General features: G+C 37.5%; 3 protein-coding genes and 1 non-coding gene across 21 annotated transcripts in view; 2 read left to right on the top strand and 2 right to left on the bottom strand.

Annotated features, from left to right (window-relative positions):
- The window catches only part of FAM13B (family with sequence similarity 13 member B), a 67,881-nt gene extending 57,956 nt beyond the window's left edge, over positions 1–9,925 (top strand). For 9 of the 13 annotated variants that reach the window (XM_059698475.1, XM_059698474.1, XM_059698472.1 and 6 more), the window contains 6 exons: positions 655–738; positions 970–1,065; positions 3,486–3,569; positions 3,661–3,824; positions 5,629–5,730; positions 7,597–9,925. In XM_059698475.1, coding sequence (XP_059554458.1) covers positions 655–738; positions 970–1,065; positions 3,486–3,569; positions 3,661–3,824; positions 5,629–5,730; positions 7,597–7,720 — 654 coding nt within the window. In that variant the 3' untranslated portion in view covers positions 7,721–9,925. The remainder of the gene's footprint in view (positions 1–654; positions 739–969; positions 1,066–3,485; positions 3,570–3,660; positions 3,825–5,628; positions 5,731–7,596) is intronic. The other 4 variants (XM_059698473.1, XM_059698471.1, XM_059698468.1 and 1 more) reach the window with 1 other exon arrangement.
- A 2,384-nt stretch (positions 9,926–12,309) lies between these two features.
- PKD2L2 (polycystin 2 like 2, transient receptor potential cation channel) lies at positions 12,310–45,600 on the bottom strand. Of its 3 annotated transcripts, none has more exons than XM_059698476.1 (14): positions 45,570–45,600; positions 44,843–44,944; positions 42,188–42,321; positions 40,356–40,612; positions 38,276–38,497; positions 33,887–34,115; positions 32,475–32,645; positions 32,001–32,182; positions 25,843–25,963; positions 25,372–25,473; positions 23,009–23,073; positions 22,365–22,419; positions 12,923–13,035; positions 12,310–12,478 (listed from the first exon to the last, which is right to left on the bottom strand). In XM_059698476.1, exons 1-14 carry the CDS (start codon positions 45,598–45,600, stop codon positions 12,382–12,384), a joined length of 1,881 nt encoding a protein of 626 aa, XP_059554459.1. In that variant the 3' UTR covers positions 12,310–12,381. The 3 variants fall into 3 exon arrangements, with proteins under 3 accessions (XP_059554459.1, XP_059554460.1, XP_059554461.1); XM_059698477.1 differs by having other exon boundaries at positions 32,475–32,579; XM_059698478.1 differs by lacking the exons at positions 25,843–25,963; positions 32,001–32,182.
- Positions 45,601–47,380: 1,780 nt separating this feature from the next.
- Positions 47,381–65,790, bottom strand: MYOT (myotilin). 4 transcript variants are annotated; one of them, XM_059698459.1, is made up of 11 exons: positions 65,677–65,755; positions 65,082–65,132; positions 62,594–63,157; positions 57,459–57,633; positions 55,246–55,350; positions 52,843–52,892; positions 52,169–52,301; positions 50,959–51,166; positions 48,788–48,953; positions 48,224–48,357; positions 47,381–48,015 (listed from the first exon to the last, which is right to left on the bottom strand). In XM_059698459.1, exons 3-11 carry the CDS (start codon positions 62,944–62,946, stop codon positions 47,843–47,845), a joined length of 1,497 nt encoding a protein of 498 aa, XP_059554442.1. In that variant the 5' UTR covers positions 62,947–63,157; positions 65,082–65,132; positions 65,677–65,755; the 3' UTR covers positions 47,381–47,842. The 4 variants fall into 4 exon arrangements, with proteins under 4 accessions (XP_059554442.1, XP_059554445.1, XP_059554444.1 ...); XM_059698462.1 differs by having other exon boundaries at positions 52,843–52,889; XM_059698461.1 differs by having other exon boundaries at positions 65,082–65,196; positions 65,677–65,702.
- A 5,019-nt stretch (positions 65,791–70,809) lies between these two features.
- Positions 70,810–70,940, top strand: LOC132236287 (small nucleolar RNA SNORA66). Its single transcript, XR_009453236.1, has one exon. It is a non-coding gene; the product is annotated as a small nucleolar RNA SNORA66 (small nucleolar RNA).
- The last annotated feature ends 512 nt before the right edge of the window (positions 70,941–71,452 follow it).

The following is a 71,452-nucleotide window of genomic DNA, read 5'->3' as shown; positions in this document are numbered from 1 at the left end:
TTCTATAGGCAAATAAATTTGGGGTGTCTCCCCTACTCTAGTATAATTTAGAGTACTAAAAGTTATGACAAGAGGATTATAGTGAAAAGAAAGTTCCAGATGAAGAGATACTGAGGTTATAAGGTCTAAGGTCACAAATTGACATTGTTTTTATTCACATTCTTTCCACTATACTGCTTCCAGATTTTGTTTTTCAGAGAAATAATAGATTATAAGACCTGTATATAGTTAAATATCAATAAAACTGTGTAAATACAAATAAATTAATAGGCATTTATGTGTGCTTATTGTATGCCTTTACAACATATACTAACTCATTAGAGCCTTATGAGACAGGTGAAGTTTCCCCTTTTCTAGATTAAGATATTGAACAAAAAGAGGTTAAATAATTTACGTAAAGCCACTAAGCTGGTATTCATAACTTATTCAGATAAAATATAAATTAAACCACCAAAGAAGACTGGTACCTAAATATCAGAAGACCAGATTTTGCAGGTGACTGAGAAATGTTGCCTGTAAATTCATGAGCAAAGATGTATTCTTATTAGCCTCGGTTAGAGTGGTGATGGGCTGCCTTTTCACCCTAATTATTTACATTGGGAGTGAGGACAGTAATGATGGTGCCAATGGGAGTGTTTTGTTTTTTTCCCCTAGAAAATGACAAAAGATCATTTGGTAGAAGAGAAAACTTCTCTCCAGAAAAGTCTTCTTTACTATGAAAGTCAACATGGAAAGCCGGTAATGTCTCTCTTGCTTAAAAAAATAAAGTTGATGTCTATCTTAAAAAAGAGGATCACATTTGTGGCCCACATCTTCAGAGCTATATTATAGAGCATTGTTTCTTTCATTTGGGAAATTGACTACTTATTTTAAATAACTTCTAAAAATTGAGGGGAAAGTCAGATTGCTCAATATTTTGGACATTTTAGATTTCTTATGACCAGATAATTTCCATTGTTTTTGCTTCAGGTGACCAGAGAAGAAAGGCACATTGTTAAACCTCTCTATGATAGATACAGACTTGTAAAACAGATGTTGACAAGAGCTAGCATCACTCCTATCCTTGTAAGTAAAACATGCAAAAATTTATCTAGTTAATTTTGCCAAGACCTACTCTTAAAAAAATTATGGTAGTATGTGGGAGAAAGAGAGACTTGGTAGCATGAATTGTATATTGTAAGGTGGTTACTGCTTTAAAAAAGAATAGGAAATTAATAAGAAGTACCTGCTATTATCTCTACTAGTAGTCATTTTTGTAAAGCATTTTTCTGTATGATTTTGTCATTACATCCTGATAAGTTTCAACAGGTAACAGAAGATAGCCTCATAGCCTCATTTCACAGATGATGAAACTGAGGCTCAGGAACAATATGCCAGGGTCACCTACTTTGTGGAATTAAAATAACCTATATTTCAAACTCTTACGTAGCTTTTTTCCATTTAAATTCATGTCTTTGAAATTACATTAGTTTTATGATGTCCATCATGATTATGTTTTTTTATTTGCACAATATCAACTGATTTTTTTCAAGTTTATCTTTTTAAACGAAAAAGTTTGTTAAAATAATGCTTATTCATATTCGTGTACAATTTTAGAGAATTGTAACTCTAATACTAATGTATAAATTAAGTGCTATCCCCAAATTAACCATTAAATTGTATGGCTTTAGATTTCTCTCAGGCTCAAGTAGAAAACAGCATATAGCCCATTTTGCATCCTCTCATAGGAATTAATTTACTAGAGCTTATGGTTTGCTTAGGCTTGCAGGCCATTTTTATGGTGGTAGCCACTTTCATGGGGGGTTTTCTTCAGGCTCTCACCACCTGACTACTCATTAGAAAGTTCACATTGGCCTTCTGAGCACTTTTTACTTAGCCTTCATAGAAACTGATTCTTTTTTAATTTAAAAATTTTTTTATACTTAGAGGGAAGGGGAAGAGAGACATTAATTTGTTGTTCCATTTATTTATACATTCATTGATTACTTCTTGTATGTGCCCTGACCAGAGATTGAACCCTTAACTTTGGCATATTGGGATGACTAACCACTGAGCACACTGGCCAGGTGGCCCTGATTCTATTCTGAATTGACTGGTTTTTTTTTTCAAGTTGGTCATCTCAGCACTTTTATTTAGATATAGTCGGCTTTCTTTGAACAAGGGGAAAAAAAGCCTGTACAGTTTATATTCTTTGTATATAAAAGTTAATTTAATCATTACTGATTTTTTTTTTCATATTGTATGATTCCATTTATATGAAATATCTAGAATAGGCCAGCCCATAGGTACAAAAGATTAGTCTTTGCCAAGGGCTGGGGGTAGAGGGCACCTGAATAACAGCTGATGAGTATACGATTTTGGGGGGTGAGGGTTGTGATGAAATGTTCTAGTGGTGATGGTTGTATAAGTTGTGAATTCAGTATATTAAAACTCACTAAAAAAAGTGAATTTTATGGTATGTGACATATCTCAATGAAGCTGTTACTTTTTTACAAAAAAATATTGATTTGAGAGAAAAAGGAAGAGGGAGAGATTGAAACATCAATGATGAGAGAGAATCATTGATTGGTTGTCCCCTGCACACACCCCACTGGAGATTAAGCCTGAAACCTGGAACCATGACCTCCTGGTTTACGCTGGCTCTGCTGAAGCTGTTACTTTTTAATGTTTGTTGTTGTTGTTAATCCTCACCCGAAGATAATATTTTTTTCCATTGATTTAGAGAGAGTCTAAGTGGGGGGGAAGGGGAGAGAGAAACATTGATAAAAGACACACACCCATTGGTTGCCTTCTGCATGCTCTGGGGATCGAGCCTGCGACCGAGGTACATGCCCTTGACTGGAATCAAACCTGAGCCCCTTCAATCCGCAGGCCAGTGCTCTAGGCACTGAGACATACGGGCTAGGACTAAAGCTGTTACTTTTTAAAAGAGGTATGAAGTCTTCCTCAGACCAGAATGGTTGACAACTATTCTTAAAAAGAAAATTCTTTTCCAATTAAATTGTCATTCTTTTATTTAGAATTTTTAAAATATTTACTGAATGAGCCCTTTTAGAATTATTTATTTATTTGTTTGTTTTAATCTTCACCTGAGAATATTTTTCCATTGATTTTTAGAGAGAGTGGAAGAGAGAGGGAAAGACAGAGAGAAATATCGATGAGAAAGAAATACATAGATTGGTTGCCTCCCACAGGCGCCCTGACCAGGGCGCTGACTGGGGAAGAGACTGCAACCAAGGTATGTGCCCTTGACTGGAGCCAACTGGCTAAGGCTAGAATTATTTGCACATAAAATATAATTTATCGCTTTTATGTACACACAACTAGAAAATACATATAAGCAAGAACGTTTTTTTTTTTACTAAGGAATTCCTAAATAATAGCATAAATGATTAGGATTTTGAAAATAAAGTTTAATATTATTGAAGTGAGGCCTCATTGAATTAATAATTAAAATTTAATCATTTGTATGTTAATTATTGCAGGGATCTCCATCCACCAAGCGAAGGGGTCAGATGTTACAGCCAATCATAGAAGGAGAAACTGCACATTTTTTTGAAGAAATCAAGGTAATCAAAAGAATTAATCTCTGATCTCTTTTCTAGAAGAAAAGTTGAAAGTTATGCCTGTTTGATTCTTTATTTTTGAATATCTTTTTAGGAAGAAGAAGAAGAAGGTGTTGGTCTGTCCTCTGAGTTAACTGATACATTGCAAACTGCTGTACAGGCACAGTCTTCATTAGAAAACTCAGAATCTGATGTGGAGGAAAATCAAGAAAAACTGGCTCTGGATCTCCGATTGTCAAGTACTCGAGCAGCATCTATGTATGTTGGCTAGTTTGTGATTTTAGCCTATTTGTATAATAAAACTTAATATGACAAGAAATGTAATGTTAAATAATTGAGCACTTGGCAGGAATTAATACAGTACTTAAGAGATACATCCTTTTTAAAAAAATGTGATTTACAAATACATGTCCAGTTCACATTTTTTTTTAAAAAATTTTATTTTATTGCTTACAGTCTTACAAAGGGTATTACATATGTGTCCCTTTTTTCCCCCCGCCCTTGACAATCCCCTGGCCTCCCCTACCCCCCAGTGTCTTATGTCCATTGGTTATGCTTATATGCATGCATACAAGTCCTTTGGTTGATCTCTTACACCCCTCCATCCTGCCCCCCACCCCTCCCCGGCCTTCCCGCTACAGTTTGACAATCTGTTTGAGGCTGCTCTGCCTCTGTATCTATTATTGTTCAAAAGTTTATAATGGTCTCTATTATCCATGAATGAGTGAGATCATATGGTATTTTTCCTTCATTGACTCAGTTCACAATTTTTAAATTAAATATTAGTGTGTGGAAAAATTTAAAAACTAAAATTCTATATTTGCTTTCTAACAAAGTGCCAGAAACAGCTGAGAGTTATTTGTTAAGTTCTCTGTCAGCTTCTTACCTGATATGGTGTCTGACTTTGGTTCTTAGCCCTGGCTTCACTTTAGGATCACCTGGGATGATTTTTTTAAAAAAAATCTTTCAAGTTTTTATTTAAAGGGCACTGATTCAGGATGGATTTTAGATCTTGTTGAAAGCAGCCATGTTCATGGACTGTACATAGTCCTCAAAAGCAGTGATCTTTATTAAATGGTATTTAAATATATAAAATATCAAAAATATAAGTCTTTGTTTTACTATGGTTGCAAATATCAAAAAAATTTCTATATGTGACACGACACCAGAGTTAAGTTAGGGTTTTTCAAAATGCTGACACGCCGACCTCAAAAGGTTCGCCATTACTACACTACACACTGTATTTGAAGTTTTTAAATTCCATACCCCACTGGAACCAGTTTAGAAGAGCCCCAGATCAAGCCGTCTGCGTGGATGCTCCTGACACACTCCTCTAATTTTGCCATATCTGCCTCATCATCCCAAGGTTTCACATCTAATAAGATGGAAGACTTGGCAACAAGTGCAGGTTTTTTGGCTTTCTTTTACTCATACTGTGCAAGGTGTTCTTCTCTTAGCCTCTTTGCTTCTTTGCTTTCCTCCTCCTCATCAAGTCCAAAGAGATCAATGTCACTGTCATTGTCTTTACTATCAGTAGCCCCACTTCCTGTGGTGTCTTCCACATTAGCAGGGCCATCCTTGTCCAAAGCTTTCTTCACTCCAGGCAGACTGGCCTTCTCCTTTTCGTAAGACTTGATGTGATTGTACCAATGAGGGGCATGGTACAGGTTGGCAGGTGGTGGCCCGGAGACTGCTTCAGATACTGCCACGCCTGCTTGTGATGGTACACACCCCTTGATTTAGCTCTTGTCCTCCTGGTAGTTGTTGAGGACCTGGAGGCCGGAGGGCTTTTCAGGTCTCCAAAGCCCATGGTGTTGGCTGACCCGGGAGCTGGGCGGCAGCAGGGGAAAGTGGAGCGCGGGTTATTGCTAGCGAGTGCTAAAAGGGAAGACAGGGCAGGATTTTTTTTTTTTTTTTTTTTTTTAAGTATTGCTGCAGAGCCCTACTGGCAACTATTCTGATTTAGTTGGTCTGGGGTGGAGCAAGGGTTCAAACCACTGTTGAGAACATAATGAATCAACAGTGCCCTTTCAGTAATGTTTTCTTCCTATTTCAATTTTAGGCCTGAATTACTGGAACAACTTTGGAAAGCCAGAGCTGAAAAAAAGAAACTACGTAAAACATTACGGGAATTTGAAGAAGCATTTTATCAACAAAATGGAAGGTTTGTTGAGCATCACAAAATTGAGCCTTTTTAAACTCACAAGTGCTCACATGTTAAATAAAGAGGATCAGAAATAAATTGTGCATATAAGGGTATTAGCATTGACAATAAAAGAAACATTTTTTTATACATTGAAGCCCTGAAAACATTTTTTATACATTAATGGCAAGAAAATGTCAGAGGTGCCCTAGCTGGTTTGGCTCAGAGGATAGAGCGTCAGCCTGTGGCAAGTCCTGGGTTCGATTGCAGTCAAGGGCACAGTCCTGGGTTGTGGGCTTGATTCCCAGTGGGGGTCATGCAGGAGGCAGCTGATCAATGATTCTCCCTCTCCCTTACTCTCTGAAATCAATAACAATATATTAAAGTCAGAGCTGAAGTAAACAACATCTGATAAAATATTCTAATGTTGTCCTAGATAGGCTTGGTTGAGAGTCAATTTTTTGTTCTTTTATACCACACCCTCACCCTTTTGGAAGTGTTTGTGAAACAAGATGTTTTAGCAAGGGTCTCATAACATGAGTGGCATCGTCAATTGGTTTGGATTCTTATACTGAGACCATTGTTGCTTAGGTTTCATTGTTCATTCCAGGCTGCCCATTTCCAAGGTTGTCACAGGGTGGCAATCATGTGGCTCCTATAATACAATATGACAGTTGGCTTTATCTAACTGCATAATGTGCAGTTGACTCAGTGAGACTCTTTTTTGAGTAAGAAAAATACATTCTAATTCAAATGGTAGCCAGAAATGCGGGCTATCTCAGGTCTCAGAAAAGTCTTACCATGTAATGGTGATCTTACCAGCCAATGGGTATATTACAAATTCTAAAATGTGTTTACTTTAAATAAATTGAGAGTTATCTATATAGGTTAGCAAAAATAGTTTTAAAAAATCTCAAGTACAAGAATGAATTTTTCAAGTACCTTTTCATTCTTTGTCTTATTGGAAGAAACTTTGCTTATAATTATTATACCTAGTGCTTTACCTAGTGATTTAAGTGGATTGTATTGGGTCATTAATAACTAGAGGCCAGACACACAAATTCATGCACCAGTGGTGTCCCTCAGCCTGGCCTGTGAGATTGGGCCGAAACCGCTCTCTAACATCCCCCAAGAGGTCCAGGAATGCGAGAGGGCGCAGGCCAGGCCAAGTGACCCCACTGGTGCACAATTAGAGCCAGGGAGGGACGCAGGAGGTTGGCCAGCCAGGGAGGGGTCATGGGAGGACTCCAGGGTGTGTCCGGCCCATCTTACTCAACAAGCTAACCTACTGTCACAGCATCTGCTCCCTGGTGGTCAGTGCACGTCATAGCAGGTGGTTGAGTGGCCTTAGCATATCATTAGCATATTACGCTTTGATTGGTTGAACAGATGACCAGACACTTAGAATATTAGGCTTTTATTATATAGGATATAAAGTTAGGAGACTACTTATTTGCTACTATAAGTAAGATGTTTTGCTTTTACATTTCAATTCACTGAAGCCAGAGTTAATGTCTGAAATGACTCATTATAGCCCTCTGGCTCTTAATATGTACACTCACAGACCTGACAGAGTCTAGCAGTGTATGTCTTATTAAAATTTTACCTATAAAAAATAAAAGATTACCTCTAGTTATTTACAATTATCATTGCTAAGTATAGTATTATTTAATGTATCAATATAAAAAAATCCATCAGAAATAGAAGTATTTCAGGAATGTTCTTTGGGGACGGGGGGGGGGGGGATTAATCCAATAATATTTTTCCTTACAGAGCAATTTTTTATTTAAATTTATATTTTGTAACATTGTCTCACATTAGGATAACTCTGGGACTTTATTTTCCAGATGATCTCTAGAATATTACACGTTTTATTTTCTCCCCTAGGAATGCCCAGAAAGAGGATCGTGTTCCAGTACTTGAGGAGTACAGGGAGTACAAGAAAATTAAAGCCAAGCTTAGGCTTCTTGAAGTTCTTATCAGCAAGCAAGATTCTTCAAAATCCATATAAAAATGCTTGAAACATCATAAAATCAGTTGTATTCCCTAAAACTATCATCGTGTGTACTTGGCTGGTACTTTTTGTCAGGCACTCAGAATCTCATTTTGTAATTTGGTTGTGGTGCCACTAGAGAAATGATGGGGGGAGGGTAAGTAGACCCTCTCTAGGGAGCACAATGTTCCATATTAACCACAGACTGTTCTCTCCACCTTTAACAAACATCCCGTTTTCTTCATTGTTTTGTACTACAGATACATCCTATTAGAAAAGACTAGTATTTTATCCTTTCAACCTCAAGGACTTTGGAAGTACAAGCTTTTTGTTACTACCAACTTCATTGTTTTTTTCATTACGGAAGAAAATTAAGAGGAAAATCTTCACATTGAATTCTTTGGTTGCCTTTTTCTTACACAATGACTGAAAATTTGAAAGAAAAGCATATAAATGTGCACATATGCTCCATGTTCTATGTTTTCTTGGAAACTACAATCAACTGAAATTTCAAGTCTTACTGTGGAACACATTTCTGTTTAATTCCCAAAGTAACACTTTTTCACAGGTAGTATGTTAACAAAATTTTGCAGTTCAGTGGTCACACAGCTCCTGGATCAAGATAAGAGAGGTTAGACCAAAAAGTGACCTTGCTTATTCGTATAGTGAAAACACAGAACTGAATCATACCACATGCTGCCTATGGGACTTAAATTACTATTTGTTTTCTCAGCTACTGTTCATCAACTGGTGATGATGTGATTTGTCTGGATCAGATCCTCCATATTTTCTCCCCACTGACCTCCAGATAATATGAGTAAAGAGCCATGTCAGTATGTAGGAACTCGGATGGTACTCAGATTTGTGATTTCAATTAAATGGGCCGAAATTGGCAAAAGAATCATTATGCCTGAAGTAAATCTGTTCTTAACAAGGGCTATACCACTGCATTTTTACACGTACCTTTAGGAGGTTGCATCCTTTTTTCCTCTTAATCAGCAAAATCCATAAAGAAAACATCTTTTAAAGGGACCACTTTTTGCTCAGTCACATGGTGTTTAAAGCGCTGGTCACAAGATATGTAGTGGTGTGCCCCTTGTTATATACTCTAAGTATATCTTGTTTTCTTTGGCTTTGCATGGTTTTTTCTTTGAGTACTCACGAGGTATGATTCTGCTAATCATTTTCACAGAACAGTGACTTTATTTGTGTTAACAATGTAACTGTCATTAATAGCATATTCTGGTCAGGCTCAATCCAAGTGTTCATTTTTTTCCGGTGCTTTTTTGGAATGATGAGTGTCTTACTTTGATTGTGCCCATGTTTTGCATGTAATGACTCGTGCTTGGTTTTCTTAACTAGTTAATATTAACAATTTGTTCCATACAAAAATGGACTTTTGCAACATCCTTTAATAAGATGAGGAAGCATGAACCTCAGTCTTCTGGCACTATTGCATAGTAAGCCCATGAAGTAGCTTGATAATAAGTAGTATTTCTAGTGCTTCATATTTCACCTGTGTGTGCAATGTCTTTTTTGCAGGGAGGGAATATTCATTGGTAGTGAACATGTAGTTAAGGAGTACAGCACTAAATCCTGCCCTTTGCATGTCCTTTCTTTTGATGCAGCTAGGTCATTCATAATGTATACCTAGAAAAATGAAATTGAGAATGCCAAAAGATCACTTTGATTTGACTCCATCATGCAGTGTGCATTTAGTTAATTTCTATCACTCTCCAGGCAGGAGTATATACGAACATTTAATGTGCACTGTATATTGTTTTATATGAATGTTTTATTTTATATACCACATGCAAAAATGTCCATATGCACTATTTAAATGTTTTAAATAATATATTCCTTCTTTGTAATGCTAAATCTATATGAGTACCATATTTTTATAAGTCAGTGGCCTGACTGGTTTCATTTTAAAATTAACAGCTGCTTCATGATATTGGTTATTCACTGTTATTGTTTGGCTGTGAATAGAATAGATAAAAGTGGCATGGCAGCACTTATGCTGTGTGACAATATTGTGTGTCATAGTTGAGCTGTAGGTGGTAGAATAAGGCAGTTTGTGATAGTTTTACTTTGGTATAAGTTAAAACTGAGTATCTATATATAAACAATATATAGATATATACATGACTACCCGTATAATTGCATTGATGTCTGGCACTTCATTGTATAGACTTTTGTAATAAAAGAACTTTGATGTTCTAAGTCATTGCAAATGTTGTTTGCTTCCCCCCACCTCCACCCCCACTAGATGTTGAAAAGTGAAAAAGAGAGACCTCAAGTGTTCCCTTGTCTTAATGTTCTGAGGCTTTGAATTACCCTAACCCGGTATCATATGGGGGGACAATAGGGTTAGTAAACTATCTGGCTGGCTACAGCTCTGGGAAGTGGTAAAACAGGGAAAGGCCATGTTGTTGATTCCCTTGTGGGAATGTAGGGAGAAGATGCAGAGAGAATAGTAAGCATTTCTTGTTGCAGTGAATTATCTATTAAGAAAATGTGGTGAGCTTGGCCCTAGGAATGTGGGTAGATTTAAAATGTCCTTTATTCAGATTTAAAATCCAGGGACTATTGAGCAGCAATGTGGAAGTTGAATACTATGGTCAAATGCTGTTGCTTGGGCTAAGAGAACAAAAGGTTTTTCTAGGAGGGTTTATGTAACTTAAAAAAAAAATTAGAAGAGTTTCCTAAATGCCAGCCACACATAACTTTCCAACCATCCAAACAGGGCTTTGGGGGTACCTTCATTTACACTTTTCAAACATGACTTTTTATAACCCTGATACTCCTACTTTGCTCTTTATTTTTTAAAGTGTATTTTGCTTTCTAAAGTAGTTGAGGAAGCACTTTTGGGAAACTTTAGATGTCGCTATAGAAACCGTTTAAATGAGTTTCTAGTTTGAAGGTATTAGTGAAATTTCTGTAAGTGGTTAGAAAGTTTATTCTTTAACACTAGCTTTTTATAGGAGACTTCAAATTGGAAGAATGGAGATGAGAGATTATTTTACTTGAGCCATTGTGTGATGGTTTTGCAGAGTCCTATGCGTTTATTATCTGGTTCATGGTACATGATGAGAGCACCAGTGGTTTTTACAGTTTGTGGAACATTGAAAAATCATCATAAAAAAAAAAAAAAGAAAAATCATCTTTACCTACTTACTGAGCTATTAAGTAGAGACCTCCACCATGAACTGTAAGCAGCATTATTTTGTACTTTTCCCTTCACATTCATAGAATCCTATCTAATAAAAGACAAACAGGGTAATTAACCGTACCTCCGCTACGCTTCCCATGGGCTAATCAGGGCGATATGCAAATTAACTGCCAACAAAGATGGCGGCCGGCAGCTACGCAGCTGAAGCGAGCGGGAGGCTTGCTTGCTCCAGTGATGGAGGAAGCCAAGGTTCCCGGCCTGCCACGGCCTGGCTCTGAGCCCGAAAGCAACAATGTTTCAATTATAGAAGCTAAACAAACCCCAGATACCTGCTTTCAGCCGGCAGCGGCCTCAGAGCTGGGAGCACCAGTGACGGCAACAATGTTTCAATTATAGAGGGTAAATAAATCCCAGAATATTAAAAAAAGAAAAAAGAAAAAAAGGAGAGGCTGGGAGCTTCAGTCGCTGGCCAGCCTGAAAACGTCCCTCAGCCCCTCACCCAGACTGGCCAGGCACCCCAGTGGGGACCCCCACCCTAAAGGGGGTGTGGCCAGCCTGAAAACAGCCATCAGCCCCTCATCCAGGCTGGCCAGGCACCCCAGTGGGGACCCCCACCCTGAAGGGGGTGCAACCAGCTGCAAACAGTCATCAGCCCCTCACCCAGGCTGCCCAGGCACCCCAGTGGGACCCCCACCCTGATCTGAGACACCCTTCAGGGCAAACCAGCTGGCCCCCACCCATGCACCAGCCCTCTATCCTATATAGTAAAAGGGTAATATGCAAACTGACCCTAACAGCAGAAAGACTGGGAATGACTGGTCACTGTGACACACACTGACCACCAGGGGGCAGACTCTCAATGCAGGAGCTGCCCTCTGGTGGTCAGTGTGCTCCCATATGGGGGAGCTCTGCTCAGCCACAAGCCAGGCTGATGGCTGCCAGTACAGCGGTGGTGGTGGGAGCCTCTCCTGCCTCCTCAGCAGCACTAAGGATGTCCAACTGCACCTTAGGTCTGCTTCCCACTGGCAAGTGGACATCCACCGAGGGCTGCCGGGCTGCCAGAGGGATGTCTGATTGCCATCTTAGGGGAGCAGGCCTAAGGCAGCAGGTGGTCATCCCCCGAGGGGTCCCAGACTGCAAGAGGGCACAGGCTGGGCTGAGGGACCCCCCCCCCCCCTACCGCCCCCCTGAGTGCACAAATTTTTGTGCACCGGGCCTGTAGTTTAATAATAACATTATAAAGTCCTCTGTGTGAACCAGTGTATATATACTTTGGAGGCATGTTGTAATATACATGATTGTACAGTGGGTCCCATCCAGGGGCACTTAAGTCCCAGAAATCATTTGATGATTATCATTGACTCTGGCAATAGTTTGATGATAGGTGGTTTAGTGCTTTTAAAGTATATCGGAAATGGGGACAAGTTTAAGAAATAATTCAATACAGAAATGAATCTTTGTTAGAAATGCACAATGATTGCATCACAGATTCTCACCTCCACTTGTCTCAGTAGGATAGAGCTGAAACCTTTCTCATCACTCGGTTTAGTTTTAAATTGATGTAGTGTAATTCTTTCTCCAGCTCCACAGCATATAAAAAGAGGCTACGAGATAATTTAGAAGAAAGTAGAGAATGAATCAGTAACACACTTTTGTGCATAAAAGAGATAGCAGAATATTAGTGCCTATTGTAAAGTGCTTTGAGTGGTAAGGGATTATTTGAACTAAAATATGCCTGGTATGGTCAGTTATGCATCTAATCTAAAGCTGTGTGGAGAATGAACAGTATCTGCTACCCATATCAAGTATAAATGGCAGTTCCTTTTTAGAGAAGCAAGGATAAAAAGCAGTTGGTCTCACTCCTACATTTAAACAAGAGAAGGCTTGCGCTTTCTGTTTAACTTTAAAATTGGATAAAAGCAATTGGAAAAATAAGTGACATCTTAGCAGAAGAGGTTTTGGGTTCGGGAAAATAAAGTGTGTAACTCATGTCCCCAACCCCCATATCATGATAATCCCATCGTACCCTGGTGAGAACAAATACTTACTCTCTAAATTCTTGTTGAGTGACAGGTTGGTAGTCATCTTGAATTTCTGTAGAATAATACTTTTTCTCAAGCCTCTCTTTCCATTTTTTCATCTGCTCTGCACTTTGAATCTCCTGTCAAGTTAGAGGAAAAGCCTAGTCTGCAATCTTTTAAGTTTTTATTTCAAGTCTGTCTTACGAGGATCACAGGGTTGAGGTTTGAGCCCCACTGCCTTTTTGCCTTGGCAGTTTTTAGTACTATGCATTAGCAGTCACTTCAGAGGACCTGGTGTTAGAACTGTTGGTAGAGTTGGGGAATTTTAAAATTAAAATTATTAGCTTATTTTTATTTCATTGCCTCCTCCTCACTGCATCTCCAGCTCACTTTTTTCATCATTTTCTTCATTCTTCACTTGGCCAAACCTGAGATATTTTTGTACCTCTATTCTTGCAACTATACTTCAAAGTATATCTGTGTGTATTCTTTGCCTGCACAGCTGCTTCTCAGCCACACTCCTGCAGTTTTACCTAACCATCCCAATCCCCTCTTCATAATTACTGCATCAATTTGTACACTCCAATCTGTCTACATACCCCCAAATTAGTTCCTCGTACCAGCAAATTCTTTGCTACATCCTTCTCTGATCCTAAGGAGTCCTTCTTGTGCTTTGTCCTCACTACCGCCCACTTTCCTTTAGTGTGCAAATACCTTTTCCCAAACTTTGGAAGAATTGCCTTGTACATTGTGGAAAATAAGGACAACTCTAGAAAAAGAGGGAAAGAGGAAAATGCATTTAGATGTGACTCAAATACTTGTCAGTAAATGAGTGTGATATTGCCCTGCTCCAGCAATACCACTAAGTAGCAAAGTGGATCCGTGTTACAAGGGTTCTTTTTTTTTTTTTTTTTTTTTAATATATTTGATTGATTTTTTACAGAGAGGAAGGAGAGGGATAGAGAGCTAGAAACATCGATCAGCTGCCTCCTGCACACCTCCCACTGGGATGTGCCCGCAACCAAGATACATGCCCTTGACCAGAATGGAACCTGGGACCCTTCAGTCCGCAGGCCGACGCTCTATCCACTGAGCCAAACCGGTCAGGGCGCAAGGGTTCTTGATTACCTTCCTCAGGATGATGACACTTGTGTTTATGTGCTGTTCACCTGATAAATGTTTGCTGTTCTGGTTAGAGAAACTTATCAGATAGTATTTGAAGTAGGAAAGGATTGCTTTTAATCTTTCTAGTTTTATTTTTTATTTTTTTTTATTATTTTTTTAAAATATATTTTATTGATTTTTCACAGAGAGCAAGGGAGAGGGATAGAGAGTTAGAAACATCGATGAGAGAGAAACATGGATCAGCTGCCTCCTGCACACCCCCCACCGGGGATGTGCCCACAACCAAGGTACATGCCCTTGACCGGAATCGAACCCGGGACCTTTCAGTCCGCAGGCCGATGCTCTATCCACTGAGCCAAACCAGTTAGGGCATCTTTCTAGTTTTATTTTGGCCACATTACAGCACCCACATTTTGACATATTTACTAAATGCTTTTGAAGTGTTGTTTAAAAAGTGGTAGGCCCCATAACTATCTCTAAATGACCAGGCCTATAATAATGTGGAAACATTAGTAATAGGGGTTGAATAGATTATGCCTGCTAAACTTGACTCATCTTTCAAAACACCCATCTCAACCATCACTTTTTTCCATGAAGCCTTCCTGGGCAGTCATAGGAAAATCAAAGGCAGAGCAGCAACCCACTGGGGACATTTCCTCCAAGTTTCTAGGCTTTGGTCATCCCGCCTCTTCCCTGTAAGTGGTAGCTGCCTTTTATAGTTGTTTCTGGATTAATTTGGTGTTCCACATTAGTTCTTATGGTCATCCTAAAAGCTCAGAAATGAATTCTCTAGTAAACCTCCTTTTGAACTACCTAGTGTGTTTCTGTTTTTCTGATTGGATCCTAACTGTTGAGTACTCGGTGGCAGGAGAGGTGCAAAGGAACAAACTCAGAACAGCATGCTTCCATCAAGGGACAATTGACTTAAGAATTTGAACCTTCCACCTGTCCATTTGGGATCCTTTACCAGTGGTTCTCAACCTTCCTAATGCCGCGACCCTTTAATACAGTTCCTCGTGTTGTGGAGACCCCCCCAACCATAAAATTATTTTCGTTGCTACTTCATAACTGTAATTTTGCTACTGTTATGAATCATAATGTAAATATCTGATATGCAGGATGTATTTTCATTGTTACAAATTGAACATAATTAAAGCGTAGTGATTAATCACAAAACAATATGTAATTATATATGTGTTTTCCTATGGTCTTAGGCAACCCCTGTGAAAGGGTCGTTCGACCCCCAAAGGGTCGCGACCCACAGGTTGAAAACCGCTGCTTTAGGCAAAGATTCAACTGGCTTTGGTGATTGATCCTAATTATCAAGAGGAAATTGGTTGCAACTACAAAATGAGTGCAGAGAGGGCTATATTTGGAGCCTAGGAATTCTTGAGTGGACAGGTGCTTCCAATACTTACATGTCCCAAAATAAGCTTTTAGTTTAAACATATTTTTAAGGAATTTTGATTTGAATTAAAAAAAGCCTTAAAGTCACTCAGAGGATGGATATAATTACTATTGGGACTTTGCTTCTCCCTTTTTGGGGAGAGGCTAAGAGTACCTTTATTTGTATAAAGGATAGTTTCATCTTACTAGATGGAAGCTTGAAGTAGTTACTGTTGTTTTATGGAAATTCAAATGTGTGTACTAAACAGTCAATAGGATAAACTGGGCCAACTACTCAGCTAATGTCTCCCAACTAAAAATTTAATCCTCATGCTATTCTCTGTGATGCTGTGTCTCAGGCTTTGAAACTCATCCCAGACTTGCTACTAGCATTTCTTGGCGTACCCAGAACAAGACTTATCACACTCTCTCAGTGTGGGCTGGGGGTGTCCTTAGAGGTCTGAGCACCTATTCAGGGCCCTTCTCTATGATAGTAGGTTCTGATAACCCCGCCTTTGTACCTTCACCCTGGAGTGATAGCATCATCCTACAGTGATTATTTATGTTTTGCCTCAGTGTTTTTACTTTTTCTGTCTTCCAGTACTTCATTAACCAAATTCCCTGTGGTAAATTTTCTCTATTTGAAACATATAATGTGATTTCCATCTTCCTGACTAGGTCCTGACTGATACATTAGTAAGTATATATTTTCATTTTGTCGAGTGTATTTTTGTGTCTTTAAGGAATGTTTAAAATTTTTCCTTATTTTGTTTTTAAATACTTTTTAGTAATTCCTTGGCATTTTCTACATTATTGCTTTTATAGAGTCTGCTATTAAATTTTTTTTTAACAAACTAGTTGATATTTATATATATAACATGGTTGCATGTATTTAATCATTTTTCCTACTACTTTATGGAATTTGTTATAAATTTTCAGTTCATTTGTATACCTAGAAAACTTAAAGGAATCACAGAGGTACTTTTTATACTTCTAATTTATTTCTCTTAATTGTTTTGGCTGATCCCTCCAATACCTCTTTGTCTTGTTTCTGATGTGTCCAGTGTTTCTCCCAATTAAGCAGGTGATAGATTAGGGGTGAATAAATATGTTCTTATTATATCAAGGAAGTATCCATCGCTTCCTATATTGCTTTATTTCCCCCTCAAGATTGAATGTTGAATCTTATCAAATATCCAACATCTATGGAAAATGATCATGTAATTTTCCTTTTAGACTCTATTAATAGAATGAATTATTACCCAATTTTGAACCATCTTTCCATCTTAGAATAAATTCTATTAAACTCATCTGTATATATAAAAGCCTAAGCGACCTTTCGACCGTTGGACCGGGAGCTATGACATGCACTGACCACCAGGGGGCAGATGCTCAATGCACAGGCATGGAAACATGGAACAGACTGATGAATCTCAGAGGGAATTGGGGAGGGGAAGGGTGGGAAGAGATTAACCAAAGATCTTATATGCATACTAGAGGCCTGGTGCACGGATTCTGACATCCCCTGAGGGGTCCTGGATTGCAAGAGGGTGCAGGCCAGGCCAAGGGACCCCACTGGTGCACGAATGTGTGCACCAGGCCTCTAGTGATATATAATTTTGTTCTGTTAGATTGTTTGCTAATATGTTATTTAGGACTTTTGCTTCTGGATTTATGTGATACTTTCTTATTTATTTATTTTTGGTATGATCTTTGCCAGATTTTAGAATCACTATATAATCACTTTGTAAAAATAATTTGGAAGTTTTCCATTTGCTGTGGAACAACTTAAATAGCTTGAAATTACTTGTTCTGTATAAAATCTGGTAAAATACACCCTGGTTGGTTCAGTGTTGTCCCATGCACCAAAAATTTGCCAGTTCAATTCCTGGTCAGGGTACATACCCAGGTTTCAGGCTTGATTCCCAGTGAGGGTCGGGGGGAGGCAGCCAATTGATGTTCTGCTCTTTTTAAAAATATACATTTTTATTGATTTCAGAGAGGAAAGCAGAGGGAGAGAGAGATAGAGCCATCAATGTTGAGAGAGAATCATCGATTAGTTGCCTAATGCACGACTTCTACTGGGGATTGAGCCTGCAACCCAGGCATGTACCCTGAACGAGAATCTACCTATGACCTGGCTCATGGGTCGATGCTCAACTACTGAGCCTCATCGGCTGGGCAATGATATTCCGTTCTTACATCGATGTTTCTCTCTCTCCCTTTGCTCTCTAAAACTCCATTTTAAAAAATCTGGTAAAATTCCCTTGTGAAACCAACTGGGCCTGATTTCTTTTGAAGGTAGCTCTTTGATGACTTGATTTCTTCTACAGTACAGATTTGTTTAGGCTTTAAAAAATCTCTTCTGTGCTCAGTTTTGATCAATTTGATATTTATAGAAAAATCCATTGCATTCAGTTTTTCAAATGTTATTTGCATAAAATTATACCAAAAGTCTCTTAGTGACTTCAGGTGTACAACATAATGATTTGCTATATCAGGGTGGGGCAAAAATAGGTTTACAGTTGTTTGTATGAAAAAAAAATAAGACAAGAGTAAACTCTGTAGCCCTGGCCAGTGTGGGGTCGATTACTGGTCAGGGCACATACCTAAGTTTCAGGTTCCATCCCCGGGCAGGGCATATATGGGAGGCAACCGATCAATCTTTCACTCTCACATCAATGTTTCTCTTTCCCTCTCCTCTCTCTCTAAAATCAATAAAAGCATGTCCTTTGGTGAGGATTAAAAAAAGAAAAGAAAAAAGAATAAGCTGTTTTGTGTACTCACAATGGTAAACCTATTTTGCTTCACCCTGTACATATTGTGAAATGATCACAGTAAGTTTAGTTAACATCCCTCAACATACGGTTACAGATTTTTTATTGTGATAAGGACTTTTAAGATCTCTTAGCAGCTTTCAAATATACAACACAGTATTATTAACTATAGTCACCCTGCTGAACATTATATCCCCATGTCTTATTTTAAAACTAGAAGTTTGTACCTTTTGACTACCATCACCCATTTAGCTGATCCCCCACACCCACCTCTGGCAAACACCAATCTGTTCTCTGTATCTGTGAATTTTTTTTTTAAAGGGGAGAATGATGATTTTTATTTTTATTTATTTTAATTTTAATATATTTTATTGATTTTTTTATAGTGAGGAAGGGAGAGAGATAGAGAGTTAGAAACATCGATGAGAGAGAAACATTGATCAGCTGCCTCCTGCACACCTTCTACTGGGGATGTGCCCACAACCAAGGTACATGCCCTTGACCGGAATCGAACCTGGGACCCTTGAGTCCGCATGCTGATGCTCTATCCACTGAGCCAAGCTGGTTAGGGCTGTATCTGTGAATTTTTAAAAAATTATTCCACATGTAAGTGAAACAATGCACTACTTCTCTTTATCTGACTTATTTCACTTAACATAATGCTATCCTTGTTGTCACAATGGCAGGATTTTTTTTTATGGCTGAATAATATTCCATTGTGTATATAGACCACATTTTTTACCCATTTTTCCATTGATGTACACTTCAATGTATTGGCTACTGTAAATAATACTGCAATGGATTCATGGGTGCAGATATCTTTTTGAGTTAGTGCTTCTATTTCCTTTAGATAAATTCCCAGAAGTAGAATTGCTGAATCATATGGTAGTTCTATTTTTAATTTTTTGAGGAAGCTCCATATTGTTTTCCATAGTGACTGCAGCAGTTTACATTGCCCCCCTGGGGTGCACAAGGGTTCCCTTTTCTCAAAATCTTTGCCAACACTTGTTATTTCTTGTCTTTTTGATGATAGCCATTCTCACAGGTGTGAGGTGCTATCTCACTGTGGTTTTGATTTGCAATCTTCTGATGATTATGTGAGCATCTTTATTATTACCTGTTGATGACTCTCTGTATATCTTATATGGAAAAATGTTTATGCAGGTCTTCTGCCTACTTTGTTGTTGCTGTTGTTGTTATTGAGTTATATGAGTTCTGTATATATTTTGGAGATTAACCCCTTACCAGATATATGATTTGCAAATATTTTCTGTTTTGAAAACTATAGCTTTGTAATACATTTTGAAATCAGGGAGCATGAGTCCTCCAGCTTTGTTCTTCCTCAAGATTGTTTTGGCTATTCAGTCTTTTATCCTTTCATAGAAATTTAAGAATTTGTTCTATTTTTATGATAAGTGCCATTGGAATTTTGATAGGGATTGCATTGAATCTGTATATGGGTTCATGTGGTATGGACATTTTAACAATATTAATTTTTCCAATCCATGAGCACAGAATGTCTTTCCATTTGTTTATGTTGTCTTTAATTTATTTTGGTGATATTTAAAATTTTCTTTTGTTTCTTGATTATTTCCCCCATTGTAGTTTTTTACTTTGCATGTTTATGCTTTCTCCCTCTTATTCTGTTTGTTGTCTAGTGATTTTTCACTGATCTTTTCAAAGAACCAGCCTTTTAATTTATTTATTAGTATACTAATTGTTGTTTGTAACTCAGTTCTGCTTTTATCTTTATTTCTTATTTGTTGTCTATTTTCTAACTTTTTGAGTCACATGCTAAAATTAATGTGTTTTCTCTCTGATTTTTATTGATAAATTTAAGGCTACTAATTTTCCCTCTGGGTAGGGTATTTGACTTTATCTTATAGATTCTGTTAAATAGTGTTATCATTTTGTTTTCTGCAATTTCATTTTGTATTTTCTCTTTGATTAAAAATTGTTTAATAATTAAAATTTTTCTTGGTTAAATAATTTTTTATTTTATAATTTTATTAATATATTTTTATGTCATTTTCAGATATTTTTTCTTTTTAAAATACGTTTTTATTGATTTTAGAGAGAGAGAGAGAGAGAAACATCTATGTGAAAGTGAAACATCGATTGGTTGATTTCTGGGCTCTCAATTCTGATCATTAGTCTATTTGTCCTTATGCCAATACATACTATTTTGAAAACTATAGCTTTCAACAAACTGAGCCACATAGGCAAGGGCAAGAATCTTTTTCTGTATTAACTACTTTTTGGAATTTATTGAGCTTTTCTTTGTGGCCCAATATATGATCAGTTTTAATGAATGGGTTTTCGAAAGTATGTATCTTCTGAGAGTACAGAATTTAACACATAACTGTAAGATTGCCTGTTTATTATGTTGTCTTTTTTAATCCTTTTATTTTTCTTGACCTGTTGTCTATTTTTTGTGTGTTCCTATTACTCCTTTTGTAAGTCCAGTAGTTTTTATGGAAGTTGATGACATGTTATTTGGTGCATTGATAATCATAACTGTTAGAGTTGATCTTAGCCTTATAAAGTGCCCTTCATCTCATTCAGAGCTTTTTGTCTTGAATTCTATCTTTAGTTAGATTGTGTCCCCTGATATCTTTTCCTTGCCTATTATACCTTAGCTCATGCTTTTATGTTTAACTTTTCTGAATTTATTTTAGGTGTATATTTTAGGATATAGTGTAGAATTGGGTATTGCTTTGTGATTCAGTCTGAAAATATTTTTCTTTTTAAATAGATTATACTTTTTGCCATTACTGATATGTCTGCTATATTTGGTCACAATTATATCATATTGTCTTACGGTTATATTTTAAGTCTTTTACCATGTGTTATATTTTCTGTTCTCTTTTTTGGTTTTGTACTTTTGCCCTTTTGTTCCAGTGCATGTTTTTAAAATATTTTTGTTGATTTCAGAGAGGAAGGGAGAGAGGGAGAGAGATCATTGATCAGCTGCCTCCTGCATGCCCCATACTGGGGACCCCACACAGGGGAAAGAGCCCACAACCTGGGCATGTGCCCTGACCAGGAATCAAACCATAACCTCCTGGTTCAAAGATTGACATTCGACCACTGAGCCACGGTGGCCAGGCTCAGTGGTTTGTTTTTAGTCATGTAACTTTTTATACATCCTGAGACCTCCCTTTCTTGCTTTGGTTCCCTCCACAAGGAATCAAACAAGTTTAACAAGAAAATTAGCTTATAATTTCTTCCTCCTCATCTCCTTCCTCTCTACTACCCAGTTACATTTTAAATTATGTTTCTATATTTCCTTGTATATGAGAAGTGGAGTCTACTGTAAGACACACTTTTTTTTATGTACCACTTATGAAAAATGCTGCCAATTAACGTATGACACACTATCAACCATAGGCACATCTTGATTTCAGAGATGTTAAAATGTGATAAAGGAGTTTTAAAGTAATTAAAACAATCTTATTTACTATTGTACTCTTAAATATGCTAATGTTTTTTCTTCTTGGTTAACTCTAAAAGATAATTTCAACTATTATACTAGTATATGAACCAATCAGTCAGCTTTTTCTGCTTATTCCTTCTCTGTCCCTTCTTTTTTCCAAAATTTCTCCAATCATCTCTTGGTTGGCAGAAGCTGATCCCTGTAGAATCCTCAGGAATACAACAGTATTACCTGAGTTCCTCCATGTTCAAAACTCTTTGAGCCTTGAAGTATAGTTTTGCTAGATATAAAAATCCTTGGCTTACATTTTCTTTCCTTGCATATATTGTGTGCTTTATAATTATTTCTTAAACATACATGTATATATACTGAGTCATTTATTGAATATGTTATAGTTCTGAAATATAAAAAATCATTAAAGTGATTTATCATATATTAATGATTACTAGAGAAAATTTATATAATCATCTCAATTGAGTATACTCACTAACCCCTGTGTGATTATCCCACAGTGAGAGTACAGCTGTAGGACCAGGGTATCTGGCTGAGGGCACCAGTAAGAAAGAGGGAGCATCTGGAATCCAAATGATTTGTCCTAAACAAGGGTATAGATTCTGGGAGAAATATTTGGAGGTGGCAACTAATGCTCTGAAAAAAGAAATCATTTCAGTCCTAACTTGGAACATTTTTGTAAGCATATTTCTAATAAAGCTATAACTTCATTATGAGAAAATTAACATCTTACATTTTCGTCAAAGCCTTTTCTTCTGGCTTGTTCAGCCAAATCTTTGTTTTTCCTACTGAAAATATGAATGAAAAATTAGAGGCACATGTCAGTAAATAGGGAAATGCCAGCATAAAATACAAGCAGATTTATATAAAGGTTCTGAGTTGCATTTCTGTTCTTTCTGATATCTGACTTTTTGGAAAATGGCCATTAAGAAGTTACTCAGAGAATTACATTTCTAACTATAAAAAAGTATTTATGTCCCATTGTCAGAGGTGTGGGTTTGGAAAGCATTTTAATGACAAAGTGACTCAATAAATGTAAGTGTATTCTTAATGTTTTGTGTAAATGTTTTTATTTCAATAGCTAAATAAATGCATTAAATGTAGACTAAAATTGTCTCCTACCTTTAGAGAAGGAATTTCACCCTCTTGTCCAGCTTCTGTTAAGTTTTATTAATGGTATGGCATAGCTTATATTTCTTTTAAATTAGCTTAGAGTTTCAAGACACTCTCAGAAGTTAAGCACTACCGGATTTATTAACATATTTAGAGCCAGCACTTTGGATGGTGGTGGTTTTGCTATCAAAATCTTACTCTCATAAGTTTCTCATACAATATAGAGATTTAAAATGGTAAATTAAAATTTTAAAGTCATCTTACCTTTTATTGTCTTCATCCTCTTGAGGTTTCTTTAGTTTGAGTTTTTTGAGCACATTGTTGTAACTCTGGACATAATAAAAAATAAAAAAATATATCCTGTATTGTTAATTTTTGGTCCAGGTAAAGGAAATATGGAATGCTTGTCTCTAGGGATTGCTACACTAAAGAAAAGTAGAGGCAAATGCTATGATTAGCCTTCTTTTCAGTTTGTCAGCACTATGGTTTCTGCCTGCTGGTGCAAAGGAAACAGTTCTGTGGGCATCAGACCTGCACTTGAAAAAAAAAAAAAAACCCTTTAAAAAGTACTTTAACAAACAACATATATGCATAGCCCATGGTCACAGACAACAGTGGGGCTGGGAGATAGGTGGGCAAAGAGGGGAGGAAGGGAGAACATTTGTAATAGTGTCAACAATAAAAATAAAGTACTGTTAACAGTTTTTGCATTAAAGATGTTAACACACTGTGGCCCGTATGGCTCAGTTAGTTGGGCATCGTCCTGTGCACAGAAAGATTGCCTGTTTGGTTCCCAGTTAGGGCACTTGCCTGGGTTTCAGGCTTGATCCCCAGTAGGAGGCAGCTGGTCAATATTTCTCTTCCTCAAATCAATAAAATAAAAAAATTAAAATAAAAAAGTTAACACTTTAATGCATAGCACCAACATAATCAAGATAAATGCTGAAACCACAAGGAAGTTCATTGGTGGACATATTAATAGTTTTCTTTTACACATAAGTTCTTGGACACAGTTCTGAAATCCCACTAACCCTACACCTATTAGGACCTTTTTCATGTTAAGTGTTTTAGTTAAAGCTGTGGCTATGCAGAGGTAGGCAAGATGGTTTGTACACACATGCCGTTGCTACCATCCAAAGTGAGGTAGTGTCAAAAGGACAGAGAAGGCCTGGCCTGTGTGGCTTAGTGGTTGAGCATTGACCCAGGAACCAAGAGGTCATGGTTCATTTCCCGGTCAGAGTACATGTCCGTGTTGCGGGCTTGGTCCCCATTGGGGGGCATGCAGGAGGCAGCCAATCAATGATGCTTCTCATTGATGTCTCTCTCCCTCTCCCTCTCTAAAAATCAATAAAAACATATTTTAAAAAGAAATAGAGGCCAGAGAAGATTCCTTTGTTGGAGGAAATAGAATGTCAGTGAGAGAATATACTTGGGGTAAGAGAATGACATGAGCAGAGGAGAGAGAGAGAGAGGAAGCATAGTAAATAGCACTGTGCTTACAACATTGGCGGGGACCTACCATACTGGAAATGGAGGCATAGGAGGTAGAAATTCTATAGTTAGATGACTGTAAAGAAAGATAGTTTGGGGCTGTGAGACTTTAGAAGGGCCCTGAATGTTTGGGTAAAGAATTTGAAATAATTTATTTGAATATTTAATATTCAAATAAATATTTGAATATTACTTTCTTAGCCCTGGCCCATTTGGTTCAGTGGCTAGAGCATCGGCCTGCGGACTGAAGCGTCACACATTTGATCCTGGTCAGGAGCAGATACCTGGGTTGCAGGCTCGATCCCTGCCAGGTCAGGGCGCATGTGGGAGGCAACCAGTTGATGTCTCTCTCACACCGATGTTTCTCGGTGTCTCCATTCCTTTCACTCTTTCTAAAAATCAATGGGAAAATATTCTTGGGTGAGAGTTAACAATAAGAATAATAAGAATTTGAACTTTTTTTGATAGGCCTGGGGAAACTGAAGAATTTTGAGCAGAAAAATGATATGCTCAGAGCTGGCCTGGCACCAGAAAGAGGCTAGAACAGGTAAGATGTTACTATACAAAAGCCTGGGTGAAAAGTACTGAGGGCCCTGATACAGTGGTGACAGAATTAAGAGTGTCCTTGAGTTCCACATGCATGAGCAAAAACTAGACAAGCCTTGGCAGCAGATTGTATAAGCGACAAGGAAATAAGTCCAAGGTATTAGAGCCTAGGGTACCTGAGAAGAGTGTTGTCATTAATGGAAATAGGAAAGTGAGGAAGGTAAGGCACATGGAGTTCTGAGTTTAGATTGTTTATAGAAATTAGCCAGCATCTAAATGGAAAACTTTTGGATGTTTATTCAGTGCTTTGCATTTAGTAAATAGCCCAATTACTATTTGATACATTAAACTCTGAAATAATTTTGGTCACGCTTTTTTAAAAAGCCAGAGAGTTTATTTCACTGCCCTGGTAGTGAAATAATACAAAAATGATTATCACTGGGCCAAACCAAAAACACACACACTCTCCTCAAAAACACACACACCAGAACCAGAACCCACTTTTGGGTTTAAGTGCTATTCAAACTGCAAGCGTATAAACTGAACAAGATTTGTCTTAGAATTCTAATTAGGAAAAGAATTTGACATACCTTCTTAATCATTTCACCAAGTTTAAAAGATGGTCTTCTGCCTAATGAATAATCATCTTGCACTTCCGAATAGGTATAATTAATTATTGCCAAGAACATGTTCTGGAGAGAAATATTCAAATAAGAAATTATTTCAATAAACATTTAGTTTAAATGTTAGTGATTTTGGCAAGTGCTGGGATTTGTAAAATTAGATTTAAATTTTAAAAGGAACTCATATGGTCAGGTGGTCAGTAATTGCTCTGAAGACTAAAATATAGTAGACTGGGTAATGTGTAGTTTGTGGACCTGGGCAGACATGTTTATGGAAAATAAACAGAATTTAAAATAGTGCATATGAGGGTTACTTATATATGCATTAGTCAATGTGAAGTGTTCTGACAGCTAACTAGTGATACTATAATTTCTTCTAAGTTGTTCATTTTTCACTAAAATATGTACGCAAAAAAGGAAACATATGGTCATTCTTACCAATAGGACAAAGACTATGAAAAAGATGAAGGTGATGAAGTAAATGGGTCCCAAGATACGATTTTCTTGCTGAATAGCAGCAAAATTAAAATCCCCAAGAATAATTCGAAACTGTGCAAATCTTTGATGAGAAGAAAGAAAAAGATTAGAAAATACTATATCCCTTTATACATGCATGACAACTGATGGGGGTTACCAATGTGTTTAGGAAAGTATTTAGCTGTGTATGGCATATGCTGTATGGCTTTAGTTATGTTACAGCACAGAGTCCTATAAAACTGGATGTAGAAAATTCCCCTGAAGGCAAGACTTGAGGTACCTCAATAGATGAACAGGTAGTCTAGGAAATGTTGGGCTTCAATTTATTTAACTAATGTCAACCCAATGTTTACCTGCAAGATTTGAACCTTGAGCTACTTTTTTACCAACTGATCTTCACAGTGGCCTCCTTAGCTATTCTTGTGCCTTTCTAAAGCTTAGAATACTTTCACTTTGTTCAAGTGATTTTCAATTTGTACCTAGAACCAAGAGTCCTAAAATGTCTTCTGATATCAAAGATATGTTTAATTTTTGCTCTTCTTTGAAAATAAAGAGCCAATAATTAGTCACTTGCTGAGTCTCAAACATGATCCTGAGGTTTATTTTATTCTCTTTAATAACAATAAAAACTTGGTTTTGAAGTGAAATAGCATTTAAAATATTTTTTTAATTCTTTTAAAGATGGAAAATTAAGAAATTAAGGCTTGGAATGAGCATAGCTGTAGAGGTAGAATTAGAATCTCTTAATCTGAGGTCTTACATTCTCATTAATTTGCAGTGGCATTGCCAGACACATCAGGGGTATGTTATAAATTATGTGAGTTCTGTATATTAAGGGGGAATCTGGGAAGGAATTTTTGAAAGTATGTAGATACTTTGCATGATTGGCCAGTCAGTCAAAAGGGAGAGCGCTTCTTGTTACTTGTTGCTTTAGCCAATCACATAAAGGGTCATAGGGCTAGCTACCAAGAAGGAAGAAAATGCGTTCAAAGAAATAGACTATTTGGAGTCCTAGGACTCAGAGTTATCTGGAATTTCATTCCAAATACCCAAAACCTGATTAAGTCATGCTCAAAGTATTTATTTAGCTTTTATTTATTTATTTTTTTAAAAATATATTTTATTGATTTTTTACAGAGAGGAAAGGAGAGAGATAGAGAGTCAGAAACATCGATGAGAGAGAAACATCGATCAGCTGCCTCCTGCACACCCCCCACTGGGGATGTGCCCGCAACCCAGGTACATGCCCTTGACCGGAATCGAACCTGGGACCCTTCAGTCTGCAGGCCGACGCTCTATCCACTGAGCCAAACCGGTTTCAGCTATCCAGTTTTTAATACTGGTTTGTAATGCTCTTCTACACAAGGTAAAAGAGAAATGCTAAATTGCAAAGAGTCCAAAATTTAGCAACAAATCAAATGATTTTTCCTTTTTGGGATAGGAGAATAAAAGGTTCTGTTTTAATATTTCTAACTTGATCTTTTTTAAAACACACACAAACACACACACACACACACACACTTTTTTTATTGATTTCAGAGAGAAGGGAGAGAGACATAGAAACATCAGTGATGAAAGAGAATCATCGATTGGCTGCCTCCTGCTGGGGATCAAGTCTACTAACTGGGCATATGTCCTTGATCAGAATCGAACCCGAGACCCTTCAGTCCGGAGATGGACACTCGATCCACTGAGCCAAACCACCTAGGGCTAGCCCAGGACATCTGTTTTTTTTTTTTTAAATATATTTTATTGATTTTTTACAGAGAGGAAGGGAGAGGGACAGAGAGTTTGAAACATCGATGAGAGAGAAACATCAATCAGCTGCCTCCTGCACACCTCCCACTGGGGATGTGCCTGCAACCAAGGTACATGCCCTTGACCGGAATCGAACCCGGGACCCCTCAGTCTGCAGGCCGATGCTCTATCCACTGAGCCAAACCGATCAGGGCCCCAGGACATCTTAATTAAAGTTTAAGATATGAGATTCCTTGGAAACATACGTGATTAAACTCAGGCTTCAAGTCACTATAAGGGGTTTACTTTTAACTTGAGGCTGGAACACTTTAGGCTTCCTGCTTGATTTGTAAAGAGGTTATCTGAAAATCCACCTTTGCCCTCCACCCCCTAACACAAACACACATGCAGGTCCTGGGCATTGTCTTTTGTCTCCTTCCGAAGAGGTGGTCAGAAACACAGTGTCTCAACTTTTTCTTTTTCTAGATCAGCAAAAATGCCTTCAGGGTGGAGATTTTGGGAAGATGGTAAGAAAAACTCAGAATCTGTCTCCTCACTGAGACAACAATCACATTGGCAGCTGTCTGGTCTGATATAATTATTTTGGAATGCTGGAGTCTGTTGAAGGCTCACAACTTCCAAGGAAAGGCTCAGACAATTTTGTTCAATTCCAGTTTTTAGTTTGGCGGTAGCTACCCATCTCCCACCTCCATCCCATGGCCTACAGCTGTGCATGTATTCCCGGAATAGTTTACACGCAGCTCGTGGGAGCCAGGATGGGCAATAAGGACCCTGTTCTCCAGTCATCAGGAGTTTGTGTTCTGATTGCTGCTGCTGTTCACAGAGGTGCAGACACAGGCAGGTGTTCTCCACATCTTTGTTGTAAGCTCCTTCTCCCCGCAGCTGAAGCAATGTCCTTGGGATTTAAAGGGCTAGTGCCCTTCCTCCCCCTTCATTTTTCTCTTTTTCCCCTTTTGGGAGATAATATAGATTAGGATGGTATTCAAAATCAACTGCATATATGGAGGAAATTAGAAATTCACCATGCATGCCCTAAGGAAAACACAGGCTCAGAAAAGACCTAAAAAAAATTAAGTTTACATCTTAGGCTGATACTTAGTATGGAGACAGTCTGCAATAACAACAAACCCAGCAAACTCTGGGGAAGGGAAAGAATCTAACTTACAGAGTTACCACATTATTACATTCAAATGTCCAGTTTTCAACAACAACAAAATGACAAGACATACAAAGGTACAGTAAGGCCCACTAAAAGGAAAGAAACCAACAGAAATAATTTTAGACAAAGATCAGATGGCAGGCCTGCTAGACAAAGACTTTAAAACAAACCATCTTAAAGCTGTTCAAAGTACTAAGAAGACATGGAGAAAGTAAAGAAAAGGACATATGAATAAAATGGAAATATAAATAAAAAGAAAAACTAAAAAATTATAGAGCTAAAGATCAATAACTGAAATGAAAATTCACCAAAAAAAAAAAAAATTTTTTTTCACCAGAGGAATTCAAAAGCAGATTTGAACAAGCAGAAGGAAAAAAAAAATCAGTGAATTTGAAGATTATTATTGAGTCTGAGGAACAGAAAAAAAATAGATTGAAGAAAAGCAAGCAGAGCTAAGGGACCTTGGGGCCATCAAGTGAGCCAACATATGCATAAGCACATGAAATCACTATCACTAATTAGGGAAATGCAAATCAAAACCACAATGAAATATCTCATACCCATTAGGATAGCTACTGAAAAAAAAAAAAAAAAAAAAAAAAAAAGACTGGAAAATAAAAAGTTGACAAGGGTGTAGAGAAGTTGAAACCCTTATGCACTGCTAGTGGGGATGCCAAATCATATAGCCACTGAGGGAAAGTTTGGCAGTTCCTAAAAAAAATTCAAAATATACCCTAGCTGGTTTTACTCAGTGGTTCGATTCTGATCAAGGGCATATACCGTGGTTTCAGGCTCCTCCCCAGCCTGGGCCGTGGTTGGGGCTCGTGTAGGAGGCAACCAATCAATGTGTTTCTCTCACATCGATGTTTCTCTGTGTCTTTCCCTCTCTTCCACTCTCCCTAAAAAATCAATGGAAAAATATTCTTCCGTAAGGATTAACAAACAAAAAATTCAAAATAGAATTACTATATCATCTAGCACTTTTACCTATGGGCATATACCCCAAAGAATTACTAGTAAAAGAGCCTCAGGGAGATATTTGTACAGCCATGTGCTCAATAATTAAAATATGGAAGCAAACCACTGACAGATAAATGGATGAGCAAAATATGGTATAAACATATATGGACTATTATTCAGCCTAAAAAAGGAAGGAAATTCTGACATGCTCTACAACACTGTTATGCTAAAGTGGAATAAATCAGTCACAAAAGGACAAATACTGTATGATTCTCTAGGTGCCTAGAGTAATCAAAATCACAGGGACAAAAAGTAGCACAGTGGTTGCCAGGGTCTGGGATAAGCAGGGAGATGAAGAGTTCTTTTTTACTGGGTATAGAGTTTCAGTTTTGCAAAATTAAAAAGGGTTCCGGAGATGAGTGGTGGTGATGGTTGCACAATATAAGTATGCTTAATATCACTGGACTGTACCTTACAAGACATGGTTAAGATGATAAATTTATGTGTATCTTACCACAATAAAAAAAATTCTTACTGACTTAAAAAAAGCCCTTCAGGGCAAAAGTAGCAGTGGGTGCTGGGCTTCTCTGGATTCTTGCCTTCAGATTGTGGCCCAGTTATTACTCGCTTTTTTGTTAGTTCTAAAGAATTTCAATGTTTTCCAGCTTTTTCAATTGTCCTGAAGAGTTGGTTGATCTGAATAATCTAGGACATCATTACCAAGCACAAAAATACACTCAATCCATTCCAGCGTTCTCTAGTTTTTTCTGTGGTTTATACCTCCAATTTTCCCACCAACCAAGGTAAGACAAATTTCTGAGGTTCTGTAAATTACTACATTTATATTCAATATCTAATACAACTACGTTTTAAGTAACATTTGAATTGATATCCTAGGAAATGACCAAAAAGTTGTTAAAACTGCAAATATTCTTTACTCAGGATAAGCTAATTAGACATTTTAAAAAAAGATTTTTTTTGTAATGTTTTATTGATTTCAGAGAAATGAAGGGAGAGGGAGAGAGAGATAGAAACATCAATGATGAGAGAGAATCATCAGTCAGCTGTCTCCTGCATGATCCCCTACTGGTGATCAAGCCCAAAACCCAGGCATGTGCCCTCACAGGGAATAAAACCTTGATCTGCTGGTTCATAGGTTGACGCTCAACCCATGAGCCACACTGATTGGGTTAATTAGACTTCTTAAATTATAGGTTGTTTGAAGTTGAGAAGGATCTTTGGAAGTGATTTAGATCAATCCCTTCATTTACAGATAAAGAAATTAGGGTCTAGAAATGTTAAATAGCAAATGGCAGAATTGGAAAAGTAGAGTTAAATCCTCTTGGTTTCTACCCTACTCTTCACACTACTGATTTAGTACAGGTTTATTTCAGAAAAATGTTATTACATTTTATAACATTGGTACTTCAATTATTTATATGTGGATGGTGAAAAGAGGGCAACCTAAGACATTTCTTTAGACCAGATGTCCCCAAAATCAACAAAAAGGGTCATGGACAAATATGTTCTTAACTAAAGTTAAGAAAGTGATTGGGGGTTTTCTCACAGCCATTACTTTGCACTGCAAATTTTCCCAATCTTACTTAAATCTGAGGCCATTTCCCCGCAGACAATCTTGGTCTAGAGTCCACAGAGTGTGTTTTGAGAATTGATATTTTAGAATATCATAGTTTACTTATACAGACAGAGCTTGCTTTACCTACTTGAAAAGTGGAGTAAATTTATTAAAATTATTCAGTTTTAAAGGAAAGCCTGAATACTTTTCTAAGGATTCTAATTAGTTTTATAAGTTTGTTGCCTGCTGATTGCTTTATGTGTATAAAGCTATTTTTAAAACACAGCTTTACCAGAGCAGCAAAGAGCAATCAGGTCAACATCAATAAAAGGATTCTAAAGATGGAGGCCTCCAAAGAAAACACGATTTCCTTTGCTCAGAGACATGGAGCCAATTTCTTTTATCTTAGGTAAAATTTTCACTTCTAATGAGAAATGAAAATTATTTTTCCAACTTTACCTAGTAACTCTTAAAAAAATGGTATCACCATCCATTTGGATCTTTCAATGCCTAACCATACTTTGAGTATGACATACTTAGCTGTTAGTGAAAATATAAAACCAAGTTTAAAGTTATTAAAGCTTATGTTACTACTTAATATAGATTTTTCCGTGATTTTTTTGTTATAAATTGGAAAATATAATTACATTTATATGAAGAGCTTACATGGAATTTTGAAAAGTAGAAAAGTCGTCAACCTGTGATCCAAAAACAAGAAATCCTAACTGGGCATAAGCAAGGAGTATTATAAAAAACATGATGGCAAATCCTACTATGTCTTTGATACAGCAGGACAAGGTTGATGACAGCTGAGACATTGTGTTATTAAAGTTTATGAATTTGAATATCTGAAAAAGAACATAGTTAATTGAAATAGGATATTAAAGATTATAATTACTTAGAATAAGTTAAATTAGCTTCAGAAAAAAATCTGCTTTAATTTCAAAGAGGTGCTTAATGATAGGGGTATTTAAGGACGTGTCAGCAATCATTACATTGCCAAACTACTTGCAAAATTACTTTATAGTTAAGGATATCCTTTTGTTTTTTCATGCTTTGTAGTTTAAGTTCCCATTTTGATATCTAATATAAAAATATTATATCTATTCTATTGTATCGAATATAATAAAATATAAATACCTTTATCCATGCAAAAAAGATGATAATAGCAAGCATATTGTTGTAAAAAATGCGCCAGTGTGCGAGCGAATAGAAGTCTGAATATTCTTCAGTACGTTTTAACAGCTGTTCAAGTAAGAGAAAAATTTGTATTTTACAGTATAAGTTGAAGAAAATGGTCAAAAAACACAGCTATATGGGGAAAAAAGAGAAGGGTTAAATTAGAGGCTATTTCTACCTCTAAATCTCCTGCAGTCTATGAAGAAGCACATGAAAAAGTTCATCAAAAGTTCAACAAAAGGGAGGGAGAGATAAAACATAGGGTTTTAGTACATGGAAGTAAGCCTTAATTTATAGAAGTTTAATCATCATAAATGTAGAAAAATATTGATCAACCTGACCATCCTACTCTGCCTGCTTGTTTCCTTGAGTCCGAAAACACAAATGTATATAGTGCTTCTATAATTCTGACTAGGCTGTAAGGATTTCTGCTCCATGTAACTACATGATACCTAAAGGTTTTATATTTCCACCATATAACACTACAAGGACAAAATTTTACAGTTTCAAACAAAGAAGCCCCGTTGGAACCCTTTAACTTCTTTAGAAGATTTCAGGACTAGATGTCATAGCTTTATAACTGTCATGAAAATTTCCTTTTGATTTCCCTTGCCTGAAATAGTCAAATCATTAAACATGTAACACTATGCCTGCCATATGTTAAACATTATTGGGGTTACTAGAAAGGTAGATGGCACACTTTCTGACTCTGATAAACTTTCAATCTGGTTTTGGGAAACCAGGCTTATCTATTAACTTGGCCAATAGGGGTGAAAGATCAGATTGTATACACCAGAAGCGTTTGTTCATTGTTCCTAAACCACGCTCTTACCTACCTACATCTCTGTTTATTTTATTGTGTTCTAGTGACCAGGACTGGCAGTCTTCGGAGTTTCTTTCAGGGTCTATTTCCCCATACTGGTGTCCTCTGTGCCCACAAGCTACCCTCTAGCTGTTCAAACCTCCTCCCCCTTCAGTATTTTGTGTCTTTTAGCTATTCTTTCTAAATTCATTGTGAGGAGGAAAGCAGATTTAGGCAACAGAGAAAAGGTCCATGATTTTCAATGTGATTGTAAAGAATAGATTTTTGAGTGGGGGTAGGTGAGACCTATTGTGCATATGAGATCATGACACCTATGGAATTGCCTGTTCCTCTAGGTTTACCCTGGTCCTCCCAAGAATCAAACCAGGAAAAACAAAAAGGCTTTTCCCTTTTGGAAGCACACCATTAGTATATACTATAACAGTTCATTTTATGATTTGATATTTGAAGCTTTTAAAATAAGTTCCAATGAATAAAAATTTCTGCTTTTTGCACCTCTTATTGATGGGTTCATATGTGAGTTCCTTCATATATGTGACTATATACTTACCACCAAAAGTAGTAATTCTAGCCAGTTCCAAATACGTTTGAAATAGGCAAACTTAAATTCTTTCATTTTGTTGCCTTCTTGTATTAGGAAGAGAGTAAACAAAATTAAAAATGTGATTTCACAGAAAGCAATAAAATAATCATAGTAGCTAACATAGATGAGGAGTTTCACTGAGTAAAACTGCCATGAAGTAAGTATTCCTCCAGTTGCAGGGAATTCTGCCACCAACCTGTAAAATTAGATGTGTGCACTTCAGGCATTTATATTTCAGTACGTAATTCAATGTGAAATTTCTAATCGGTGCTGATGTGTAATTTAATGATAACCAGTTATTTTATACAAAATATGTTTTCTTGAGGTCACGGGTTCAATTTGAAAAATTTCTACTGGATTTACTTATTTTTTTTTAATGACTGTATTCTTTATGTACTTTGCATATTTCCAGTGGTCAAAGACCAAGATAAATAAGAAAATGAGCTGTGATTTTAGCCAGACATTCATTCTATGCTACGTTTAGATTGATTGTTCATAACTGGGAATACTAATTTATCTCCACAGGAGAATGAGATGATGTTCAAGAAAATGCTATACCGTTAGTTATTGTTATTAGTCAGGACTCCCCCCAAAATAAGTAATTCTTGAAAACATCAGAGAAGGGAAATACACGCTCTTTACCTTATCAGATCACATATTCTAAATGTCAAGATCACATATTCTACTAAAGCAAGTGTTATGTTTATTATAGGCACTGATGTTAGATATGAAGATCTTTATGTAAATATAAGTATTAAAATGAATTCCATCACTAAATATAATAATTTTTGAGGTTGTTCACTGTACTTCTAATGTTCTTCGCAATTTCAGATAATTAAGAATTGGCAGTACTTTAAGGAACAAGCATCTCTATCACCATGTCACAAAGTTATTATTTCTACTTAAAGATATTAGCAAATCTTATTGGTACTGGAATAAGATGCTGCCAAAACAAGAACAAAAACAAAACAGCCAGTTTGTTAACAAATGGAAAGAACTATTGGTTTCACTTTGCACATAGTAGGTGTGCAATGTTGGATAAGTGAGCGCAGTGAAAGAAACTCAATATTTTGATCTGAAGTGTAAACAGAGAAGCAAAAAGGGAGAAAAAGGACTGCATTTACTGTCCCAGATACAGTATATAGAAAGGAAAACAAGTAGATGAGGTCTTAGTGAAAGCAACATACTTACTCACAATTACTGATTATACATACTATGATAAAAGTTTCAAAATCTGCTGTTTTTTTAAAAATAACATTTAAAAGGTAACAAGGAATAAGTATAAAACCTAGAGAAAGGAAATCTGGATTTAATCTAGTATTACAAAGAGTTCTTCATATGCCTTTAAGCCAGTTACCCCAATGTTTCTACTCTTATTTAGGACATAGAAGTGATTTGTATGCTTCACTTGATAAGGACTAGTAGGAAGGGTGAATAATGTTGATAAAAAGCTCTGATTCCTTCATCAGCTGGTGTGGCTTGGCTGGTTGAGTGTCACGCGGTTATATTCCTGGTCAGGGCACATGCCCAGGTTGTGGGCTCGATGCCGCAGGAGAAAACCTATTGATGTTACTCTCTCGTTGATGTTTCTGTTTCTCTCTTCCTCTCCCTTCCTCTCTCTCTCTAAAAAAATCAATAAAAGTATATTTTTTAAAAAACCCAACAACTCTGATTCCTTAAAGAGAAGAACTTCAAAATAATAGGTATACTCTCCATTGGCTGCTTAAGGTAATTCACTTGTTTTATTCATTTTTACAAATTTTAAAGGTTTCACTGTAACTATTGCACAAGGGAAAAATCCCCTAATCAGAGTAAACCCTAACTCCTGTTCCATTTGGAATAAAATTGTAAGGCTCATGAGGCAAAAATGGTTCACCCATTCCCAGTTCACTTAGAGCAGTGGTTCTCAACCTTCCTAATGCCACAACCCTTTAATACAGTTCCTCATGTTGTGGTGACCCCAACCATAAAATTATTTTCATTGCTACTTCATAAGTGTAATTTTGCTACTTTTATGAATCATAATGTAAATATCTGATATGCAGGATGTATTTTCATTGTTACAAATTGAACATAATTAAAGCATAGTATTAATTACAAAAACAACATGTAATTATATATGTGTTTTCCGATGGTCTTAGGCAACCCCTGTGAAAGGGTCGTTCAACCCCCAGGTTGAGAACCTCTGACTTAGAGGAAACGGATTCAATTCCCAGACAGATCCAGTAATGGTAATCCTATTTACTTTGCCAATGTTTGATTCTAGAACCCAGGCCTAAACCAATGAGCATGGTCCAGGTTAGGCAGATGACCTAGCCATGGTCGGCAAACAGCGGCTTGCGAGCCACATGCGGCTCTTTGGCTCCTTGAGTATGGCTTTTCCTAAGCCTTAGGAATACCCTAATTAAGTTAATAACAATGTACCTACCTATATGGTTTCAGTTTAAAAGATTTGGCTCTCAAAATAAATTTCAATCGTTGTACTGTTGATATTTGGCTCTGTTGACTAATGAGTTTGCCAACCACTGACCTAAGGTAATGGGACTAATGGAAAGAATTTTTTCTCTTTGGTTGGCTCTCCTCCTTCTCCCCCTCCCCCTCTTATTCCTCTCCCTCTTTTTCTGCATGAGAGGATGTCTCTCTTCCTCTTTGTGGGTAACAAGTTAGCACAGGCATGTCCTTCTCATGCAATGGCAGAGATGCAGAAGAGCAAGTTTTACATTTTTTAAAATTACTTTTTGTTTGGAGGGAGGGAGGGAGGGAGGGAGAGAGAGAGAGAGAGAGACAGAGAGAGAGAGAGATTTGTTGTTCCTCTTATTTATGCATTGATTGGTGGATTCTTGTATGTGCCCTGATTAGGAACCCATCCCACAACCTTGGCATATCAGGAGGACACTCTAACCCAGTGGTCGGCAAACTGCGGCTCTGCAAACCGCGGCTCACGAGCCACATGCAGCTCTTTGGCCCCTTCAGTGTGACTTTTCCACAAAATACCGGCTCTTCCACAAAATACTGACTTCTGCGCATGGGCCACGAAGTTTCAATCGCACTGTACGTCCACGCCCGCACGTGGTATTTTGTGGAAGAGCCACACTGAAGGGGCCAAAGAGCCGCATGTGGCTCACGAGCCACGGTTTGCTGACCACGGCTCTAACCAACTGACCTACCCAGCCAGGCAAGAGAGCAAGTTTTAATGTACAAACTCATTTCAAGCTCCTGCTTGTATCATATCTGCTAATATTCCATTCATCAAAACAAATCACATGATTGAGTCTATAGCTCATCCGAGTCTGCATATTCGCCCTGCTTGAGATCCGGTATTCCTGGGTTCGCAGCTGGTCCCTGGGTGTTGTGGTTGTACAGTTCATGATTGAGTCTAAGCATCAAGGGCTGGGGCAGTGCACCCTGCTCTGGGTGGGAGGGCACTTGCAAAGTTACATAGCAAAGATGTGAAGATTTGGGGCAATTTTTGCAAATCACCACAAACTCTAATCATTTCTAGGATGCAGAGTGCTGTTATATATTGTTTAGAAAGCTCTGTATGCGAAGGAACCGCTGAGCTAAAGCCAGCCCGTTATATATTGTTTAAAATAAAAATTGCTCATTCTTCAGAAAAATTTATAACTTAATAAGGAAGCTCATTCTGAAAGGAAATCAACAGATTTGAATGACTGGCATAGAAGAAGAAATCATCAAGACTAAATGTTAGACCTCTGCAATTGTAGGATGACAATAAAATTACATATCCTTTAGTAATATAAAACCCAACATATTGTATGTAATTCTCCAAGTTCTTGAATATATATATTCTCAAATAATGAAATAATATGTTACTTTACCTTCTTTTTCATTATTAGCAGAATGACATTATATTTTAAGCTTATAATTTTAATCTCAGTACAGACATGCAAAAACTGGAAACCCTAATAAGAGTTCTGGATGTGCCCTGACTGGTTTGGCTCAGTGGATAGAGCATCTGCCTGAGGACTCAAGGGTCCCAGGTTTGATTCTGGTCAAGGGCATGTGCCTTGGTTGCGGGCACATCCCCAGTGGGGACATGTGCAGGAGGCAGCTGATCGATGTTTCTCTCTCATCGATGTTTCTAACTCTCTATCCCTCTCCCTTCCTCTCTGTAAAAAATCAATAAAATATATTTTAAAAAAAGAGAATTCTGGATGCTTTTCATTTATTTTTTTTGGAGAGATACATTGATTGATTGCCTCCTGTACATGCTGACTGGGAATCGAACCTGCAACCTTCTGGTATATGGGACCATGGCTCCAAACAACTGAGTCACCTGGCCAGGGCTCTGGATGCTTTTTAAATTTCTTAACAAATAGGTTTTGAGTCACTCACCTGATGATGCAAAACAGGTTTACATTAGCATTGTATAACGTAAAATCAATAAAAATAACTCTAGTTCCTCTTGTGATCCAGTTGTTCTGTTGAAGTTTAATGAACTTGTTTTTGGTTTCAGATTTTGATTTTGATAAAGTGAAAATATATCCCCCATTTCCGTAAACACCAACAAATCCCCAGTGCCAAGGGGAGTTGCTATTAGGAGTAGAATACTTCCATCTGTTAGATATAAAAAGAACAGTGGAGAGATGAGAAGGACCTGAATGAGAAGCATTCTAAGAATTTCAGTAAACTTTGGTTCAAAAGTAGTTGTTAAAAAAAATAGTACGAAGTTCGTAAGTATTGTAGTAATTTTGAAGCAAAACAATGAGTTAAGAATGAACTTAAAATAATATTTAATATGTTTTCATTTTTTGTGTGTATAAGAATGAGTCGTTATTGCAGTAGCCAGTGGCCATATAGCCACCAGACAAGACAGTTCTTCACAGCAACGTCCATATACAGACAGGCAGCCAGACACCAGCTGGTAAATACAAATTCTTCCCATAAAGCAGCATCAGTCTCTGTGCCCACAGTTACTATCTGTGCAGCTGCATGCTGCCTCTAGACCCCTACTTTACACAGCAATAGTGTGTTTTCATTTTTTAATGCTTGTTGTGAACAAGACACTGGACTACCTATAAGAAAAAAAATTTTTAAATCTATTTTTGCCTCAGGGAGCTTAAAAACTAGAAAATAATAACTGACTTTGTTCTTTAACATATTGTCTCTGTTGTTTTATTAGATCTAAAGTCTTTGACTAGAACAAGAATACCAAAGGTTTAGATTCAGAAATATCTGTCTCAGCATGGAAAAAAAAGGTGCTTCATTGTCTGTCTTCTAAAGGTCATATACCATTTATAAAATACTCAGTACATAGGACCTTTGTCATAATGTAAATATTGTTATATAGGTATGTTATTTTAATGAAATTACATAAATCAAAGTAAAATGTGTGTAACTAAGTTTCGTTTCCATTTTTTCTTTTAACTTAATTATAATGTATATAAAAAAAATTAAGCCTTGATTCCTCATTTTAGTCATTCTATCTACCCCAAACAGATGGAACGATTATCCAAAGATGTACTGCTTAAATTGTATTTCTATTAATGACACTATTCTTGTTTATAGGGGGATAAAAATGACACCACTAAGAAAAAAATACTTATATTTAATGAAAATTCCATAAAAAAGATTATCTGCCCCCTAAAATTTTCACAGGACCCTAAAAACAATGATGCCAGCAGCTTCTGTGCTAAAGGGAGGTAGTGTCAGTGGTTTTGGTTTTGTGTTTTTTTTTTTTAATCCTCTCCTGAGGATATTTGTCCATTGATTTTTAGAGAGAGTGGAAGAGAGAGGGACAGAGAAAACAGGGCCTGGGAGGGGGAGGAGCCTGCAACCAATGTGCGTGCCCTTGACCAGAATTGAACCCGGGACTCTTTGGTCCACAGGCCGATGCTCTATTCACTGAGCCAAACCAGCTAGGGCACGCATTTATTTAAATATATATATACAGACAGGAGTCTACACCAGCAGTAGCCTCAGTCGTTTTGCAGAACAGTGGTCGTAACAGCTTTGGCAGGCATCATCAGATGCAGTGCCTGTGGAGCATAACGGCCCCTTTTTAATGTTAGCAACAGTCGAGACATCATTGAAGTAAGCTGCAGTGAGAAAGAAGGAAAGTTGCCCAAGACACCTAGGATACTCCGTAGGGATCCCAAGAAGCATTTGGGATGTGTTTGAAGTGAGTCTGGCCAAAGCCAGAAGAGCTCATTGAGTCTTACAAGAGCAAAAATGGACACTCTGCCTTGTGTCCAATGAGTTAGCACTTCATATACCATTTGGTAGACAAAAAAAATAACAGGTTCAACTCTTTCTTTTTTGTTTTTTAGACACTGCATTGCTGAGTCGTCCTTTGATACTATTATTGGAATAAGACCCCTGTTGGTATTATTTGGAAAATACACATATTTTCACAATTGTATAGATACAATGGTAAGCTGCTAGAAAATGTTACACGTAATTTTATGCTACTTACTCAGTATGAACTTTAAGGCCAAAATCAGATATGTCTTCATTTTCAGAAGTGTATTTGGCATAACAATCGCTCATCAGAAACTGAAGGGATGAATAGACCTTGCATGTGTTATTTCGGACTTTTAGTTGACGGACTCTGGGGACTCCTAAGAGTATGTTCTCAGAGTAGATGCGACTGCTGTTCTTTGAATTATACAATTGGCTGTTACTGTACCATGAGTCCCAGTATAGACCTTCCAAAAGGGGTCCTTCCATAAACTTCACATGGAAAAATAAATGTTATGGGAAAAATATTTTCATGTCAACTGAATAACAGACTCTACATTCATAATGTTATCCATAAGAATATAAAAATCAGTGATTTTGAGGATGAGTATGAAAATTATTGACCAAGCCAACATTAATATTAATGATAACAATGACCTTGTCTCCTTGATAAGTTCCAAATTCTTAGCATGGCTTTCATTTGACCTAATTCATAGTTTGGCCTTTTCTATCTCATCTTCTATCCTATATAATAAAAGGCTAATATGCAAATAGACCGAATGGCTGAATGACCAGTCGCTATGATGCACACTGACCACCAGGGGGCAGATGCTCAACACAGGAGCTGCCCTCTGGTGGTCAGTGCACTCCCATAGGGGGAGCACCACTCAGCCAGAAGCCGGGCTCATGACTGGTGAGCCAGCAGTCAGACATCCCCCGAGGGCTCCCGGATTGGGAGAGAGCACAGGCTGGGCTGAGGTACCTCTCTGAGTGCACGAATTTTGTGCCCCAGGCCTCTAGTACGCCTATAATGTCAAATATAGCCCCATATGTAGAATTACTTATAGAACATATTGCTTAATTCTTCCTAGAATGCCCTTCTGTTACTAATCCTTTAAAATTCAACTGAATAGTCACCTCTTGAAAGCCTTTCCTACCTCTTCCAGCTCCAATGGTTGTGACATGGGATACCTGAAACTACTGTTTTCTTAGTTGTTCTTTCCTCACAATGTAAGCATCTTGCTAAGTGTAATGAAAAAAACAAATCTGTTTCAGTGTGAAGGAATTATTCTCTTTTGCAATTAAAAACACTATAAAATTATATTTTGTATATATACTCTTTATTATATACTGTACATTACTGTAATACTCACACAGTATAGGGTTGTATAGTATACCCACATAACATATGTTTCACTTTATGGGCAATTAAAGAGTAATTTTCACTATACACAATTATAGACTGACTTTGGATCCTACCACATAAGAAGCAAGTTTTCTATTTTCCAAATGCAATAAATAAGATTAATTTTATTTACAATAAAATAAAATAAAATAAAATTTTAATTTTTTGTTAATCCTCACTTGAGAATATTTTTCCATTGATTTTTAGAGAGAATGGAAGGGAGAGGGAGAGACAGAGAGAGAAACATCAGTGTGAGAGATATACATCGATCGGTTGCCTCCCATACATGTCCCTACCAGGGCTGGAGATCAAGCCTGCAATCCAAGTACATGCCCTTTACTGGGAATTGAACCCAGGACCCTTCAGTCTGTGGGTCGACACTCTATCCACTGAGCCAAACTGGCTAGGACAATATTTATTAATTTATTTTTTTTTTTAAATAAGCACACACTGAGAACATAGCTCTTCAATAAACACTCACTGGTTGGCTGACTCTAATATAAAAAAATTATATTCATTTTTATTCATTCCTTCACCAAATATGCACTGTATCAAGTGCTTACTACATGTGCCAAAGTTAGTAGGAACAAGTGCCTACTACATGTGCCAAACGTTTATGCAATAACTAAAGCTACTTTATCCACAGTCACATGCTACCTTACCTTCCAAAAATCAGGGACGCTGCAAATAGACTTAAAGTTGGTCCTTTCATCACCAGGCACAGAAGTGTCCAAAAACAGAGATGACATAACTTTGTTTAAGTAATACATATGTGGGTTTACCATCCCAAAGGACACTAAGGAGAAGAATTTTTTTGTTTAAAAACTTATATTTGAAAACTGAGTTTATCAGGATTAAATATGTACTTATAATTTGTCCCCAATTTTGTTTTAAAATTCAGTTTTAATTTTTGTCTAATTATAAAAGTAAAATAAAAACATATAAATCAGGAAGAAGATTCCTGTACTTCCACTGCTAGAGTTAGATTTGGCATATACTCTCCAGATTTTTCTATACACACACATTTATAAAGAAAATTATTTTTATAAAAATGAGATCGCATTATACATACTATTCTGCAAGTTGGCTTTTTTCTATTACGTATATTGAGAGCAGGCAATATACTACGGTGAGTAGTTAAGACTATGGACTTTGCCCTGGCTGGTTTGGCTCAGTGGATAGAGCATCAGCCTTCAGGCTGAAGGGTTCTGGGTTTGATTCTGGTCAAGGGCACATGCCTGGGTTGTGGGCTCAATCCCAGGTGGGGGCGGGGGGGGGGGAGGATGTGGGAGGTGGCCGATTAATGATTCTCTCTCATTGATATTTCTATCTCTTTCCCCCTCTCCCTTCCTCTCTGAAATCAATAAAAAAGTATATATATATATTTTTAAAAAGAGTATAGACTTTGACTACAGTTTGAGTCCTATCATAGGAATAGTATTTCTTATCTCATAGTTTTGTTATGAGAAGTGAGATAATGCATGTGGAACATTTAAAACTATGTTATGGCACTTGGTAATAATTTTAACAAGTATTAACTAGAATTCTTTCTCTTTCTAGGGGTGGGTGGGTGGGTTTTAGAGTGGAGTGTAGAATAATTTTTTTTTTCTAGAAGCCCTTTAGTTTTTACAGATCATGTATCTTCAACATCATTCCATGGCACACATGAGCCTATGCCTTTCTTTAATGTTGCATTATTTCACTGGAATGTTAAATCCTCCGTTGATGGAGATTTAAGTTGTTTTCAATTCTTATAAAGGTTTTTGATCCTGAATAATGGGATTATGATCTTTTCACATTTTTCTATTCCCTAAATGTTGTAGTTTTTAAAAACCAGTCTAAGACATCTTAATTTATAAGGTTGGCTGTAGTTGTCTTTTAAATCAAGATCCAAGTCAAACTTACACCTACAAACCTATTAATTAATTGATATATGATTACCAGTGTTTAGTCCAGTGATGGCGAACCTTTTGAGCTCAGCATGTCAGCATTTTGAAAAACCCTAACTTAACTCTGGTGCCATGTCACATATAGAAATTTTTTGATATTTGTAACCATAGTAAAACAAAGACTTATATTTTTGTTATTTATTTTATATATTTAAATGCCATTTAACAAAGAAAAATCAACCCAAAAAATGAGTTCGCGTGTCACCTCTGACACGCGTGTCATAGGTTCGCCATCACTGGTTTAGTCCATACCAAAATGAAGTCAGTCAGGCCGGTGAGCTTATATCTACTCTATGTTAGGCACTCTAAAGACAAATGCTGGTATGGCTCAGTGGTTGAGTGTCAGCCCATGAACCAAGAAGTCACTGGTTCAATTCCCAGTCAGTGCACATATCTGGGTTATGGGGGTAATGCAGGAGGCAGCAGATGAGATGTTTCTCCCTTTCTCTCAAATAAATATATTATTAAAAATGTTCTTTATAACTGAAGTCAATGACATTGACCGACATAGGAGGAAAGTAGGTTGAGAAGTTTTCCCAGTCCTCCTTAACAGATCTGTATTGATCCATGTTTTGTGACTCAGCACAAGCATATTTTACTATTAATTGTGCAACAGAACAGGGAAAAGAACAAAGCAGATTAAAATTAACTCCTTTGGCCTCATTTGTAGTTTGACCTATGAAACTGAGCTAATCCTAGTCCTATATAATAAAAAGGCTAATATGCAAATCGACCAAATGGCAGAACAACCGGTCACTATGACGCACACTGACCACCAGGGGGCAGACACTCAATGCAGGAGCTGCCCCCTGGTGGTCAGTGCGCTCCCACAGGGGGAGCTCGGCTCAGCCAGAAGCCTGGCTCATGGCTGGTGAGCGCAGTGGTGGTGGCGGGAGCCTCTCCCACCTCTGTGGCAGCGCTAAGGATGTCCGACTGCCGGCTTAGTTGGACATCCCCCGAGGGCTCCTGGACTGCGAGAGGGTGCAGGCTGGGCTGAGGGACCTGCCCCCCTCCCCACTATTTTCATGCACCCGGCCTCAGTGTATCTATATGGCTCTAAAAGAAATCAAGTTAGAATTGCCAACTCAAGGGAATAATTTACATTCAAGACAGAAATGCCAACTGAAAGGATTAATTCAACCAATGCTGACTATGAAAGCTTTACATTACATCAGTGATCTCAAGTTTTGTCCCTTAAGAATTGGAAATAGTGTCCGTGTAAATGAATGTAAGATAATGTCTGAAACGTGTCACTGGTATGTGTGTTTTAGTATTCTGAAAGCCTATGGCTTATAAAGTCCACATTTTATTTCTCATCTCCACATAACTTTAGTTCAAGTAGCATTTCATCTACATCTGTGTACTTACATATACATAGGATTATTAAAAAAAGAGAGTAGAGTAGTAACTCCTGAAGTGTGGTTCTGCTTTCTACTTCATTTCTGAAATGCAGGTTATGTTTTGGAGCCCCTGTGAGATATAAAACAAAATTTTCCTTACGTTATTATGTAATTCATAATGTCTAGAAATAAGAAGGATGTAAAACCAGCCGCTTTTAGTGCTATCCTGTGTGAAGGATAGGGTCTGTGGCTTCCATTTTTCTTCTCACTTTTGTAAGGGAGGAATAATTTCTAACGTTTCCCCTTGGGGGTAAGTGGGCAGGCATTTTGTGACTGTATACTAATGAATTTTATAACATGAAACGGATGTACAGGAAAAGACCAGTCCTGTTTTAAAAGGAAAAAGCAAAATAGAAAATAACCCCCCCCACATCTGTCCCTAATCATTTCCTCCACCAGGCAATACCGTTTCTCGGGAAGCCTGCAAGGGAAAAGGACTCGGCCTAGGACTCAGTCAAGGTCACGACTCCCTACTGTCTAGCGATGGTCCTCGGGCAGCAAATGCCAGCGCCCGGCTCCGGGCTCCGCCAGGGGCAAGGGCCCCGTCCCTGCAGGGTTTGTTTTCCAGCCTGTAAAATGGGACCGCCGTCCCCTCCGCCAAGGGGAGGTTGTGAGGGCTAAAGGTGCTGGAGGTCATCTCTCTCTCAGGGACAGATACGAGGTTACAAAATTCGCCCCCTAGAAGCATCCCTCACCGCCTCGGTGCCAACGGGAGGCCACAGGCATGGCGGGCCTGGGAGAGACGCCGGCTCAACCTCCCCGGGTCCGCCGCGTCCGCGCCTGCGCCAGCCGCCTCGCTCCTGCGCCTGCGCGAGCCCGCCGCTCCGCGAGGGGCGCCCGCGGCGCTGCAGGTTGTGAGCGCGCGTGCGCACCGAGGACCTTCTAGAAGGGCTTCGTCCGAGGCGGGGTTGGAGGTCGCGGCGCCTCCAGCGGAGGGCGACTTCTAGGGCAAACCTGGCGTTGGGCCTGTGGCTAATCATAAATATAGTAGTAATTCACTATAACGGGCTGCTCTTTGTTGAGTACTTTTAATATTTATTGGCTTGTTTGGTCTTCACACACCCCTTCTTGAAAGGTAGGTGATTTGTCCTCATTTTAGGCCTGAAGAAACCTAGGGTGCGAGAGGCTAATTTACCCAAGTGCAGGCTGGCCGGGCCGGACGCGGGGGCCGAGGCGTAACCGAGGCCGCCCCCGCCCCGCCACTGCTCTCGTAGAAACTGGCTATTAGCCAAGAGATGTTGCCAGAAGTAGCTTCCACCCTCCTTTCACACTCGGTATGGCTAAGGGGAACGTTAACATCGGTAAAAAGCGAACAAGTAATAACCCAGCGTTGCAGCGATTATGGAAAAGGCCGGCCGAAACGGTACTCCTTGGGGGCCCAGGCTCACATCTGGCCCCGGCGCTTTGCTCAGACCAGGGAGGTTCGTAAACCGGCTGTAGGAACGGCCGAGCAAACCCGCTGTGGACGGCACCGAGCCGGCCAGGCGGAGGCGGAGGCGACGCCCACGCCGGTGAAAGGAAAATGCAGCGGCAATCAGTTGAAGGGCCCTGGGGCCGCCAGCAGGGAAAACCATCAAGCAGTTTTGAAAGTAAAGAAATAAAGCCATTTTTGTTATTTTCCTCAAAGAGATGTAGACTGATGTTGATAAATGCTGTTTTATGTGCAGATAAAAAGCAAAAAACGAGGCCACACAGCAGGGAGGGTCAGAGGCTACCGATGATAAAGGGACAGGGAGGCCTACCAGCCGCTGGACAGGGGCCAGAGAAGAAAAGGCTGCTGTCCCAGCTTCAGTTTAATAAAAGGGGCTGCCCTTTCCTGCGCGTAAACTCTCCGATGGTTACAAAAGTGTGCTTTTTAATGTAACAGGCTATCTGAACTTGAAATGTAGGAGGAAAAAACCCCCAAATACAGCTATTCAGGTTTACATTAAATATAAGAATTAAGCAGTTAACACAAATTGTTCTTTTTCTTCTTCTTTTTTAAATCCAAGCTTTGCTTTTTTCTTTTTAATATATTTTTTTATTTTTTTACAGAGAGGAAGGGAGAGGGATAGAGAGTTAGAAACAGCGATCAGCTGCCTCCTGCACACCCCCCACTGGGGATGTGCCCGCAACCAAGGTCCATGCCCTTGACCGGAATCGAACCTGGGACCCTTCTGTCCGCAGGCCGAAGCTCTATCCACTGAGCCAAACCAGTTAGGGCTACAAATTGTTCTGATTCCATTGAGTTCAATAGTCTCAAAGATCTTGAAGAATTAGCTACTTATCTGGATAAAACAATGAGAATTTCAGGAGAGATTTCCTCATGCTTTTGAAGTGCAAACCTTGGAAAATCTGGCCCAGTTTCAGGAGAAATCGAGCCGTGAGTTTTTACCAAGAAGACACACCGTTCTAGAATATAATGTTGTTCTTTTGGAACTTGTTATCCTTAAGGTTTGCTAGTTGTTGGATAAATAAAAACCAGAAGTTTTATGTTAAAGATCTAGACTTTTGTGAAGAGAAGACAGTCTGTTTTAAGTAATTGAAATTTTATTCTTTTTGAGATAAAACTTTGGAACACTCAGATAATTGATTACCATGTTAGTATTCGTATAAGAGAAAATGGGTAAAACAGTATTTAGAAAGCAGTACCAGTAAATCTTATTATAAGCATTAGTTGTGTCTAAAAAGTTGATATTAATTCATAACCTGTAATTGTTAAATGTATGACTTCAGTGTTTAAAATCACACATTTTAAGATAGTCTTCTACAATTACAAACCATGTACCCGGATTTTCTGTTGGCTTCACGAGCCAGAGAAGTAGATAGAATGTGCAAGAGTCAAAGGATAAATAATATTATAAGTGTACATTAGTTTTATTACCTAATGAAAGTCATAATCTGTTAATACAGCTATGGATTTATTTCAAAACTTCAATTGAATATATTACTAATAGTGTAGTTGTGCTTTCCAATGTTGGTGAAGTTATTAAAGTTCTTCACTTTCATAGAGTCCAGATTGAGCTGCCAGACGCTGAAACTCTCCTTCAGGGTTAAAAGCTTGTTTCACATCCAAACCTTTTCCGTTAAGTGCTAAATATTTGCTGAAAGTTGGCCGAACACGTAACTGTTTAGGAGCTGGAAGAGTTTGGTTTGGACGGGCTGAAATAGAGCAAATAAAAATTAATTTAGAAAACCTAAACAAAGGGGTTGTACTAGGCATTCATATCAGACTAGGAAAAGAAAAAGAAACCAAAACTGATTATGTATAGGAAAAATCCCTCAGATTTTGTGCTATGCTGGGATTTGTGACTTCCTGGTAAAGTCATTTATAACACTTGACTTAATGCTTTATATAAGTGTGACATACCTGTAACATCTAATCTTGTGTTACATGTGATCACTCCAGCTTCATTAACTGCAGACACAGTATACCACCCAGCATCTTTCTTGTTTACATCTTTTATCAGTAAAGTAACTCTTCCAGAATTATCATGATATAAGCTGAAAAGAAACAATTAAAAAAATGAAAGTATAGGAGTTATTTTCCTGTGAAAGTTTATTTAGGATGTTTGTGATCTACAAAGTCAGACTAATATGAAAAAGAAGCATTTGGGAATTCTGAGGCTATATTTAGTCATTGCCAAATAGCTATTAGTTTTCTTGAATTAAATATCCCACAGCAAGTCTTGTTTATATCATCTATTTCTTTGAGCCATCTTTGTTTATTGTTAGTAACAAGCTAAATGCTAGCCTACTTTATGCTTTAAATTTCTAATTAGTGGATTCTGGCTTAATGAAGTTTATATTTCTATATATGTTTTAAAAACGAGACAAATTGCAATCACAAATGCATGCCATTTATAATGCATTTCAAAGTGTAACTGGATTGACCAAAGTAAATTGCAGTTAAATCTTGAAATACTTATCCTACCTTATCCGATCAGTGTTGAATTGTACCATTTCATTATTTCTTTTCCAGAAAAGTTTTGGTGGAGGTACAGCTGAGATTTGGCATTCTAGCTTCACTGAGTCTCCCTCAAAAACTTTTTTGCTCTGTGGTTTATAGATAAACATTGGTGCTCTTCTATGTTCTTTTGCTACATAGTAATAAAAAAATCAAGTATTTTAAATATTATAAAAAAGATATTAAATCAAACCAAAGTATTATGAAATTTGTATGTTAATATAAAAGCTTTTAAAAGTAAAAAAGATCAGAAGCTTCATGTTTTAGCTTTAGCTAAAATAATATATATACAACACCATTGTATTATTATACAATTCAGAGTTCTAAAACATTAAGGTAATGATGCATTGAATTTATAATCATGTTTCATTCAAAGAATTTAAGTCTTTTTTTATTTTTTAAATATATTTTACTGATTTTTTACAAAGAAGAAGGGAGAGGGATAGAGAGTTAGAAACATCGATGAGGGAGATCAATCAGCTGCCTCCTGCACGCCCCGCACTGGGGATGTGCCCGCAACCAAGGTACATGCCCCTGACCGGAATCGAACCCGGGACCCCTCAGTCCACAGGCCGACGCTCTATCCACTGAGCCAAACCGGTTAGGGCAGAATTTAAGTCTTAATGTCATTTATCATGTCATCTATAGAGAGGCAGCATGAGTGGTGCAAAAGAGTACCATCAACTTGGGTTCAAATTCTCTATTTGCTCCATTAGCCATGCCAACTTCTGGAAATTTTGTTTAGTTTCTCTGAGGCTCAGTGTTATCCATTGTAAAATAATACAATACACAAGCAATAGTGACTGCTGTGCTTACCATACAAGATTATTGTGAGGATCAATTGAGATAATGAATGAAGAAGCACTTTGTGAACAATAAAATAATATACAAATGTCAATAATTATTATGTCTTTTCTTCAAATATCTGAAGGATAAGAGGAAATGATACTATAATACCATAACCCTAGCGTTTCTGAGGGAGAAATGAGGAGATTGGACAGATGCCTGCCAAGTTCTCTTTTAGCTCTAACATTATGGCATTTGTGAAACTATTGGCGCAAGGAGGATTTGCCCAAAGCTTAATCACTTGACTTTTTGCTTTTTGATTTCTAGATCATCCATTTTTCTCTTAGACTGAGGTCCCTTATTATGTCATAGAATAATTTTAAAGATTTTTCATTGATCTGGGTAGAATACAAACTGAAGAAAGTTTTTCAAGTTGTCAAGCTTTTATATAACAAAAAATGAATAATAACCAACTGTTTTATGTGATATACCATGGCTTAAACCAGGGGTGGGCAAACTTTTTGACTCGAGGGCCACAATGGGTTCTTAAACTGGACTGGAGGGCTGGAACAAAAGCATGGATGGAGTGTTTGTGTGAACTAATATAAATTCAAAGTAAACATCATTACATAAAAGGGTACGGTCTTTTTTTTTTTTAGTTTTATTCATTTCAAACGGGCCAGATCCGGCCCGCGGGCCATAGTTTGCCCACGGCTGGCTTAAACCATTACAAATGTGATATATTTAAAGCATTTAAATTGTAATAATTTAAAATAGAACATCAACTTTATGAGAACAGCCTTACAAAGAACATTTAAGATAATGAGTTTTGCCATACATGTTTTCTAAAGTTAGTAGGCATGTTTTTTATCATAATTAAAGATGAGTGTCCTAGTAAAGGGAACACAGTCTAAGGTAAAAGTTGACATTTATTCTTCAGTTTTAAACTATGCATGATTACGACAATTCTGTGAAAATGTGTCAGATTGATTATTTTAGATTGTAGACCAGACAAATGATTAGACTAAAAATTTTCACTTTAAGACCTGTTTGTTACATCTATAGAAATGCTTCTACTATCTTATTGGTCTGACTGAAATTGTACCACTTCTTTATTTCCTTTCCAGAAAAGCTTTGGTGGTAGATCTGTCATTCTAATTTCACTGAATTTTCCTCAAGAATATTATCCCCCTACCTAATTTTTGGCTTTTGCGTAAAAACTGGGGTTCTACTGGGTTGTATGGTGTGGACATTAACCTTAACTATGAAGTCCTCTAGGATTTTCTTTTTTAATACTTTCTTTTTTAATACTGCAGGATTAAAGATACTTCATGATCTCTTGGAGGGCTTACCCAGGACGTCCAGCTGCACAGTAAAGGTGGCTTCTCCTGCTCTGTTCTTGGCCACACATACATAAGCCCCTGCATCTGAAACTCTGACCATTTCAAAGATGAGTGAATGAAAACCCTTCTCAGACACTATCATTTTGTGAAAATCATCTGATTGAACTGGCCTTCCATTTAGATACCATGCCACATCAGGAGCTGGCAGTCCGCTCACCTAGAAATGAAAACATAAGGAGATAACAGAGTTTTAAACGATAGCATCACTGGAACCCATTTGTCTATGAATTTTAACAATTTCAGTACCCGAGTGGGTTTGTGATCGAAAATGCAAAGCAAGAGCTTAAAAAGGTATTTGCTTTCAATAATTTTTAACGAAACAGTATAAATTAAAACTCTTCAAATTAATATAGTATTTTATGACTATCTTAAACCACATCTAGCTCTTTCATGTGCAACCTCAGGCTCTTTAAGATCTTTTAATTAAGGAATATGAAAGTGATATGGCTTTTCTGGCTAATGGTGACTGCAAAAGCAGTCCCAGAAGCACATATATGTGAGGCTTGCTGATCTAATGAATAACCTTTCCAAAACAGTGTTCTCGAGCTGTAGTTCTGGTGTATGAGTGGCAGTTTGTTAAGTGTTCTTATATAAGCCTTAACCATTAAGTCCACATACTGACTTTCATTCTTATAAAATGTTTTTCAATCCAGAAAAACATTTTATAAGAAAAAATTCTCCAAAATGAGGACAATGAAATTGTAGGAAAAGCTGGTCTAGCTTGAAGAACTCTTCTAGGCAGAGAGAAAGCAGAGATGCTTGAATTTCTTAATGGAGAAGAATTAAAGAGGCACTCTACTTTGGAAATCCTATAATTATAGCTTCACTTAGAGCATTCATTAGGTGGTTGGCACTGTTGTGAATACCTTATACCTATTTACTCAGTTAATCCTCAAACAACTTTATCAAGTAGGTACATTTGTTATTCTCTGTGTTATTCTCATTAGCACAGTGAGGTTAAATTACTTGTCTAAGGTTATATAGCTGAAAAGTGGCAGAGCCAGGATTCAAACCCAGGTAAGCTTGGCTTTAGCATTTGTGTTCTTATCCACTATACATACTACTTCTCAAGTTGTATAGCAAGCTATGAAGAGGAAGAGAACATTTTTTAAAACTTAGTATCCCATTGTTAATTTTCTTTCAATATTTTAAAACTTACTTTGAAGTCCATTCTGCAGAATCGTCCTTCTTCAATGGACATATTCTCTGGCACTTGAATGAAACGAGGCGGGTAAAATTTCTCCTGGATTGCATCCTCATCATTCACACCTCCCCTTGAAGATGATCTACTTCTACAAAAGTATTTTAATAACTACTATGCAAAAAGTTGTAATTGTTCTTACTTTCACACAAACATAGTTTAGCCATCAAATTTGAAACCCCAGAGTCTATACTGTTCGATAGTGTAGTAACAATGGAGAAAGGCCTTAGGGCTGTATTTAGCTGTGGAATATTTGGTAACTATTAGAAATGGTAGCAGTTAAAAACATTTGGTACAAATTGCACTCTTTCTTTTTTACAATGCCATGAATTGGTGAAGAAACTGATCTACTAAAATGCAGAGTACCCCATGGATTGAACCTGCAACCCAGGTATATGCCCTTGACTGAGAATTGAATCCATGACCCTTTGGTGTATGGACCGATGCTCTAATTATTGAGCACCACCGGCCAGGGCCAGATAAAATTTTGGTCACCATCTCTGACATTAGAAAATTCACATTGTTTTTTGTAAAAGGTATATGAGAAGCTTGAGAGCTTTAAAAGGATTACATTTTTAAGCTAAAAAATTTTAGATAGCAAAATATATATTTAGAATTAAATTATTTTTTACCTTACTTGTGACGTAGGAACTTGCAACCGTGCATGTTCTGAATTGTGCTGCTTGAAATTAAAACAGAGTGATAATGTCAGCATATAATTTTTAGCTTGAAATGAAGCAGAACTAAGTAGTTGTAGTTGAAAGGAACATTTCTGTGGGAAGCCACCCATTGTCTTCACTGTCAGAGAAGTGTAAACAAGGATCCCAAACGCTGGTGAACCTGGAGCCCCTGGCAAGGGCCAGAGCTATGCGCCAATTGTTTAGTCCAGACAATGGGGGCTCAAGCAATTTCCTGACCAAATAGTCTCAGAGTAAATCTTTCTAATATTTACTGACCTTTAAGATAGTTTGTCTGTTACCGCAGTTACCTGCCTAAGAGCTAGATGTGTATCCAAAATTGAATAAAAGGTTGGCAAGGCCTAGGCACGAGTGGAAGTCCTTTCCCTCGCACTGGGCTTCCCTCCTGGCCCCCAGTATTTCCAAATTATTATTTCTTGTCTCATCTCTGTCATTTGCACGCGGCCATTCTCCAGATCCCGAACCCTGAACCACGCAGGACGTGGACACATTTCTCTGTTAACTGTATTTTTACAGTTATGGTCAGTTCTATATATTTAGCTTTTAAACATTTAAAACATACTGCACTGACCTTACAATATTCTAGCAAGAAATCCTCAGAATTAATAAGACTGTTCCACAGGCATGATTTATGAGACCGAGTTGATAGTGGTTCATTTTTCAGACTATTTTAAAAATTTATATATTTTTATGGATTTCAGAGAGGAAGGAAAGGGAGAGAGAAATAGAAACATCAATGATGGGAGAGATTCATTGATTGGCTGCCTCTTGCACAACCCCACTGGGGATTGAGCCTGCAACCTGGGCAATGTCCTGATTGGGAATTGATCCGTGACCTCCTGGTTCATAGGTCAACACTCAACCACTAAGCCACACTGGCTGGGCCAGTTGACTATTTTTTTTTTTTTTGACAAAGGATGATGTGTCCCTCTGGTATATTTGAAATGGGAGCACTTAGTACAGATTGTCCTTTAGTAAAACAGGAATAGACATGAAGTCATTTTTGTTGGCAGTAGATACACAGGGTATTATACCTGCTGCTTAAAAGTGGCACCAACAGCAGTAAACACATATTAGACTGGAAAATACTTCTCTTTTTAGCTCATGACACAAAATCCTGATGGACTTCATGGAAGACATGTGTAGAGCTATGAAAAGTCTTTGAAAAACAACATTAGTTACTTCCTGCTTAATAAAGATATATTTAATTTAAGCAAACATCTTTTAGAATTTATTATCTGAGCACCAGAAAATTATTTCTATTTGAAAGTAAAATCAGGAATTGATTAAATACTTAATGCCTGTTTATATATTTCACTGTTCTTGGCATAGTGGGAGATACAAAGAAGTGAAAAATATAGTTCCTACTCAAATATCTGAAAATCATCTGTACAGCAACACAGCAGATCATTACAAATAATTTATTTCTGGATGAATATGTTTAATGTATTTTGTCATTTTAAAACAAAATTCTTAAAACTCACAATTTTTGGCTGGCAGTAAGATTTTCTAAGCAAAATGTCAAAACAATTTAGTGATCAAGCAAATCAACTTTTTTTAAATTAAAAGTAATCCAGTTAAACTCAAAATTTCCAAAAATTTTGGTCATCATCTCTGACATTGGAAGATTCACATTGTTTTTTAAAAAGATAATGTGGGAAGCTTGAGGGATTTATAAGTAGTACATTTTTAAGCTGAAAACATTTTAGTAAGTTTTTTACTTGGTCATTTTAAGGTGGTTTGAATATGTATATATTTGTAATCGTAGATGCTAAACTTCAGTTATACATAGTTTGATGACATTTTGTTTGAAGTGTACAAAAAATGTAGGATTTATATTTTCTGATTTCATAATGATATATTTTGTTGCTGTCTCTTTTCCTGGTACCACCACCTTCATTTTAAAGTGTTTTTAAAACAAATGTATTTTTACTATTTTCAGGGAGAGGAAGGAAGAGGGAGAGAGAGAGAGAAATATCAATGATGAGAGAGAATCATTGATCAGCTGCTTCCTGTACTCCTCCTACTGGGGACTGAGCCCGCAACCTGGGCATGTGCCCTGACTGGGAATTGAACCGTGACCTTCTGGTTCACAGGTTGACACTCAACCACTGAGCCATGCTGGCTGGGCATGTGACATTTCTTAGGGAATATTAGAACCACCGTTAAAGGGGGTAAAATTAAAACTTCACATATATATTTTAGCTTATCACGGCTTCTCCCAGGGAAGCGATTGACTTTTACTTTGAATGCTATTTATAAACATTTAGAAAGCAGATATTTAAAAATCATACACACAAAAAGGACTCCAGTTAGATAAAGATTATTTTAATTTACCTGTGGTGAATCTTGTGCCTCACTGTCATTTTGAGCTTGTAACACAGCAGCTGCATTCTGTGGTCCTAGCAATCTTCGAGCCATCTTCTCCTCATATGTTAGCCGCTTTAAAGAAATGTCATTAAAGAGAATGGTAATGAGATTTAATATAAGTTGTTTGTACAGGTTTAATTTAAAACCACTATGAATTTTACCAAAAAAGTTCTGTCTTTAGAATTATAGGTAGATGCTATGTTTTAAAAATTATTTTCTTTCATTCAAAGCCTTTCCTTCTACTCTAGTGCCACTTCTTTCATCTGTGATATTTGCTTGTTTTCTTTTTGCTCATTGGAAGAGCAGGCATAATCACCCTTGAATATGGCTCTCCTAAGTCAAGGGAAATTCTTTCCCTTCCTTCTTGTGTTATGTTCCAATCACCTCAGTCTTTGACTATAGTACTACATGTCCTCACTTTCAGAAAGAACTTGTATTACTTGAACACTGAATATTTGACTTACTAACTTCTGGCTGAAAGCAGTGCAACTGATACGTTAAATGTATTTGGGTTAAAGGCATATAGTACTGTTTCAAAGATAGGTGACTAAATACAATGTACACAGTAAGAGTTACATAATAAAAGTTATAGCTATTTGTCCATCAATAATATATACCAAATATATGAAGAAGTCAGGTTGACAGTATTTCCTATTATTTATTAGAAATATTTTATGAGAGGTAATGCTTAAAACATAAAATATTAAATCATTCAGATTGATTTTTAATTTGCTTCATTTTTTACTACTCCACACCAAAGAGGTAATTTCATGCAGAGAAACATTAAATAGGGCCCAAATATTCCTTTAAAAAAAGATTATCCTATTCCTTGCTGATTATACAGTTACTAGGGGCCTGGTGCACGAAATTCGTGCACTGGGTGTGTGTGTGGGGGGGAGTGTCCCTCAGCCCAGCCTGCCCCCTCTAACATACTGGGAGCCCTCAGGCGTTGACCCCCATCACCCTCCAATCGCAGGATCGGCCCCTTGCCCAGGCCTGACGCCTCCGCCAGAGGTGTCAGGCTTGGACAGGGGACCCCCATATCCCCCTGATCACTGGCTCTGGCCCCCGCTCAGGCCTGAGGCCTCTGGCCCAGGAATCATGCCTGGGCAGGGGACCCCCATCTCCCTCTGATCGCTTGCTCCACCCCCCGCCCAAGACTGACGCCTCTGACCCAGGCTTCAGGCCTGGGCAAGGGGACCATCATATCCCCCCAATCCCCAGCTCCGCCCCCCGCCCAGGCCTGATGCCTCGGCCAGAGGAGTTGACCCTCATCACCCTCTGATCACCAATCACCGGATCGGCCCCTTGACCAGGCCTGAGGCCTCCGGCAGAGGTGTCAGGCCTGGGCAGGGGACCCCCAGCTCCCCGCGGTTGCAGGCTCCGCCCGGCTGAGGCATCTGGCCCAGGCAGCGGGGACCCGCAGCTGCAGCGGCCCCGCAATCATGGGCTCCGCTTTAGGCCCAGGCAAGGGACCCCTAGCTCCCGGGACTGCCAGCTTCGACCGTGCCCAGCTCCCATCGCTGGCACCACCCCTACGTCCTGCTATCACTGGCCAGGGCGGCAAAGGCACCTGATTCTCCGATCATGGCTGGGGGGCAGGGCCCCCCAGCTCTTAGCTCCCCCCTGGGTTTCCGATCACTGTCAGTGGCAGGGGGCTTCTTCCTGCTTTCCCTTTCACCTCCCTGCATTGTGCCTACATATGCAAATTAACCGCCATCTTGTTGGCAGTTAACTGCCAATCTTAGTTGGCAGTTAACTGCCAATCATAGTTGGCAGTTAATTTGCATATAGCCCTGATTAGCCAATGAAAAGGGTATCGTCGTACGCCAATTACCATTTTTCTCTTTTATTAGATAGGATAGATCTGTGAGACAGAAAGACCTTTCTTATTGAGATTAGATTTTATAGTTTAATTGGCTTTTTGTATAAAATAGACTTCTTTCCCTAACTGGTTTGGCTCAGTGGATAGAGCGTCGGCCTGCAGACTGAAGGGTCTCAGGTTCGATTCTAGTCAAGGGCATGTGCCTTGGTTGCGGGCACATTCCCAGTGGGGGCGTGCAGGAGGCAGCTGATCGATGTTTCTCTCTCATCGATGTTTCTAACTCCATGTCTGTTTCTAACTTCCTCTCTGTAAAAAATCAATAAAATATATTAAAAAAAATAGACTTCTTGCTCACTTGATTTCCATTATGAAGAAGGCTGTCCTTGCATTTTAGCTTTCTTTCCAAATCTTGAATCAGAGCTTCTTTTGATCCTTGTATTTCATGGTCAGGAGTCCTTGGTGTGGGCTTAGCATTTGTACTTTGGGATGACTTAGCATTCACAGATTGGCCAACTGAGGGTTGTTGATAGCTTTAAAAATAAAAAAGATTTTTTAAAAAGAAGATATTTAAGATGTGTATCTTTTTTAAAAATTGAATTTATTGGGATTACATTGGTTAATAAAACTACATAGGTTTAAGGTTTATAATTCTATAATACATCATCTGTATATTGTACTGTGTGTTCACCACCCCAATTTATGTCTCTTTCCATCACCATTTATTCCCCCTTTACTCTCTTCTGCTTCCCACCACCCCCATTTCCCTCTGGTAATGACCATACTGTTGTCTATGAGGTTTGTGTTGTTTACTCCAAAATATATTACCAAAAAAAAAAAAAAAAAAAAAAAAGATTTGTATCTAAAAGAGACTTGGCCTTATTTTGTCAGTAACCTTTAGATAGATTGAATCTAACACTTAGTACTACTAGTGTTAGTACAAACACTAATTTCCCTAGTAACAAGAAGGATTTTATAAGAGTTGTTACCAGCTTTTTTGTTTCTTTTCGTTTTGGCAAGTGAAAAGTAGCAGGAGGGCCGGGGAGGGTTGGGGGGCAGGAGGGAGGGGGGTAAGAGATCAACCTAAGGACTTGTATGCATGCATATAAGCATAACCAATGGACATAAGACACTGGGGGGTAGGGGAAGCCAGGGGACTGTCAAGGGTGGGGGGGGGGAAGGACACATATGTAATACCCTTTGTAATACTTTAAGCAATGAAAAAAAAATTAAAAAGAAAAGTAGCAGGAGGAATAATTTAGATTAGATGCAAGGAGCATGTCCTTCCTTGAAGGTCTTACCTAAGAGGCGCGAGTAAGTCTAGTTACTTGTAGCTTGAGAGCACTTCTAATCTTAAAACTGAATTTCCTAAGTTTGATTATAGGTGGATATTAAGCAGTGATGTGCTTGACTCATATGAGTTCAAGAGGGCTGATTTTTAGCATCTCTTCCCAGCTCCCTGTGATCTCATGATGTGGTGGGACTATCTACACCAGGTAAATTGGTAAGTACCACAGATCATGGCTCCTTCCTCCAGCTGATTGTTACACATTTACCAGTATAACAACTGATATTTAGTGACTATTCTGTTGCTAAATGGAGTGTACAGTTTACATAGCCATTGGCTTTTCTTTTAATTTCCAATTCCTATTTATTTTTTTAAAAGATTTTTTAAAATCGATTTTTAGAGAGGAGAGGGAGAAACATGCATGTGAGAATGCAACTTCGATTGATTTCCTCCTGCATGCTCTCTACTGGGAATCAAACTAGTAGAGAATCAAACCAGCACGTATGTGCCCTGACCTGGAATTGAACTGGTGACCTTTCAGTGCATGGGATGATGCCCAAACAACTGAGCCACACTGGCCAGGGCTCCTATTAATTTCTTATTCTAGAAAATGCAAATATGGCACTATATAACAAATAGCTTCTAAGTAATGACAGTTTCTTTAATGTTGCTGAAATGATATTTGGAAAAAAGAAAGGAATGACTAGGGGAGGAAGGAGAAAGAAGTGTAAAATGGGAGATTTGGAGAGAAAAAAAGCAAATTTGAATAGCAGTTGAAGAGTTTGGTTTAAATCCTTATTTCAAGTTCTGATCCTAAATTTCCTTCTAAGATGTTCTTGCTCCTCCCAGAGTTCCCTTGTTGATTCTGATGGAGAGCAGAGGTAGTAGTTTGAGACTCCTATATTATTAGATCTGTAAGGAACAGTTTTCACAGTGCTTTGTTCATATTTCACATAGTTTATTCACTTAGGGCCATATAAGTGCTAGCTTATATCTATTTAATGTGGGGAAAGTGGCCTTTAGTGAATATTTTACCATTAGTATAATAAACATTCTCCAGTTACCTTGATGAAACAAACTTGCTCTCTTCTGTGACATGTTCTTATTCAAATATTCTCAATAATCATTAAAAGAATTTGTGCCCTGGCTGGTATAGTTCAGTGATTGGAATATTATTAGCCCTCACAGTGCAGGGTGGTGGGTTGGATTCCTGGTCAAGGGCCCATACTAGGGTTGTGGGTTCGCTCCCCACCCCTGGTAGGGGTGCCTTCAGGAGGCATTCGGTTGATGTATCTTTCTCACATTGATGTTTCTCTCTCTCTCTCCCCTTCTCTCTTCCCTTTTAACTCTCTCTGAAAAGCAATGGAAAAAATACGCTCACCAGAGGATTAACAAAATGGGGAAAAAAGAATTTGTAAGCTAAGTGGAAATCTATCTTCTCTGAATGGAGCCAGAATTTTAATTTTTGTAGTCTTTGGGGACTTGGTTAGTAATCTCTAGATTGTAAACATAACTGAAAAAAAAGTCTTATTACTCATTATTGTATCACTATATCCACTAACAGAGCTTGGGTATAGGTAATACTATCAGTTGAATGAATGAATGTTCTTCATTGTATTCAAGATGCTCTGTAATGAAAGTTGGTGATACACATTTCCTCTGCTTACATTTCATATCTTCAAGGTTGTCTATGTTAATCCTTAATTGAAGTAAATAGCCAAACCAAATAAGTAGGGTTTTTGTTTTTGTTCATTTGTTTGTTTTGCGTTTGAATTCTCAGGTTGAAATAGTAAAATTCCTTTGGTCTTATAGATCTGTTCCTCCAACTGTATGAAGTTAAAATAGCCTATTTTTTTAATGGTAACCTATCATCTTTATAAAAGTCACACATTTGTTAGAGTGAATTACTATTAAATAATTCTTTTTCAGACTCTCATAATATCTCTGAGAAATCTTGAGGGATTATCAAAACCAAGCCTGAGAATCAGTCACTTTATTCACTGAATTCACCCATTATTACCAGTTCAGATGGTTTAAGTGTTAGGACTTGATATCTACTTATATTTATAAACTTATACTTGCACACTGCTGTATAGGTCTTTTTTCTATTGTTATCACCCAGAGCCTTAATTTTGTTACGAATCAGAAAACTGAATCACTGAGTGGGTAAGGTAAAGTTGCTGAATATCACACAGCAAAGTTTTTGGAAGGAATCATTAGAATTAAAGAGTTCCACTCAGTTTCTAGTTGGTGGTTTGATCCTACTGATAAAAAGCTAAATAAAACTTTCAAACTTCTCTAGGTCAGAATCCAAGAGATTATTTTAGAAGACATGGCAAACTTAAGCCCATGATAACAATGAGGGAGTTGCGCGCAAATGTTCAAAGGGCCAGAGCTTTCCACCCTGTGCAGCTGGGCATAGAATGGGTATCAAGTGGCTGTGGGCAGATTAAAAGGGTTATCTGTGGTTGCTGAAAATGGAACAGCTAAAGCTGGATCTTTGATTCCTGGTTTGGGGACTTCCTATGTTTTATTTCTTATCCTCTCCATTTTTGCCGTTCTTTATCTCTTATTAGTTTTGTACACATGGTTGAGGCTCGGTAATATTTATTTGATGGCTTTCTTTTCTGGACAGGAATTTGGAGTAGGGCTGAAATACTTTATTAAGAAAAATATAGAAAAGGTTATTTTAGATTTTAAAATGTTCATATAAGAAATGTGGAAATCACTGAAAGTTAGATGGAAGAAGATCGTCTGGATAAAATGTTACCAAGAAAACTCTACCATGTGTTATAATTGACATAATGGAAATTTGGGAGGGAAAAGAAAGAGAGGGCTTTTAATTCTTGAATACACCTTTTAAAATTATTAGATTGAGCCCTGGCTGGGTAGCTCAGTTGGTTAGAGCATCATCCTAATAACACCAAGTTGCAGGTTCAATTCCCAATTAGGACACATACAGGAAGCAACCAATGAATGCATACATGAGTGGAACAATAAATTGATGTTTCTTCCGCTGCCCCTCCCCACCACTAAAATAAGTAAATATATTAGATCAGACATATGACAGGCCATTTTTGTAGGTTAAAATAGCTATCAGCCATTTCAAATGGTTCAGCCTAGTAGATAGGATTTTAACCAAGTTTTGGTTTTTATTCTTAAAAATATTAAAAAATTTTCTTTGCAGGTTGAATGCTATAGTCAGTTAAATTAGGTTTCCAGAGTAGTCACCAACAGTAGGAATCTCTAGAAAAAAAATTAGCCTCTAGAGAAGACTGAGAGAAATTAGCAAGAATGTCTGCAAATTTGTCAGCCTGCAACAAACACATTCCATCAGACAATTTTTTCAGATGCCTCTGATTTAATTCTTTGATGTTCTAGCCAGCCAAGGAATAGGAAAACTGATAGCCCTAACTTTACATAAGCACAAAGTATTCAGTTCATGTTTTAAAAAAAGCACAACCACTATGTCCTTCGTATCAGGTTCTCCTACTACAGTTTTAGGACTGTGAAAATAGTACATGCTTGCATAAGGCTGCAGGTATTCTTCCCTGTGTTTAGATCAGCCTAACCAATTTGAACAAAGTGTGGTTTTAATCATCAAAGGAAACCTTAAGGTTGTAAACTTGTATCTATTCAAGCCTTTTTTCTGAACATAATAAGGAAAAGTCATACATTTTAGTGTCTGAATCCCAGATTTTCTTTTTAGCCAAGTGAATATTCAACATCAGAGGGGAAAATGGAAAGGAAGAAAGGTAGAGACTGAGAAGAAATTTAATAGCCTTTGCTTATGTGAAAGGAAATCCTATCTGAGGATGAGCAGGCAGGTGTTCTTCATCTCAGCTGAGCCCAGAACCAGAGCAATTAAATTTACAGCATGAGGAACTTAGCTTAGGACTGGGGCAATAGTCACTGTCCTTGGTATAATAGAAATATTTTTTGAAGGTGGAAAATAATGGCTAATTGTATGGGGTCATAGATGATTTGATTCAGCTCAGCCTGGACACTGCATAATGGGTCAGATGACCTCTTATTGCCAGTACCCTGGTTCAAGGTGTTCTAGGAGAATTTTGAGATCAGACATTGAGGTCACATTGCCTTTTTAGATAGTGATGAACTACAGCATTACCTCCCCCCGCCCTCCATCTTTGGACATTGTATATGCAGTATATATCCATATGCACATATTTTAAAAACTCACTTACTTGGAGTCCACAGTGGAAGGGATTTTACTGCTACTGTAATCAGGCTGTGATGGTAATATGGAGCTGAGGAAGCTGGCGGGGGACTGGTTATAGGTGGCTGTAACCCTTTGGCCCAGGTTGGAGCCACCAGGCTGCTGGGGAGAAGCAGGGAAAGCAGAGGACATGGTGATGTGAGAGCTCACTGTTGAGGAAGCAGAAAATCTTTGCTCTGTGCATTGGCGGGGCTGGATGATAATAGAAGACTGTTTGGTCTGGCTAGCGTAGCTGGAGGTTTCCGGTCCAGGGGGCTGCAGTCTAGAGCCACATGGATTTTGGGATTGGATGAAGTGTTTTGGCCGTTCGTAGTTAAACATGCTTAGCTGGTATATGGGAGATGAAGGCAATTTATTACTATAATGATTTGTTCCTGAAGAGTTGGGGTCCTGAATTTGGCACTGCAAGCCTGGAATTATAGAAGGTCGCACGGAATCAGAAGCAACCTTGGTCTGCCCCTTCTTGTTGAGATCCTGGGAATATTGTGTTCCTGGCTTTGATGGAGGGGCCTTCTCTTGAAGAATGTCTTTCCTTCAAAAGGAGAAAATGATTCAGTTACAATATTTGCACAAAGAACAGTACTGTTTATTTAACATCTTTAGGAACTTAAGTGCTTTCAAGGTTATCTCTGTGTAGAACTTTCCAGGTTTCTACACTTCCTTTTTCTCTGTCATTGCACAAATGACTTTTTCCATGTCTCATGATTATTTCTTTGTCCAGAGGCTACTGTTTCATTAACCACAGAAATTTCATTATTTAAAAATTATTAGCAGTTAAATATATAACATGTCAGCTTTCATTCAGTTTGAATCCTTCCCATTGCTCATCAAAACCAATGAACAGCTCTTCTGATACACCAGTTAATTCAGGTCCCTGTGATCTGTGATGAATGATGTCTTGGTAAATCAAGGGGAACTATATATGCTTATTTTGTAAAGAATGTTACTCTAATGTCCATATTTACTCCTTTGCCCTTTCACAATTTCACACAGTAGAGTGAACATCTATAATTGACTGTTAACAACTTTGAGTGGATTTTTTTTATCTTACAATTCGCTGCCTCTTTTTCTTCCCTTGATTTCAGATTGACCATAGTACAGTGGTCGGCAAACTGTGGCCCCTTGAGTGTGGCTCTTCCACAAAATACCACGTGCGGGCTGGCACGTACAGTGTGATTGAAACTTCATGGCCACACTCAAGGGGCCAAAGAACCACATGTGGCTCGCGAGCCGCAGTTTGCCGACCACTGCCATAGTACAAAGTAGACAATAATTAAGGAGTGACTCCGTGTTTGTGTCTCTTTGTATGTATATAATGTATGTCACCAACTGCATTCCAGATACATTTGTGATTTTTTTCTGTTATTTTTAGATTAAACTATCTAGTTATTGATCTTGGATGTTCTTTTATTTTTACTTTTTATTTTTTACCTGTTTAATATGTATTTTAGATTAATTTAAACATTTTTTTTAAAGAAATGGTAAACAGGATGTACAGGAGGAAGTAAGACAACTGTGAAGCTAGCCTCTACCTTACCAAGAAAAGATGAGTGCCATTTCTCATACTTAGCTCTACATTGGTTCACCTGACTTTCTATAGTAGATCCCCATTTTTCCTTAGAGGAATTATTTGTCACTAAAATTACCTTAAGGGATTATATTTGCCTCTGATTTCTTCCATTAGTATGGGATATCTAAGCAGGACTATATACAGACATTACACACAAAGACTAGTCCTGTAAATTGTAGCATTGATTCTGTTTTCATTAAAAATATCAGGTAATTTAGTTCAAAACACATTTAGTTTGTTTCACATAGTTTGAACCAACACTGAGATAATGCTAAATCAAACTTTTAGCTGATAAAATTAGCCAAATTGTCATTATTGAAACAAAATCTTATTTAATTTCATATCTAGAAAAAAGTATTTTTAATGAAAAATTTCTAGACAACTTCATCCTAATTGTGCATATAGTTTAAATTAAAACTAGTAGTTTTAGGAAAGAATAAAAATGCAACTACACAGCCAAGAGAAAGATTCTATTGAAAAGACTTAAAAAGTCATATATTCCTTAACTTCAAGTTTCTGAACACAAGTATATTAAACTAGACTCCATTTTAGTAGTTAACTATATTAGGCCTTTAAATTGTTGGAGAAAAACATCCAGAGGAGGCTTTAATTAGATTTTCTAAAAAAAGAAAAGAAAAGGCTATTTCAAGGTAAGTAGTTTTGTAGTTACTGGTTTATTACATTGCAGAATTGAATCCAGTTTGTTTTCTAAATTCCTTTTTGGGCAGGCAAGTGATTCAGATTTATTTCAAATAGCAAAAAATAAACTGTTTAATTGCCAGCAGATATTTTCCAAAAAGTCCCCTATTTTTCTTCATATGTATTTTTGTAATGTCAACTATCTTGTTCATTTCGGTATCGGTCTACGTAGTTAAAAATTACTTACTTTTTGAAGCTCAATTTTTTCTTTCAAAAGTTTTATTTTGTATACATCTCACTAAATTTTAGAAAAATGTTTCCACAGGTTAATTCTGAAAGGCTTTTCTTCATGTTTGTAGTTACTGTTCAACAATCCAATTCTAGAATCAATTCTATTACATGCAAGTTATTTTATTCTAAATTATGTTAAATATATTTCAAATATTTCATAAATAAAATACTAGTCTCCTATTTTAAAAAATCTTAACATTATTTTCCTTATTTCTAATATAGCACAAACTTGCAGAAAAAACTGATTGAGGATATTTTGAAGCTGTAGGATATCACCACTATTACAGTCAGTCGAAGTGTCTCCTTTCAAGGAAAAATCATGACTTAAAAATAATAACACATAACTACTTTTTCTTCTACCCTTTCTCTAATGCCCTCCAGTTTCAGTAGAATGAATAGAGCACTTTCTCTTCAAATCTTTGTATAATACCATTATGATATGTGGCTTTCAAACTTTTTATCTGAAGGTCACTTCTGTACATGCTCCTCTGATTTGGACAAAAAACAAAAACAAAACCCAAAACGGCAGCAGGAATAAAGAAGGGACTTACCCGTAATTCTGGAGGGTGCCAGCTGGGTTTAACCCACTATTGAAGGGAAGGAAGAGGCATCCCCTTCCCTCACAGACTAATCTAGTGGCTCTGTGCTTAGTATTATAGCACCACTGACTTTTATCAGCTGCCAAACAGTGACATCTGATGTGCTTGTCTGTCCATCTACCTATGCTGGCATGTCAAAGTAAGAGTCCACAATCTAAACAATATCTCAGATGTCTTAGTGGTATTTAAGGAGTGGGATTACATGAGCTTTTCTCTCAGGCCTCTTTATTTTAGATGTGAATGTTGACTATGATCTTTAGCAAGCTCATGTAGGGAGAAGAGCAATGAATTTGGAAATATAAAAAAGTATAAAGAAAACTCAATTTCTTTTTTGTGGTGAGGGCTTTGTGAATCTTCCCTGTTGAAGAAAGAAGGACTAAATCCCCTCTTCATAGATTTTAAGACTGATATTCTATCTTGTAAGGCTTCTCTAGAAATAAGGCCAGTGATGGATGGGCTCCAAATTAATTTGTATTTGATAGTTGTTTATCTGAAGACTTTTTAAAAAAATTCCAAATGGGAGTGGGGGTGGAGCTGGGTTCAAGCAGTTTGTTTTAAGAAAGGGGGTGTGGTCTCAGTAAAGGCAGCAGAGCAGGTGATTGTGACATGTCATTGGGAAGGTGGATTGGTGGAAAACCTGATATGTTTTCTTTAGCAAGCTTTCTGAATCTGTATGGTGTATGCCTCCTTGACCTTGTACTTTTATACTAAAAGTTTGAAACACGTAAACTATCAAAGAAGCAGTCTATACATTAGGGCTCTGTATTATCAACTCTCTTTCCTTCATCTTCTTTACTGCTAACAGTTTCCTTTCTCTTTACACCAAGGAGACCATCTTGGTATTTATGTTTCCTTTTTGTGCAGGGAAGTAAATAATTACAGAGGAAGAAACCTTCAAATCAACAAAAGAGGTGGTGGAGAGGATTAGGTGGCGTGAGGATCAGTCCAAGGGAGTGGAATTATCCCCCTTTAAGTGGCTTCAATTTTGATATGGTTCTACTGTTTAAAGCATATCTATTTATTCCCTCCCTTATGGATACTCCAAACTTGATTTAATTAACATGTACATTGGGGTCCAATAAATAGATGTTTGAGCACATGTGAGTCATATGAAATTCTTCACAGCTGACCATGTAGGTATTATCTTCCTTTTGTGTTCAGAAAAAGTTTAATAATTGCTGCCTGGGCATGCAGACATTATTCAGTAGAAAAAGCACACTAGACTTGAGTAGGTGTTTGCCTACAAAGTATTATTTCAGGAATTTCCCAACTATTTCTCCATATCTGCTCACTGATATTTCAAATTCCATTTAAAGGGAAAAGCCTTTTCATCCAAATTAGAAAGAGTTAAAATGCAACTGCAAGTGACAACAAGAATAATAAAAATAACCAACATGTATAGATTTTTCTAAGACATTATTCTAAGGACTAAGTGTGGTATATGTGACTGATACTTGGTTTTTCCTGAAAACAAGGTTTGACTGGGGCAAGGAAGAGGAGATAGTAGATTTGAGGTCTGTTAGTACCTAAAAGTTTGAGAAATACTCAAACGGCCAATAAGGAAGATGCCTATGACAAGCAGTTAAATTGTCAATTCTACTAGTAAATGTACCATAGTTGAGGCAGAATTTTACATTCATTTGCTCTCTTTTTTTTTGGAGAGGTAAAAAAAAAAAATTATTTGAGTTAAACAGAGGATATGCCTAGAAGCAAGATCTCAATAGACTGAGAAAAATGCTTCCTAGTTCCATTTTTTTATCTTTTAAGAATTGCCTCGTCTTTTCCCTGGGTCTTCGTAAGGTATAACATGGGTTACAGTGTAGTACCTCTCTGGTACATCTAGGCTAAGGTTCTCACTACAATAAGGGGCCCAAGGGTTAAATTGGGAAAGGTAAGTAAGGTCCTCTTTTTTTTTTTGGTTAATCTTCATCCGAGGATATTTTTCTATTGATTTTTAGAGAGAGTGGAAGGGGGTGGGGGAGTCACACAGAAAGAAACATCGATGTGAGAGAGACACATCAATTGGACGGGGGATTGAGCCCACAACCAATGTATGTGCCTTTGACTGGAATCAAACACGGGGACCCATCAGTCCTTGGGCCTACATTCTATCAACTGAGCCAAACCGGCTAGGGCAAGGTCCTCTGTTATGACACCATTCTCAGAAGTTAAAGGTCTGTATTTAATAATCTATTATGAATCTGGTTTTCTACTTTTAATGTTTGGTTTGTTTTTTTTGAATGTTTTATATCGTCTCACAAATATAGCTATTTGAATGGTTTAGTTGCTTATTTGAGAAAAATCATAAAATGGAAAAATCACTAAGATGTCAGGTGGGTGAACCATATTGCAATCTTCCCCCAAAGACAACTTTTCCCATTTCTTTCTCTAAATTACCAGTAAGGGTCTCTGGTAAATCATTCTAATGTCTCACACAATGTATGTAAGTAACTTCCTGTTATTTCCTGCTGCATGTTAAGGGAGTTCCTTAACATCAGTTCCTTATCATCAATAGAAGGGTAGCTGTTTAACTGTCATTCATTCATCTCTTCCTCATATATAGCTCTTGGTGTTTTTTTGTTTGTTTTGTTTTGTTTTTAATGAGAAGTATAAATGTTGTTGTAAAAATGCTTCTGTGAACTTCTTCTAAAGTCAGAGGTCAGGTGTGTGTGAGATGAAGCTAATTTCTGTTGTATTAACTGAGAAGGAAAATGTCACATTGAAGATGAAGGGACTAAAGAGTGAAGAACATTTTACTTACTAGTATTTTCAGGTTATACATAATTCACTCTGATTACTGAAGTTCTGCATAGACATATAGTGAAAGGGAATCCCACTGTAGCACTTGTAATTTGAAATATCCATCCTAACACCTTACTCAATCTTATATTCTTCTCATAAGAAATAATAATGGACACTCCACTGGGTTTGGAGTCAAACAGAAAAAGTGATAATGTTCTACAATTTTCTAGGCATATTAACCTTTGGTATTTTGAAGACCTGAATCTATTTTAATGCCCACTCTACCACCTACTTACTGTGTAACCTTAGACAAGCTGCTTAAACTCTCTGAGCTTTAATAATTAACTGGAAAACAAAGATAATATCTGCTATACTAACCTAAATCAGAGGTTGCTGAGAGACTCAAATGAAATAGGAAATCATACAGTGGACTATATTGTGGTATATCTCCTACATTAGGTTAACCTTTTTCCTGTTAACTTAATGTAGGAGGGACTTCATTATTTATTTATCTTGCCTAGGACAGTGTAGCTCAGAATAGACCCTATAAAAACTTAACTTTTACCCAATAATTTTTCCTACAGACGATGTTGTTAATGATAAAGATGGTATATTATATCCTGTGAAAGATAATATATTATAAATTCAAGGTCTTTTAAGCCCTAAAGGCTCACAGCTAAAAACAGGTACTCATGTAGAAAAATTTTAGATATCAGTATTGGCTATCTTCCCAAGGCAAGTCTAGCACAGAAACTAATAAACACATAGAACGTGTTTAACGAATGTTTGTTGAATAAATTGCAGTTTTGTTTATTGCCCTACACACCCATTCTTACTTTACCCAATGAGACATCTTTATTTATAGGGGTAACTACTGATCAGGCAACTAGAGATCCTAGAAGCTTAAAGGGGTTCCAGGAGACCAACAGAAATCACAGTCATAAACTTATTGGAGATATACTGAACCTGATAAAAAGCAATGCAAGGAAGTGATAGCTACTATTTATTGAATTCCTACTATGTTCTTCACATATATTGTTCCAGGTCTGTTGGTATCTAAGTCTAAACTCTTTTCCTCACTGTCTTCATTGCAAGAAACACTTGGAAAAGTACCTATCCAAGGTCATGGAAGCATGAAGAACCATCCTTTAACAATGTGAGCCAACCATTTATAATCTAGTCATTTGCAGAATGAGGAACTTCATTTAGATGACCTCTGATTCCTTCTGTCTCTAACATGATATATTTCTTTCACTTCATAGACTAAAATATTACGCAAGAAATCTCGTCATAAAAGAGATTCCAATATCTTTTTATTTTATAATTTACAGACTATATTTAGTAGTACTAGGTAAGTAGTTAAGAATGCTGTTTAAGTTTTATTAAAGATATTTAACCTAAATTTATGTAAAGTTAACTATGCTGGTAAAATACTTAGTAGGCTACGTTAGGTATTGTTAAAAGAAAAAAATTTTCAAATGACTTTTTAAGTATCAATTTTTAGGGTTTTTTTTTTGTTTGTTAATCCTCCCCTGAGGATATTTTTTCCATTGGTTTTTAGAAAAAGAGATAGAAGGAGAGAGAGAGAAGAAGAGAGAGAGAAACTTTGATGTGAGAGAGACACATCAATTGGTTGCCTCCTGTATATGCTCCAACTGGGGCCGGTGTTGAACCTGCAACCCAGGTAAGTTGATCAGGAATTGAACCTGTGACCCTTTGGTGTATGGGCCAACGCTCTAACCACTGAGAGACACTGGCCTGGGCTTAGGGCTTTTTTGTTTGTTTGTTTTTAAATATATTTTTATAGATTTCTGAGAGGATGTGAGGAGAGAGAGAACATCAATGAAGAGAATCATTGATCATCTGTTTCCTGCACGCCCCCTACTGGGGAGTGAGCCTTGATCTTTTGTTTCATAGGTTGATGCTCAACCACTGAACCATGCCAACTAGGCCTTAGGTTGTTTTTTAATCAATAGTTTGTTTGAGGGGTGGGGATGGAAGTAGATGGTGTTGTTTTAAACATAGCCTGACTGGCAAATTCACTTACTGAATTTTCTTTCCATTTATACATTTGTTCTCTCAATACAGTATAGGCAATTCTGTCTATATTCTGAGACTGACTGTGAAGAAACCTGTCTACCTATTTATATTGAAATAGGACACTGAATTCTGTTTTGGAAAAGGATTCTACTTTTCAAAATCTCATGCCATTTGAGCATTGTTGATTTTTTTCATTAAGTCTCTGTAACAAACCCTTAAATATGAATCTAAGCACATGACTTACTGTTGCATCCATGGTGATGGAGGGCAAGAGAGAAATGACAGTTACAATGATTCATCCTAGTGGAAACTTGGTCACTAACTGCATGATGTTGCAGAAGTGAGGGGAACCAGGTTTGCTAAAGTAATTGTGGTGATAGAAATGTATTAGCCTCAGAAGCTACTGAGGTGGTCCATTCTATCCTAGTACAGTGTAAAATAAAATAAAACAATAAAATAAAATAAAATAAAAAATTAAAATAAAATAAAAAGTGATTCATCTTGGCATGCAAGCTACCCGAGGGCAGGAGCTTTATAATATTTACTGTTCTGTCTACAGAACCAAGAACATATGTTGAATGAGTGAATGTTAGGTCTCTCTGGCCTTACCATTGTGGTGGCAGCTCAGAGGAATTTTCATTGATGGTGCAGAAATTCTCCTTTGGAACCTGGATCTCATATTCAGTGGGACTGGCTGCTTCGGAAGTAGTTGGCATATGGCTTATTAGGGTATTGTCTGGATTTTTGTTCTTTTTGTAGCTGTCACTGCTCCAAGGAAAGGAGGCCAGTTTTGGAGAAAATTTTCTGATCAGTAACTTTGGAGAACTCTCTTTTCCTTCTGAAAAACATAGTTAGTCACCAGTTCAGATAGAAGCAGAGAAACTTCCTCTTGGCTCAGGGTTGAATAGAATCAGGGAGATCCTGAAGAATAAATACCTGGGGAAAC

The sequence above is a fragment of the Myotis daubentonii genome, chromosome 5 (assembly GCF_963259705.1).
Source record: "Myotis daubentonii chromosome 5, mMyoDau2.1, whole genome shotgun sequence".
Classification (NCBI taxonomy): domain Eukaryota; kingdom Metazoa; phylum Chordata; class Mammalia; order Chiroptera; family Vespertilionidae; genus Myotis; species Myotis daubentonii.
Note: the sequence above shows the minus strand (reverse complement) of the source record. Positions and strands in the feature narration are given on the sequence as shown.

What these genes read in the sequence shown, in the direction of transcription:
- PKD2L2 (XM_059698476.1), bottom strand. Translation starts at nt 45,600, where the DNA reads ATGCCTGTGGCCTCCCGTTGGCACCGAGGCG. An exon ending in GCGTCCCTGATTTTTGGAAG is followed by an intron (nt 40,613 to 42,187) that starts GTAAGGTAGCAT and finishes TTCCATGTGAAG; the next exon opens with TTTATGGAAGGACCCCTTTT. An exon ending in TCATAGTCTTTGTCCTATTG is followed by an intron (nt 25,474 to 25,842) that starts GTAAGAATGACC and finishes ATTTCTCTCCAG; the next exon opens with AACATGTTCTTGGCAATAAT.
- MYOT (XM_059698460.1), bottom strand. Translation starts at nt 62,946, where the DNA reads ATGTTTAACTACGAACGGCCAAAACACTTCATCCAATCCCAAAATCCA. An exon ending in TCTGCAGAATGGACTTCAAA is followed by an intron (nt 51,167 to 52,168) that starts GTAAGTTTTAAA and finishes TTTCATTTCTAG; the next exon opens with GTGAGCGGACTGCCAGCTCC. An exon ending in TTCAACACTGATCGGATAAG is followed by an intron (nt 48,358 to 48,787) that starts GTAGGATAAGTA and finishes GTTTCTTTTCAG; the next exon opens with CTTATATCATGATAATTCTG.